Raw genomic sequence first — 72,089 nt, 5'->3', positions numbered from 1 at the left:
TCACAAATCCCCAAGGAGAGTCCAATTGTGTTGGCGGTTGCGATGCCTGACCTTCCCAACACTGGATGGGAAGAAGTGGCTCCTTCCACCATTTGCATGCCCCCTGCAAGTGCTGGAAGGAGCACCCACAGTCCAGTTCCTCATAGTCAAATTGAAGATGTCACTGTTGAAGTACACCAGGATGAGGATATTGGTGTTGCTGGCGCTGAGGAGGAAATTGACAAGGAGGATTCTGATGGTGAGGTGGTTTGTTTAAGTCAGGGATCCGGGGAGACACCTGTTGTCTGTGGGATGAATATGGCCATTGACATGCCTGGTCAAATTACAAAAAAAAATCACCTCTTCGGTGGGGAATTATTTTAACAGAAATGCGGACAACAGGTGTCAAGCCGTGTGTTGCTTTTGTCAAGCTGTAATAAGTAGGGGTAAGGACGTTAACCACCTAGGAACATCCTCCCTTATACGTCACCTGGAGCGCATTCATCAGAAGTCATTGACAAGTTCAAAAACTTTGGGTGGCAGCGGAAGCAGTCCACTGACAACTAAATTCATTCCTCTTGTACCCAAGCTCCTGCAAACCACTCCACCAACTCCCTCAGTTTCAATTTCCTCCTTAGACAGGAGCCAATAGTGCTGCAGCCCATGTCACTGGCAAGTCTGATAAGTCCTGTCCTAACTGGGATTCCTCCAATGGATCCTCGAGTGTAACGCCTACTGCTGCTGGCGCTGCTGTTGTTGCTGCTGGGAGTCGATCGTCATCCCAGAGGGGAAGTCGGAAGACCACTTGTACTACTTCCAGTAAGCATAAGCAAATGACTGTCCAACAGTCCTTTGCGAGGAAGATGAAATATCACAGCAGTCATCCTGTTGAAAAGCGGATAACTCAGGCCTTGGCAGCTGTGTTGGTGTTAGACGTGTGTCCGGTATCCACCGTTAATTTACAGGGACTTCGAGAATTTCTTGCGGTACTGTGTCCCCGGTACCAAATCCCATCTAGGTTCAACTTCTCTAAGCAGGCGATACCGAGAATGTACACAGACATCAGAAAAAGAGTCACCAGTGTCCTAAAAAATGCAGTTGTACCCAATGTCCACTTAACCACGGACATGTGGACAAGTGGAGCAGGGCAGACTAAGGACTATATGACTGTGACAGCCCACTGGGTAGATGTATTGCCTCCCGCAGCAATAACAGCAGCAGCGGCACCAGTAGCAGCATCTTGTAAACGCCAACTCGTTCCTAGGCAGGCTACGCTTTGTATCACCGCTTTCCATAAGAGGCACACGGCTGACAACCTCTTACAGAAACTGAGGAACATCATCGCAGATTGGCTTACCCCAATTGGACTCTCCTGGGGATTTGTGACATCGGACAACACCACCAATATTGTGCGTGCGTTACATGTGGGCAAATTCCAGCACGTCCCATGTTTTGCACATACATTGAATTTGGTGGTGCAGAATTTTTTTCAAAATGACAGAGGCGTGCAAGAGATGCTGTCGCATTCAGCCACCGCGTGCCAAAGACTGGAGCATCAGCAAACACTCCTGAACCTGCCCCTCCATCAGCTGAAGCAAGAGGTGGTAATGAAGTGGAATTCAACCCTCTATATGCTTCAGAGGATGGAGAAGCAGCAAAATGCCATTCAAGCCTATACATCTTCCTACGATATAGGCAAAGAAGGGGGAATGCACCTGACTCAAGCACAGTGGAGAATGATTTCAACGTTGTGCAAGGTTCTGCAACCCTTTGAACTTGCCACACGTGAAGTCAGTTTAGACACTGCCAGCCTGAGTCAGGTCATTCCCCTCATCAGGCTTTTGCAGAAGCAGCTGGAGAGATTGAAGGAGGAGCTAAGATGGAGCGATTCCGCTAGGCATGTAGGACTTGTGGATGGAGCCCTTAATTCGCTTAACCAGGATTCACGGGTGGTCAATCTGTTGAAATCAGAGCACTACATTTTGGCCACCGTGCTCGATCCTAGTTTAAAGCCTACGTTGTATCTCTCTTTCCGCCAAACACAAGTCTGCAGAGGTTCAAAGACCTGCTGGTGAGAAAATTGTCAAGTCAAGCGGAACGTGACCCGTCAACAGCTCCTCCTTCACATTTTCCCGCAACTGGGGCTGCGATGAAAAGGATAAGAATTCCGAGCCCAACCGCTGGCGGTGATGCAGGGCAGTCTGGAGCGAGTGCTGACATCTGGTCCGGCCTGAAGGACCTGCCAACGATTACTGACATGTCGTCTACTGTTACTGCATATGATGTTGTCACCATTGAAAGAATGGTGGAGGATTATATGAGTGACAGCATCCAAGTAGGCACGTCAGACAGTCCGTACGTATACTGGCAGGAAAAAGAGGCAATTTGGAGGCCCTTGCACAAACTGGCTTTATTTTACCTAAGTTGCCCCCTCTCCAGTGTGTACGCCGAAAGTGTTTAGTGCAGCCGGTCACCTTGTCAGCGATCGGCGTACGAGGTTACTTCCACAAAATGTGGAGAAGATGATGTTCATCAAAATGAATAATAATCAATTCCTCTGTGGAGACATTCACCAGCAATTGCCTCCAGAAAGTACACAGGGACCTGTGATGGTGGATTCCAGTGGGGAAGAATTAAAACTCAGTGAGGAGGGGGATGTACACAGTGAAAGGGGTGAGGAATCGGAGGATGATGATGAGGTCGACATCTTGCCTCCGTAGAGCCAGTTTGAGCAAGGAGAGATTGATTGCTTCTTTTTTTGGTGGGGGCCCAAACCAACCAGTCATTTCAGCCACAGTCGTGTGGCAGACCCTGTGGCAGAAATGATGGGTTTGTTAAAGTGTGCATGTCCTGTTTATACAACATAAGGGTGGGTGGGAGGGCCCAAAGACAATTCCATCTTGCACCTCTTTTTTAAATTTATCTTTGCATCATGTGATGTTTGGGACCAATTTTTATAAGTGCCATCCTGTCTGACACTGCAGTGCCACTCCTAGATGGGCCAGGTGTTTGTGCCGCCCTCTTGGGTCGCTTAGCTTAGTCATCCAGCGACCTCGGTGCAAATTTTAGGACTAAAAATAATATTGTGAGGTGTTCATAATAAACTGGAAATGAGTGGAAATTATGGTTATTGAGGTTAATAATACAATAGGATCAAAATTACCCCCAAATTTTATGATTTAAGCTGTTTTTGAGGGGTTTTTGAAAAAAAAAACACCCGAATCCGACAAAAAATTTCAGGGAGGTTTTGCCAAAACGCGTCCGAATCCAAAACACGGCCGCGGAACCGAATCCAAAACACAAAACCCGAAAAATTTCCGGTGCACATCTCTAGTTAATATAGATAAACACCCCCCCTAACCGATGCCTATGAACATCCCTGGTGGCTAGTGGAGCGGGTGCCCAGTAATCAGTGTCCACGCCAGTGCGCCTGTGGCCCGCCCCCTACGGCAATGCTGGATCACGGTAAAGTGCGGGCACAGAAGCCCCTTACCTCCCCTTTGTCAGCGGCCCAGCGATCCGGAAGGTCGACGTGTGTGTCACTGACCTGTGAGAAGAAAAAACGGAGCCTCCGCTGCAGTGACACGGCAACCAGGGCATGGGAGTATACAGCGCCGCCTGGGCGTGACGGAGCTGCATGCAGGGAATTACTTGTGCAGCTCTGTAGTATTCTGACAAGAATCTTCTTTCTTTTTCTTCCAAAATGAAGCTCTAAATAGGCTGCCTGAGGCAGCGCCCTGTAAAGTGCTTGCATACTGCATGGCACCATCTTACAAACTGAGCTCCCTGTGCATGGAGGCGGGGTTATAGAGGAGGCGACGCTGTGCATCTTAGGAACAGTCAAAAGCTTTGAGCCTGCTGGTGCCCCAGATCAAGATCCTACACTAAAAACCCTGATGTGAATCCTTGTGGAGCCCAGTGTACCACGCAGCAGAAAAAGGAAAGAATAAAGTGACTGAGTCTATAGAGAATATAATCAGGGAGTCAAACACACTGTAATGAAATGTGAAGTGACACAGTGACTGTATATAAATTCACATAACCACATGAATAAATGGGTTCACTACGATATGCCGGCGGCCGGGCTCCCGGCGACCAGCATACCGGCGCCGGGAGCCCGACCGCCGGCTTACCGACAGTGTGGCGAGCTCAAATGAGCCCCTTGCGGGCACGGTGGTGCACTATGCGCGCCACACTATTTTATTCTCCCTCCAGGGGGGTCGTGGACCCCCACGAGGGAGAATAAGTGTCGGTATGCCGGCTGTCGGGCTCCCGGCGCCGGTATGCTGGTCGCCGGGAGCCCGACCGCCGGCATACTAAAGACCACCCGAATAAACATGGGCAACATTGTATCTCTTTTAATAATTGAAACTCATAGAGAATTATACTCCAGAAGCAGTTACTTTTCTGTTACAAACTACAGAAATAACTATTATTAATAGAAAAACGAATTCCTTGACAATTTATGACATATGAATGGGGGCTATAATGCCTTTATTTTCATTAAGATTATCACAATAGATACAGCAGTCTCTGTTAATTCAAATAAGTTTTAATACCCCTTTTTCATGACCTTTTTCACTCAATAATATTCTAATACATTTCACTTTAGCTGACAGAGGTGGTTATTCAGAGCCGATCGCATGCTAGCATTTTTTTGCAGTGGTGCAATCGGATCTGAACTGCGCATGCGTATGCTCCGCAATGTGCAGGCGCGATGGCCGTCGGCAATCATCGGACAACGATGGATTTAACGAAGAAAGAGATCGTACCGGCGATCGCAAGAAGATTGACAGAAAGAAGCCATTTGTGGGTGTCAACTGACCGTTTTTATGGAGTGTCCAGGAGAACGCAGGCATGTCCAGCCGTTTTAAGGGAAGGTTCCTGACGTCAGCTCCAGTCCGGATCGTCTCAGCGGCTGAGTATGTCTTGATCTGTATAGAGACAGCACAAACTTTTGTTTGTGTAGTTCTGCACAAGCGATCGCACCCATGCACAGCGATTAGCCCCTACCCCTGTAGGTGGCAACTACCCGATCGCAGCACTGCAAAAAATTGCCTGAGTGCGATAAGGTCTGAATAACCCCCAGATGTCCATGTCATCTTAAACAATGCTAATAAAATGTGTATGTTTTTGTGCACCCACTCAACTGCTCTCTTTTTCTTGTATAGGTGTTATGGTTTTTAATAGCAGTGGGTAACACCCCTAACAAATATAATAGAAGAATTTAATAAATTATATCCAAATAATTATTAAAAATTAGTGTTCAGAACTAACATTATAGTGGATATAACTAGTGATGTGCACCGGACATTTTTCGGGTTTTGTGTTTTGGATTCGGTTCCGCGGCCGTGTTTTGGATTCGGACGCGTTTTGGCAAAACCTCACCGAAATTTTTTTGTCGGATTCGGGTGTGTTTTGGATACGGGTGTTTTTTTCAAAAAACCCTAAAAAACAGCTTAAATCATAGAATCTGGGGGTCATTTTGATCCCATAATATTATTAACCTCAATTACCATAATTTCCACTCATTTCCAGTCTATTCTGAACACCTCACAATATTATTTTTAGTCCTACAATTTGCACCGAGGTCGCTGGATGGCTAAGCTAAGCGACACAAGTGGCCGACACAAACACCTGGCCCATCTAGGAGTGGCACTGCAGTGTCAGGCAGGATGGCACTTCAAAAAAATTGTCCCCAAACAGCACATGATGCAAAGAAAAAAAGAGGCGCACCAAGGTCGCTGTGTGACTAAGCTAAGCGACACAAGTGGCCGACACAAACACCTGGCCCATCTAGGAGTGGCACTGCAGTGTCAGGCAGGATGGCACTTCAAAAAAATTGTCCCCAAACAGCACATGATGCAAAGAAAAAAATAGGTGCACCAAGGTCGCTGTGTGACTAAGCTAAGCGACACAAGTGGCCGACACAAACACCTGGCCCATCTAGGAGTGGCACTGCAGTGTCAGGCAGGATGGCACTTCAAAAAAATTGTCCCCAAACAGCACATGATGCAAAGAAAAAAAGAGGCGCACCAAGGTCGCTGTGTGACTAAGCTAAGCGACACAAGTGGCCGACACAAACACCTGGCCCATCTAGGAGTGGCACTGCAGTGTCAGGCAGGATGGCACTTCAAAAAAATTGTCCCCAAACAGCACATGATGCAAAGAAAAAAAGAGGCGCACCAAGGTTGCTGTGTGACTAAGCTAAGCGACACAAGTGGCCGACACAAACACCTGGCCCATCTTGGAGTGGCACTGCAGTGTCAGGCAGGATGGCACTTCAAAAAAATTGTCCCCAAACAGCACATGATGCAAAGAAAAAAATAGGCGCACCAAGGTCGCTGTGTAACTAAGCTAAGCGACACAAGTGGCCGACACAAACACCTGGCCCATCTAGGAGTGGCACTGCTGTGTCAGGCAGGATGGCACTTCAAAAAAATTGTCCCCAAACAGCACATGATGCAAAGAAAAAAAGAGGCGCACCACAGGTATAGAATGTAGATGGATAGTATACTTAATGACGACACAGAGGTAGGCACAGCAGTGGCCTTCCGTATCGTACTGCTATATATAGTATACTGGTGGTCACTGTGTCAGCAAACTGCAAAACTAAAATGCACCACAGGTATAGAATGTAGATGGATAGTATACTTAATGACGACACAGAGGTAGGCACAGCAGTGGCCTTCCGTATCGTACTGCTATATATAGTATACTGGTGGTCACTATGTCAGCAAACTGCAAAACTGAAATGCACCACAGGTATAGAATGTAGATGGATAGTATACTTAATGACGACACAGAGGAAGGCACAGCAGTGGCCTTCCGTATCGTACTGCTATATATAGTATACTGGTGGTTACTGTGTCAGCAAACTGCAAAACTAAAATGCACCACAGGTATAGAATGTAGATGGATAGTATACTTAATGACGACACAGAGGTAGGCACAGCAGTGGCCTTCCGTATCGTACTGCTATATATAGTATACTGGTGGTCACTGTGTCAGCAAACTGCAAAACTAAAATGCACCACAGGTATAGAATGTAGATGGATAGTATACTTAATGACGACACAGAGGTAGGCACAGCAGTGGCCTTCCATATCGTACTGCTATATATAGTATACTGGTGGTCACTGTATCAGCAAACTGCAAAACTAAAATGCACCAGAGGTATAGAATGTAGATGGATAGTATACTTAATGACGACACAGAGGTAGGCACAGCAGTGGCCTTCCGTATCGTACTGCTATATATAGTATACTGGTGGTCACTGTGTCAGCAAACTGCAAAACTAAAATGCACCACAGGTATAGAATGTAGATGGATAGTATACTTAATGACGACACAGAGGTAGGCACAGCAGTGGCCTTCCGTATCGTACTGCTATATATAGTAAACTGGTGGTCACTGGTCAGCAAAACTCTGCACTGTACTACTCCTATATAATATTAATTATACTGGTGGTCCCCAGTCCCCACAATAAAGCAGCACACTGAGCACAGATATGGAGTGTATTTCAGGCAGACAACGTATACTGGTGGTCACTGTCAGCAAAACTCTGCACTGTACTCCTGCTATATAATACAGCTGCTCCCCAGTCCCCATAATTAAGCAGTGTGAGAACAGATATATTATGCAGCACACAGAGCACAGATATGGAGCGTTTTTTTCAGGCAGAGAACGGATAAAACTGGTGGTCACTGATCAGCAAAACTCTGCACTGTACTCCTCCTAACAGCTGCTCCCCAGTCCTCCCCACAATTATGCAATAAAGCAATAAAGTTCAACAATAAACGGAGAGGACGCCAGCCACGTCCTCTCCCTATCATCTCCAATGCACGAGTGAAAATGGTGGCGACGCGCGGCTGCTTATATAGAATCCGAATCTCGCGAGAATCCGACAGCGGGATGATGACGTTCGGGCGCGCTCGGGTTAGCCGAGCAAGGCGGAAAGGTTCGAACCTGCCTCGGACCCGTGTAAAATGGGTGAAGTTCGGGGGGGTTCGGTTTCCGAGAAACCGAACCCGCTCATCACTAGATATAACACTGGTGCAGGATATCTCTTGGTAGTAAATAAAGCTCAATTATGTAATTTTGACTTGCATTTTATTACATGATTTCTGATTTTCAGCTTCGTTGAAATGATTAATTATTTTTATTTTTTTTTATTTTACAAAAGGAGATTTCTTTAATGACCCAATTCCTGAAGGAGACCTATTTATTATAGCCAGGATTATGCAAGACTGGAGATAAGATAAATCTCATCAGTTGCTGAATAAAGTTTACCAATCCTGTAGACCTTGTGAGTTCCTATTCTCTTGAAAATAAATCCTACTGTTTCTATGTCATGTGCTGAAGCAAATGCATATGGTTCCAGTTTCACTATAAGTTTCTTTATAATCAATTTAGATTTTTACCAATTTTACATAAAATTATGGCTACATTAAGTCCAGGATTTGAATTGGTTTCCAGCCTATAAATAGTTTTAACAACATTGGGGTATATTTACTAAGGTCCCGATTTTGACCGAGATGCCGTTTTTTCTTCAAAGTGTCATTTCGGTAATTTACTAAGCAAAAATCTCGGCAGTGATGAGGGCATTCGTAATATTTTGGAAGTCATAGGAAAAAATCACGAATCAATACACCATCGGTCAAATACGCCTGCAATTTGGTAGAAATCGGTCATTTACTAAAAAGTACAAATCACAAACACTGCCGACAATAGGCAAACACTGCCGTGCTGAAATACAAATCGTGAAAAAGTGCTAAAAAAAAACAGACCTGCTTTTTTATCCCGTGTTTGGATAGGCATGCACGGATCCATGAGATCCGTGCATGTTTATCAGTGGGAAGGGGATGGGAAAGTGTTATTTTCTTTAAAAAAAATTGCGTGGGGTCCCCCCTCCAAAGCCAAACCAGCCTCGGGCTCTTTGAGCCGGTCCTGGTTGCAAAAATATGGGGAGAAAAAATGATAGAGATTCCCCCATATTTAAACAACCAGCACCGGGCTCTGCGCCTGGTCCTGGTTCCAAAAATACGGGGGCAAAAAGCGTAGGGGTCCCCCGTATTTCTGAAACCAGCACCGGGCTCCACTAGCCAGATACATAATGCCACAGCCAGGGGACACTTTTATATAGCTCCCGGCGGCCCTGGCATTACATAACCAACTAGTCACCCCTGGCCGGGGTACCCTGGAGGAGTGGGGACCCCTTCAATCAAGGGGTCCCCCCCTCCAGCCACCCAAGGACCAGGGGTGAAGCCCGAGGCTGTCCCCCCATCCAAGGGCTGCGGATGGGAGGCTGATAGCCATTGTGTAAAAAAATGAATATTGTTTTTAGTAGCAGTACTACAAGTCCCAGCAAGCCTCCCCCGCAAGCTGGTACTTGGAGAACCACAAGTACCAGCATGCGGAGGAAAACCGGGCCCGCTGGTACCTGTAGTACTACTACTAAAAAAATACCCCAATAAAAACATAAGACACACACCTTGAAAGTATAACTTTAATGCATACATACACACCTCCATATACACATACTTACCTTATGTTCACACGAGGGTCGGTCCTCTTCTCCATGTAGAATCCATGGTGTACCTGTTGAAAAAATTATACTCACAAAATCCAGGGTAGAAGGCTCTTCTTCTTGTAATCCATTTGTAATCCAGGTACTTGTCAAAATAAAAAAACGGACACCCGACCTCGCACTGAAAGGGGCCCCATGTTTTCACATGGGACCCCTTTCCCCGAATGCCAGAAACCCCCTCTGACTTATGTCTAAGAGGGTTCCATCAGCCAATCAGGGAGCACCACATTGTGGCACCCTCCTGATTGGCTGTGTGCTCCTGTACTGTATGACAGGCAGCACACGGCAGTGTTACAATGTAGCGCCTATGCGCTCCATTGTAACCAATGGTGGGAACTTTGTGGTCAGCGGTGAGGTTACTTTCGGTCAACAAGTCGGTGAGAATGTGTTACCATAAGATCCACTGAACTTTCCACAATACAGGCAAAACTGCTCTGGGTGAGCGTCCAGTGCCCCCTGTGGATTCAAAGAAAAGGATTTATCTGGTAAGTACCAAAATCCTATTTTCTTCTTCATCCACTAGGGGTCACTGGAGTAATCTTGGGAAGTACCAAAGTTTCCCGCTTGGGCGGGAGAGTTGTTTGGCACCTGTAACACTAGACGGCCAAAGCTAGATGCTGATGCCACAAACGTATCAAACTTGTAAAAGCGCACAAACGTGTGCACTGATGACCATGTACCCGCCCAGCAAAGCTGTGTCGTAGAGGCCCCATGACCTGCTGCCTATGAAGTTCCCATAGAACGTGTGGAATGAGCTGAAACTGATGCCGGCGACTGTAGCCTGGCATGAAGATAAGCCTGACGTATGCTCAGCTTAATCCATCTGGATAAGGTCTGCTTTGAAGCTGGCCAACCCATCTTGACAGCATCATAGAGAACAAACAATGTATCCGTTTTACGCACTGTAGATGTTTGGGCTACATAAACGCGTAGTGCGCGTACCACATCCAAAGTAGTTGAAGTTCCTGAACCTTCTGATAACACAGGAACTACGATTGGTTGATTGATGTGAAAAGATGATACTACATTTATAGGAAAGCGGGATTCGTCCGAAGTTCCGCTCTATCATCATGAAACACCAGATACGGTGGCTTGCATGACAAGACACCCAATTCTGAAACACGCCTTGCTGAAGCTAAGGCTAGGAGAAAAATAGTTTTCCAAGTGAGAAACTTAACATCCACTTGTTGTAAGGGTTCAAAATATGAAGACTGTATTGAAATCTAAAACCAGATTCAAGTCCCATGGCGCTGTAGGTGGTATAAATGGAGGTTGTAGTCTGAGGACACCTTGCAGGAAGGTGTGTACAGTCGGCAAAAGAGCCAAATGCCTTTGAAAGTAAATTGACAAGCCAGAGACCTGCACCTTAAGTGTAGATAAACGTAGTCCTCCATCTAACCCAGTCTGTAAAAATAGCAAAAGACGGGATAACTTGAAAGACGATGTCGGAAACTTCCGAGCTTCACACCAACCTATATAGGCATGCCAAATTCTGTGACAATGAGCTGCCATAACTGGCTTCCTAGCACAAAACATGGTTGGTATAACCGATTCCGGAATGCCCTCTCTTCTTAAGAGGGCAGTTTCAACAGCCACCCCATCAAACGCAGCCACACTAAATCGGCTTAAAGGAACGGACCCTGTTGTAACAGGTCTGGATGTAGCGGAGCGGCCAAGGATCGTCTGTTAGTATCCCGTGTAGATCCGAGAACCATGATCTCGGATGCCAATGAGGCGCCACTAGTATGACTGTGGTGGACTCTCGTTTGATTTGCTTTAGCAACAGAGGAAGCAGCGGAAACGGTGGAAACAGATACACGAGGCTGTACAGCCACGCGATCATGAGAGCATCCACTGCCACTGCCTCTGGATCTCGTGTTCTGGACACATACTGGGGTGTTTGATGATTTTGGTGAGATGCCATCAGGTCCACCTGTGGGTAACCCCACCTCTGGACCAACATGTGAAACACTTCTGGGTTTAATGCCCATTCTCCTGGATGAAAATCCCTCCGAGTTGTCCGCTCCCAGAATGAACACTGCCGACAAGATCACCTGGTGATGCTCGGCCCAATTGAGGATTCGAGCTGCTTCCCGCATGGCCATGCGGCTTCTTGTTCCTCCTTGTTTGTTGAAGTACACGACTGCCGTCACGTTGTCTGACTGCACCTGGACAGTCTGAGACTGGAGCATGTGCACTGCTTGTTGCAGAGCGTTGTAAATTGCCCGGAGTTCCAGGACATTTATAGACAGCAATCTTTCATGATCTGCCCAGAGACCCTGAAGCTGACAATTTTGGATCACAGCTCCCCAACCTCTGAAACTCGCGTCTGTCGTTAGAATTATCCAATTCCAGATGTTGAACCTTTTCCCTGCATTGAGATTGTGTACTTTGAGCCACCAGAGTAGTGATACTCTGGCCTGTGGAGACAGCCACACCATCTGGTGAATCTACAGATGCGAGCCTGACCACTGTGCGAGCACATCCAGTTGAAAAGGACGTGAGTGAAATCTTCCGAACTGGAGAGCTTCGAAAGCCGCAACCATTTTTCCTAACAGTCGAATGCACAAATGTACTGAGACTGTGCGTGACTTGAGCACTAACTGTACCAGATGACGAATACTGTGTACCTTCTGTTCTGGCAGGTAAATTCTTAGATTCACAGAGAATCGAGAATCATTCCTAGGAATTGAAGTCGTTAAGACGGAATCAGATTTGAATTCTTGAAGCTGACAATCCAACCGAGCTGAACTAGCACATTGTATGTCAGCAAGGCATGTTGGAGGAGTATCTGTTGAGATGGAGCTTTGAGGAGCAGATCGTCCAAGTACAGAACTATTATCACTCCCAGGGATCTGAGATGAGCTATCATCACAGACATCACTTTTGTGAATACCTGAGGCACTGACGAGAGGCCAAACGGTAGAGCCTGAAATTGATAATGGTTTTGCTGTACCGCAAACCTTAAGTTCTTCTGATGCGGTGGCCAAATTGTAATGTGTAAGTACGCATCCTTGAGATCTAGCACAATCATGAATTCCTGTGGCTCTAAACCTGCAATTACTGACCGCAGGAATTCCACCTTGAATTTGTAGTAAGTGACATACTGATTGAGCCCCTTTAGGTTCAATATTGGTCTGACAGAGCCAGCCGGCTTTGGAACTACAAAAAGACTGGAATAATAATCTTGACCTTGTTGGGGAACTGGGACTGGAATCAATACTGCTGAATCTAGCAGAGACTGAATCGCGATCTGCAGAACTGCCTTCTTGTCAGGCAGTCCTGTCTTGAAAAAGCGCTCTGGAGGGAGACAATCGAACTCTATTTTGTAACCTTTTAACTCTAAATTGTGGATCCACCCATCTGTGGATGTCTGGAACCATGCCAAATGGAATGTCTGAAGGTGTGCCCCCACAACTGAAGATCTGAGATGGGCTGGGAGCCTGTCATGCCACTGGCTTGTCGGTGGCCTTAGCATCCTGACGACTGGTGGTGGTTTGTTGAAACCCACGTCCCCTACCACGTCTACCATGTGTGTCTACCATGTGTGGTTGTTCCTCTACCATTGAAAGGGCTGAGGTCTAAAAGATTTGAATGCTGGTCCAGAGTATTTCCGTCTAGGTACCTGTGGAGGTAATGGTAGGAAAATAGACTTTCCCCCCGTGGCCTCAGAAATCCATTTGTCCAATTCAGAACCAAACAACTTCTTGCCAGCATACGGTAAAGCTTCTATTCCTCGTTTGACCTCTGCCTGCCAAGAATGCAGCCAGAGTGCCCTTCGTGATGTAATCAGTGACGCTGAAAAGCGAGAACTGATGTGGCAGATGTCCGTAAAAGCTGTACAAAGATACTCAGCAGCTTCACAGATCTGATCAGCGAGAAGTATAAGGTGGTCGTCTTGTAGGGCGGACCTGAGCTGTTATCCATATAATCATAGCCTTAGTTACCCAAATTCCAACCAAACCAGGTCTAAGTAGCACCCCTGCTGCTGTATACATTGACTTTAGCATAGCTTCTAGTTTACACTCTGATTGGGTGTTGAAGCGTAGTAGCAGTTGGTACTGGAATGGTTAACTTTTTAGAAAGTTTTGACACCGATGAATCCACCATTGGAGGATTCTCCCATTTAGATGTCACCGACTCTGGAAACGGGTAACTAGACAGAAACCGGCGAGGTATAGAAAACTGTTTATCCGGATTCTTCCATGCCTCTATTAACTGCTTATTAAGAGATTCTGGAAAAGGAAAACACATTGGATATCTCTGTCGTTTAGCAAATACCACCTCATCATTAGTAAGAGGGTCTTCAGTCTCTGTAAAATTCAGAGACTGACGTACTGCCCTGATGAGATTATCAATGCCCGGGCTGTCAATATCCTCACTATCTGACTGATAGTCCAATTCACCTTCCTCATGTTCATCTTGCGCAGTGAGGTCTGGCAATGAATCGTCAGAATGCAACATAGCAGAAACTGGAAAATTATAAGACAAAAATGATAACTATCTTTGTGACCCAAACTAGACTTGGACCTCGGAAAGGACTGAGACATTTCCCAAGATCCTTCTGTTATCTCTGGCGGTCTCACCCAAGCCTCAGATCTTGCCGCTTCCCGCTCTTGTCGAGCGGCGGCCAATTCTGATTGCAACCCAGCCATTACATCCGCTAGTATTACCCATTGAGGATTAGGAGACGAAATTGGAGTAGGAATCGTATTTGTAGCTGGCGGAGTTACCAGCGGCGCATACAAAGTATCACACAGTGGGGCGGCCGCGTGAGCTGACCGCCTTGAACCCCCTTCCAGCACCGTACCTGAGGCTGATGTTGGAGTCTATGACAGGGTTTCTCATACAAGCTCTGGCCAGCTCCCTCCTGCAGCTCAGTGTGTAGCTGAGCTGCTTGTGACTATGGTGGTGTTCCTCTCTGAGCGCCAACAAGCCAATAGCTGCCCTTGCAGCTTGCACTAACCCGGACCCAAGCTTCTTATCTAAGCTGGGAAGGGATTGTGTTAGAAGTAAAGAAAAAGTATAAAAAATAGAAAAAATGTGTGGAGGAATCCACTAGTGCTTCTATCCTGTGAGGCACCGAAAAAACACTGAGGTACTATGGGAGTATGGAGGGGAGGAGAGTTACTAATTTAAATATTCAGTGCCTGTCCTGCTAACGTCCGTCCATATCCCAAGAGTACTCCAGTGCCGCCTAGTGGATGAAGAAGAAATACACTATTATTATTTTATTATTATTATTATTAAAATCATTATTATATACAGAGCCAGGTCTAGACCTCGTGGAGCTCAGGGTGACAGTTTCCTTTCCCATATTTAAAACAGTGAAAATATAGGGGCGTAGCCACAGAATAAAATCAATTCATATTACACCACACAGTTGTGTCCGTTATTCACATTACACCACACATTAGTACCCCTTATACACGTTACACTAAACATTAGTACCCTTTATACACATTACACCACAGTATGGAAGAAGCTGTGAGGTGAATACAAGAGAGAGAGAGGTGAGGAGGAGAGAGAGAAAGGTGAGGACAAGAGAAAGAGGTGAGGGTGAGAGAGGACAAGAGAGAGAAAGAGGGAGAGGCAGTGGCGGAACTGTGGGAGGCAATGGAGTCAGCTGCTGCCGGGCTCCTGACCTGAAAGGGGCACATCTCCTCCATTGTCTCCCACTGCCCGCTGATCCATCACCGCTGCTGCATTATTTTTTCAGATGGAGGAGCAGAGCTGTGTCAGTGACATGTCAGCTGCTTCCTCATATCTCCAGGGAGCTGGCACTTGCTGCAGCTAGGGGGAGCTCCAGCGCGCAGATCCTCACAGACCTTTTAATTTGAGCTGGCGAGGTGAAGCTCTCTCACTCTTCTTCTGTCCAGGCTGAATCTGATAGCCACAGGAAAGCACTAGCAGCTCCTGCCTCAAGGTGTACTGTGTATGTGGGGTGCATGTGGTGGGTGGTTGGTGCTGGCGGTAACTTTAATAAATGTCGGCAGCACTGTGTTTATGTGTGTGCATGTTTTTAAGTAAGGTGTGTGTGGACTTCCGGTGGGCGGGCCATCCAGCATGGCTGCTTTTTAGCTGAGCTCCAGCCTGCAGGTGGAAAATCCATCAGCATCCCCTGCTATCCGGCACCTATCCTGCAGATAGACCCTCTACAAGAATCCCTACAATAGAGGGAGCCTGGAAAGACCCTGCAGGGGCAGGAGCGTGATTGTGTGCCCCCGAAGTCTGGCCTTCAAAGAGACGGCCTACATGACCGCCGGTCTGGCGCGAAAACGGGAGGCCTGGTATCACTCATCCCCACCAGCTCACGAGGAGTTTAAATCTTACCTTCAATCCTCTGGGGATGTCCCACCCGCTGGAGGTCAGTGCGGAGGCTCTGTATTCTGCTGGCGGGGCTGTGGCCTCTGATTCCTGATGCTCGCTGGCCCCTGCTGCCCCTAAACACGAGTTGAGGCCCCCCCGATCCCCCCCCTCCCGCTGCTGCTCCTGAGACTGTGCGGCAGCGATCGAAGACGGGACTGCACGTCAAGACGGGCTTCGGCTGGCGGCGGTGCGGCGCTGACCCGGAGGAGATCCCAGGAACGAAGGACACTAACCCGACTCCCCCCCTCCGCTGCTGATTCCGAGGCTGTGCGGCGGTGCAGGGAGACAGGAACGAGCGGCGGGTCAAGACTCGTCTGACGACGAACGGGCGCTGAATTGAGGACGGCCCCTGGAGCGGAGGACACTGACTCGGCTTCCCCCCTGTGGTGGGGTCCACGCTGAGGTGCCCGAGGACGGAGCTGAGAGGAGCGGCAAAGAGCGTAGTCGCTGTCGGGCGCTGCCGGAGGATCCCGGGTGACATCAGAGAGGGCCTGCTACACGGTGGCCGAACGTCATCTGAGGGGTGCCCCCTGGTCCTGGTTAACCATCCGGACATCTGAATCGGGGTGCAGTGCGACGGTGGTGAGTGCTGAGTTAGGCCCTGTGCCTGCTCGACTGGCCCTTCGTTGGTGGCTGGAGCAAGGGGCTGGGAAATGCCCTTGAACATATTCTGAAGTGTGGAACGCTATCCTGAGAGAGAGTGGCAGCTTGGGGTCTTGCTGGTCGCTGGACGCTGGCTGCATGGTCTCGCTGCCAGACTGCATTTTTCCTGGAGAGGCTTATACAGCCTCCCTTTACAAAGGGTGATATCAGCTTAAACATACACCTCTTCCTAACCTCTCCTGCACTTCCCTACACCTGTCTCTGACAGATTGCACAGGCTCTCCCTTCCGCTTGGGCTCGTCTGTTTGGGGGTGTGGGATTTCTGGCCTCACTTTTATTCTTCCTTCTACTTCTTGCTAAACTCTCCCCTTTATTTATTTCTTTCCTTTCTTCTATTCCTATCTACCCACCATCAACATTACACGTAGTAGGAAGGTTTGCAACTGCCTTAAATGACACTGGGAAATAAGAATATTGAAGCCTCTGTTATCCCTGAGCAGGAACTTTTGAGGTTGTATCGCCACCTGCTGGCTACCAAAAGTTAGGGCGCCTAACTGGTTATATTAATCTACTGTTACCTTTTCCAAAGCCATTTACTAGAGGAAATTTGAAATATTTCTCATATTATTTGTTATAATATTGTTTTGCCCTGTCATCTGCTTTACTTTGGAGACTTCAGGGTACACCGCCTTGGTAAGGCTTTTTCTTGTATAACATATTGAGTTGATGCCTATTACTTACTAGGTGAACAGTACAATGTGCAATGTAATGTTTACTTAAATTTTGCTGTTATTTTTTTCCGGCTGAGTAGCTCTGACATAACTTCTGACTCGAACCCTTCCGTGAGGTGCCTTAGTATCATATACTGTAGTGTGTTGATATAGGAGTCACTAGCTTGTTACAGTTAACGGTCTACGGACCGGGGGATGGACAAATTCGTCCATAAAACTCCAGCGGTTAGATCTTCCCAGTCCTCAGTTACTACAAGAATGAGTAAGACCAAAAACACGGCGGTGAGGCCTAACCCCCCCTCGCCCCCAGAGACGGGAAGCTCCCGTGACCAAACTCCGGAAGTGGAAACGCTTCCTGATCAACCCACGTTGATGCATATGGCCCAGGAGCTCTCTCGGCTCCTCATGCCCCAAATTGACAAGAAACTTGAGAATATTCCCTTAATTGATAAAAGGCTTGAACAGATACAGACACTACTTGATTCGACACTTGCAAAAATTGACCATAACACCTCACGGATCACCTCACTAGAACAGCGGGTTAGCGATGGAGAGGATCAGATACATACACTCCAGCGCTCCACTGACACCCAGGATTCCTCTCTTAAAACTTTACAGGCGAAAATAGATGAGCTTGAGAACAGGGACAGAAGATCGAATCTACGATTTGCGGGCATCCCCGAATCAGTTAAGGACAGGCAATTATCAGATTTTGTAACGACTGATATATTTCAGACCTTGGGAATCACAGATGCCCCATTCCTATCGCACATAGAAAGGGTGCATAGAATTGGTCCTGTCCGACCCGATATTGAAAACAAGCCTGGGCCCGTCATTGCGAAATTCATGGACTTTCGTATGAAGGAACATGTACTGCACTCTTATCGCAAACTCCCGCAAATGGTAGTGCAGGGAAAACGTATTTTGCTTTTCCAAGATTTCTCGGCCTCTGTTGCACAGAAGAGGAGGGAGTTCTCGGATGTTTGTAAAATACTACATGAGAGCAATACCAGATTCGCACTGATGTATCCCGCCAAATTACGCGTCCATGACAATGGTCGTACACTGATTTTTGTTGATCCCGCCACTGCACACTCCCATGTTACACACATGTTGAACCGGGTGAATCCACAACACCAAGACTAAATATTATGTTGTTCAATTCTTTGTGTCAGAGCTGGTTTAAATTCCATTCGAGAGAGACATTGGGTCTCTTCACATGCTACTCAGCTTGACTTCTAATGTTGCATAAATTTTTGATAGGTTTCTCGCCAGTGCTACCGGAGGGTTTAGCACTTGCGTGGTCTTTAGTTTGGTTTGGAAAAAATGAAAAATGTTATGTGAAGCAATGTGTGTTTTTTTTATTTAATTTTTTTCTGTTCTACCCGTGCCTTCCTCGCCCGATGTGTTCCTGGGCTCATTGGCACTATGTGGTCTAGGTCGTTCCTCCCCGCTCGCTGGGAAGGAGGGGGACGGCAGTGTGACATGATATTCCCGTTGGAGTGTCACCCTAGGGTGGGGGTGGGTTGATGATCAATGACGGATCCTAGGATAGGGACCTCTAACGCAGATTCTTGTTTTAAACTTTTGTCCTGGAACGTGGGCGGCCTTAACTCCCCGATAAAACGTAAGCGGGTTGTCACACACCTGAAGCGGTTTCGACCTCAAATTATATTTCTCCAAGAAACCCACTGGATGGCGGGCGCCTCCTCTGCTCTTCGGGCACCATGGTTAGATAGATGTGTTTCTGCAGATAACGCGAGGAAGACTAGGGGGGTGGCGATTCTATTTAGCAAACACCTACACTATACCGTTTTAAACTCTGTAGCTGACCCGGGGGGACGTTATTTAATCTCGGACGTAGAAATTTGGGGTAACAAATACACATTGGTTAACGTATACGCACCAAATGGCGAGACAGCTGCTTTTTTCCAAGAAATTAGTTCTCAACTGCTTCAACGTGATAATTCTCAGCTTATCCTGGCAGGTGACTGGAACACAGTTGACGATCCCACTATTGACAAACGCCCTATCCCGTGCACTTCCGGTTCCCCTTCTTGGACACATCTCCAAACACTGAAAACCTCCCTTCAGCTTACTGATATTTGGCGTCTCCTCAATCCCTCTGACAGATCATTTACTTTCTTTTCCGGGGTTCACAGCTCCTGGTCCAGGATTGACTCCATATTGGTTGCAGACTCCCTAGTGACGCGAGTCATGAAAGCTGATATACACAACATTTTGATATCAGATCATGCTCCTGTGACATTGACGCTGCAAAGAACTCTTCAGTCAGGGGGCTCCAGGATTTGGAGATTTCCAAGCTATCTCTATAACTGTGATGATTTTAGAAAATTTTTGATAACAAGCTGGGCCAACTATTTAGACGATAACTTGGAACATTGGGACCGCCCAAACATTTTTTGGGGTGCGGCAAAAGCAGTCCTAAGGGGTCAAATTCTTGAGTATGTTCATAGATTGAAAAAGAAAAACTTAGCGATTTACACCACCTTACACTCAGAATTAACTGATGCAATGCAACGCCATCTTACCCTACAGACTGAGGAGTCCTTGCGGCTTTACTTACAGGCTAAACAGCTCTTAAACGACCACTTACTAGCGCAAGCAAAACGTGACGTGGTATTTTCTTCCCACAAATACTACAGATGGGGTAATAAATCCGGTAGACTACTGGCAACCATGGCTAGGAAAAAAACGACACGCAAATTCATAACAGCTGTTAGGCACCGCGCCTCGGGACAACTCCTTACCAATTCCCCAGACATATTAAATAATTTTGAATCTTACTTTGCGGACCTATACTCAGATCTCCCCTTCAACGAATCCACCCACACCACACTCCTACCAGACACTTTATTACCGCCAATCGCGACTGCACAGTCGGATCTACTGGTGAGACCTATTACAGAAGACGAATTGGTCTTGGCAATGTCCAAACTCAAGTTACATAAGTCTCCAGGCCCAGACGGCCTCTCTAATGAATTTTACAAAATCCTCCTGCCCCATGTGGTTCCGACTCTGCTAGAAGTGTTCAACAGTCTTTTGCAGCATCGTTCCCCCTTCCACCACTTCACGACAGCACATACTATTTTAATCCCGAAACCTGCGCATGACCCACAATTGGTGTCCTCGTATAGGCCAATTACGTTGCTAAATACAGACATAAAACTATTTACTAAGATTCTAGCAGACCGGCTGCAAACTATTCTTCCCCACACTTTAACTAACCACCAACTTGGCTTTGTTCGCAATACTCACTCGGTTAAGGGAATTAGGGCGGCGATTGCAGCAGTTATAGCTTCTGCTCAGTCGCCCCGATCCAGAAACATACTCCTCAGTTTGGACACCACCAAGGCCTTCGACACAGTACTCTGGCCCCATCTCTTCAAGGTCCTAGAACGTAGACGATTCCATCGAGACTTTATTGAAATCATTCGCTACCTATATGATTCTCCCGCGACTTCCCTTTTGCTTAATGGCTATATGAGCAACCCGGTGGTGATGCATCGGGGCACGCGGCAAGGTTGCCCCTTATCTCCCCTGCTGTTCAACCTGGCCATAGATCCCTTACATCGCTTGCTGTTAAATGATAGTCAGTTTCAAGGAATCCAGGTTGGTCGCAGAAACCTAAAACTTACTGCTTTTGCCGATGATCTTCTGCTATATATCTCTGATCCGGAGGCTTCACTGACCCATATATTTAATTTACTACAGGCTTATGGACAAGTATCAGGCTTTAACGTTAACTGGGCAAAATCGGTGGCGCTCAGACAGGGGAATGGTTCATTTTTGCAGCAGGGAGTGACAAATTTACCATTACAATGGAGTTCGGATCACATAACCTATTTAGGGATTCGAATATCGAGGAAGCCAGAGCGCTTATATGCCCTAAACTTTACCTCGGCCATAAGAACAATTGAAACAGAACTTGAATCTTGGAAATCTATGCCTTTATCATACTTGGGGAGGGCTAGCTTGATCAAGATGATATCATTCCCCCATCTGATGTACTTCATTCAAGCCATGCCACACACACTTCTGCCTAAAGACGTTCAACGCCTCAATTTTATCTTTAGGAGATTCATTTGGCAGGGAGGGAGACCGCGTATAGCGTTAATCAAATTGCAACAGACTGTAGGGAATGGGGGAATTAACTTCCCTAATATCCTCTGGTACTCCCAGGCGGCCCAGTTATGTTACCTACATGGCTGGATGCATAACGATAACACATACACAAATACAGACTTAGATATAGAATTTATACAGGAGGGGGATCTCATTACATTTGTACATCTGCATGATCGGGAGGTGTCCGAGGAGCTGAGGGGAAACCCCTTACTGTGGAACATAAAAAAACTATGGAAAGAAATGCGACACAAACTAAATCTAAATGCCCACAAATCATTACACCTTCCGTTCGTGGCTAATCCTGACTTCCAAGAGGGTCAGGCACAATACCCGTTTAATATATGGAGGCTGGGGGGGGGTGTCCAGAATCGGTGATCTGGTGGACATGCGGGGCTCGAGGCCGCTCACGTTCCAGGAGGCTACTACTATATACCCAACTCTGAGGGCCTTTCCGGTGGCCTTTCTTTTGGCGCAACACTATATTTCATCCACTATCAGATGTTTTTCACCTGGGGATTGGGATAATCCGATGGATAAAATGTTGAAACAAACCCCTAGGGTTAAGAAGGCTATCTCGACTGCGTATGGGTACTTTCGGAACGTCCTAGACTACTCGAGGGGTCCGGGAGGTGTTATGTCCTGGAGAGATTGTCTCCCGAACATTGAAATTACAGACCTACTGGCGGCACACGTTAAAACCTGCAAATTATTTCCTTCTTCTAGATATAAAGAAATGTCTCTCAATATTTTGCATAGGACTTATCTATCGCCCCATAGACGACACTTGATGGGACTTGCGGACACACATGCATGTTGGAAATGTGGCACTCCGCAGGCGGATATGTTTCACTGCCTGTGGACATGTCATTTAATCAGACAATTTTGGATTCAGATACGAAACTACTTGACGGCCAATCTGGTAAACTATTGGAGGTTGTCCCCGGAGTGGGCGCTCTTTGGTATTATACCACCGAACCAGCGCCTCTCTTTGGGCAGTAAAAAATTGTTGCTGGCAGTTAGTTTGGCGGCTAGAAAAGCCATCCTGCAGGTGTGGATAGCGAAGGATCCACCAACTCTATCACTATTTAAAGCCAAATTATTCTACCTCTTTAGGATGGAATGGATAAGTGTCCTGCTGGAAAAAGACACTAAGATACACAAATTCTTTGAGGTTTGGGAGAGTTATATAATGACCTTGTCGACGACGGTTAGGAAACAGCTCCACGACTCGCTGTCCAACACAGAATGGTTTCTAACTAGAATGGCTGCGGGAGATCCGCCAATAGTGCTTTGAAAGTAAGTTGACGAAAGGGGCGCTGGGGGCGGATTGGGGGGGAAATCGAATACGGCACGGGTATTACACATATGTGTATGTGTATATTTTTTATCTTTTCTTATTTTAATTTCTTTCTTTTCTTATGTTCGAAAGTACAAATATGGGTCAGTCGACTGAGTTGAATTTCAGATCTGTAAAACTGATGATCGTCAGAGGTCTTGTTATTCACAACTGTGATGCTGTTGATTGCTTATAGCAGATATGTCCCTTGATCAAAGACTCAACTGTACTTTTCTTGTTCTGCTCTCTTATAATACCCTTCTACCAAGGATTGGAAATGTATTGAACATTTATGTATGTATAGCATGTATTGCTTCAATAAAAAATTTATGTTAAAAAAAAAAAAGTAAGGTGTGTGTGTGTCTGTGTTTTTTTAAGGAAAGTTGTGTGTTTAAGAGAAAGAGACATGTCTGTGTGTGTGTTTAAGTGAAAGAGGTGTGTGTGTGTGTCAGTGAAAGAGGCATCTCTGTGTTATGAGGCATGTGTGTGTAAGTGAAAGAGGCATGTGTGTAAGTGAAAAAGCAATGTGTGTGTAAGCAAAAGATTGTGTGTGTGTAAGTGAAAGAGGCATGTGTGTGTAAGCAAAAGATTGTGTGTGTATGTGTGCAAGTGAAATAGGTGTCTGTTTAAGCGAAAGAGGCATGTGTGTAGGTGAAAGAGGTGTGCTTAAGTTAGAGGCGTGTGTGTAAGTGAAAGAGGTGTGTGTTTAAGCAAAAGAGGCGTGTGTGCTTAAGCGAAAGAGGCATTGTGTGTATAAGTGAAAGAGGCGTATGTGTGTGTGTAAGTGAAAGAGGCATGTGTGTTTTAAGAAGCATGTTTGTTTAAGAGGCATGTGTGTGTGTAACCGAAAGAGGCATGTGTGTAAGCGAGAGGCATGTGTGTTTAAGTGAAAGTGGTACAGTATGTGTGTTTAGAGGCGTGTTTGTGTAAGCAAAAAATTGTGTGTGTAAGCAAAAGAGGCATGTGTGTGTTTAAGTGAAAGCAGAATGTGTGTGTTAAGAGGGGTGTGTGTGTAAGTGAAAGTAGCATGTCTGTGTGTGTAAGTGAAAGAGGCATGTTTGTGTAAGTTATAACCAAGGATAACTCTGCTTTAAGCGCCTAAATTCAATGGAGTACCAAAGTACAATAACACCTAAGCGCTGCCGAAAAGCACTGTGTGTGTGCTTAATATAATTGCAAAAAAACGGAAGAAAAAAAGGAAAGAACAGCTGCGCTTTAGGGTATTACAGATGGACCCTGCAAGAGGAGAGCTGACAACAGTAATATATTTAAAAATGTAGTTTATTTTATAATAAAACTCTGATAATAAAAAGCATATATAAGATACAGTAAAAATTCTATACTCCATAACACCGTAATTTCAAACACACAATATTCACATGATAAAATAATTGTTCTTGTATAAGGTATGAACTCAATTCAATATGCAGAAAAAGTGCTGTTTAAAGATGGTAATGCTGATATAACTGATTAATTACAGTATGTCCCTCCAGAGGTTATCCCTCTATAAAGATGTTGAAACAATTTTGACACTTTGTATAAGTGCAGAGGCAGCATGCACTTTGCAGTAATGAATAGGGGAGTCCCGACAGAGAGTTGATGTATCAATTTAGAAGTGAGTGATATTACCTCTCCTGTGGGTTGTTACCACCGAGCGTCCTTGGTGGAATCCTCTGCAAAGCCCACTGGTATGATGATAGAGTGAGGGATTCAGCGTAAATGCACTAACTAGGCTGCTCCTTATAATAAAAAGCGGTCTTATATGAAATACAGGAGGCGTTCCTGTATTCTCCCTTTGGGCTGGTGGTAATCCTTGAAAATACCCTCTTTGGTAAATGAAGGGAGATGGTGTCCACTGACACTAATCAAAGCCGCTGCTGATAGCCGCTATTGGCGGAGAAGCCGCTGTGTGTCAGCGCTGGTCGGAGCTGTCACTGATGATACAGGATGTCCTCAGGTGAGACTCGGGATGCTCCGTGTGTGATGAGAGCCGCTGTAGTGGAGGAGGCTCTGTGGACTGGCGTCGGCCAGAATCGCCGTAAACAATAATCAGTCCTCTGATAGATGCGGGGAGCGTCCCCGTGAATGAAGTGAGTCCGGTGATCAGAGTAAGAAAGGAGAGGAGCATAATGTGTTTCGTCATAAATCACGTGACTTTTGTGTAAGTGAAGGAGGCATGTGTGTGTAGGTGAAAGAAGCATGTGTGTGCGTGAGCGAAAGAGGCATGTGTGTGTGTAAGTGGTGTATGTTTAAGCAAGAGGTGTGTGTGAGACATGTGTGTGCTTAAGTGAGAGGTATGTGTGTGTTTAAGTGAAAGAGGCATTTGTATGTTAAGAGGCATATGTGTGTTTAAGTGAAAGAGGCATTTGTATGTTAAGAGGCATATGTGTGTTTAAGTGAAAGAAGCATTTGTATTTTTTTGTATATATATCATCATGCCGCTGTGCCGAAGCACCTTCATTGGGTGGGAGAGCACTGTAGATGTGCTATAAAGGTATACTGGTGTCTACTTTATTGTGATAACTGACTTATATATGTAGGGGGGGCCCAACATTTATAATGCCTCCGGGTGACTGGGGCGAACTTACTCCACTGGGGAGAGGTGAGGGTGAGAAAGGACAAGAGAGAGAGAGAGGTGAGGGTGAGAGAGGACAAGAGAGAGAAAATAGGATTTTGGTACTTACCAGGTAAATCCTTTTCTTTGAATCCATAAGGGTCACTGGAGTACTCTTGGGATATGGACGGTCGATAGCTGGGAGAGACACACATTTAAATATTTAAATGTGCAACTCTCCTCCACCTCCATACTCCCAAGTGCCTCGGTTTCTTTTTGTGCTGAGACGAACAGGAGCGAAAGAGGATGAACAATGGAGAGTTACAACAGGATAAAATAACAGACAACTGTAAAGTTGACACCTAACAATGGTCAACTGTAAAGTTGACACCTAACAATGGTCAACTGTAAAGTTGACACATAACATAACGGACAACTGAAAAGTTGACACCGAACATAACAGACAACTGTAAAGTTGACACCTAACATAAAGGGTAAACTGGAAAGTTGATACCTAATATAACGGTCAACTGTAAAGTTGACACATAACGGACAACTTAAAAGTTGACCTGACAACCGATAATCACCATAAGCTTCCAACAAGTCGGTGAGAATGTGTTACCATAAGATATACTGAACCTACCACAAGACAGGTGAAACTGGTCTGGGTGGGCGTCCAGTGACCCCTATGGATTAAAAGAAAAGGATTTACCTGGTAAGTACCAAAATCCTATTTTCTTTTTCATCCACTAGGGGTCACTGGAGTACTCTTGGGATGTACCAAAGTTTCCCCCTTGGGCGGGAGAGCTGGTTATCACCTGTAACAATAGACGGCCAAAGCTAGACGCTGATGCCGCAAAAGCATTGAACTTGTAGAAACGCACAAACGTGTGCCGTAACAACTATGTTTACCATCTGCTGTCCATGACGTTCCCACAGAAAGCGTGGAACGTGCTGAAAACAACGTAAGCGGTTGTAAACTAGTATTAAAATAAGACTGACGAATGGTCAGCTTAATTCATCCAGCCAACCTCCGACTGGAAGCTGGCCAAACTACGTGAACTGCATTATAAAGACCAAGCAATGTATACTATGCCCTGTTGATATACGGCTACCCCAATATGAAGCACACAAACCATATTCACAGTAGCTGGAGTTCCGCAACCTTCTGAGAAACAGGAACAATGATTGTGTGAAAAGAGGGTACTACTTCTGGTTGAAGAACGGAATTCTTTCGAAATTCCGCTTGTAATCTTTAAACACCAGATACGGTGGTTTGTATTAGAGAAACTTCCCCGTTGTAAGAGTTCAAAAGATGACGACTACAGAAACCTAAAAGTCTCTTGAAGTCCCATGAAGATGTTGGTGGTATAATGGATGTTAAACTGGAAGGACATCTTGCCAAAACTTATGCCCTGTTGGCAAGAGAGCCAACCGGCGGTGAAAAACAATCGTGTAAATAGAAACCTGCACCTTTAGTGTTGATACACCTAGTCCTCCATCTAAATCCCGTCTGTGAACATAGCCCCAGACGGAATCATTTGAAAGAAGATCTCATAAAACTTCCGAGCTTCACCCCAACCAACCTAAGCTCGCTCAATTGCGTGATAATGAGTTGCTGTAACTGTCTTCCCAGTATGTACCCTGGTTGGTATACTGTGGAATGCTCTCTCGGTTAAGAGAGCGGTTTCAATAGCCACCCGTGACTCGGGGTAACAAACTGACCCTTTTCCAGAAGGTGTGACGTAGCTGAACGGCGATGGATTGTCTTGTGAGTAGCCAGCGAGGCTACGAGAACTCCGCTCTCCGAGGCCAATGAAGCGCCACTAGGATTACAGTTGTGGCTTTCCTTATGTGATCCACGTTATCAACAGAGTAAGCCGTGAGAAAGGTGGAAACAGATACGAGGCTGTGAGGATACTGGGTTCAAAATCTCTCAGTCATGGTGGTAGCTGAAAAACCAACAGTGGTTTATTGAACAGAATGGGTTATAAACAGCTCAGCACACTTCTGTGATCCAATTCTACACGACAATTCCCTCCTGGAACTCCTGACAGAACATTACTTCTTAGCCAGTCTCCTGCCACTCTCTGACCTTCTCTCTCAGATCTCTTTCAATGGCCCCTGTTTGCTATTATCAAACCTTTGTCTTTTCTACCATAAGGCGACACCCCCAGAACAGTTTCAGAGCAAACCTACTTTCACATGCCCAGGCATGTCCCCTAGGCCACAAAAGATGTTAACTAAATTAACCTTACTTAATCTGATTGTGTGGCCTGGAATCCATTGTGTGGGGAAGAATGAGGGGGTTGTATGGCCTGACATCTGAGACTGGCTGTATCTACCCAACAGCAAACACACAGGTTATCTGAGCAGTCACATGGGGGGAACATTATTTTACAAACTATAACACAATAACCAATACATTCATATATATACATCGAAAACATAACTGTACCCTTGTAACAATAACATCATACAATATAATACAATATTGCCTAGTACATAGCCAAATACAGATCAACAATTAGTGTAGTCCATGGGTAAGACTAGGGCTAGGGAAGTAGCTGCGTGTCTTTTACCACTGTGTGACACAACGCGCCGGCTGTGTTGTCATATTTCCTCCCTCTACTTCCAAGCCCGGCGTCCTGGGTGGCTTAAGCTTGCTGAGAGTAATGGTATTCTTCTGTACCCTGGGTATTGGTAACGAGGGATCTCCTGGGCTTGCTCGGCGCTTGGTCTGGTTCCTGCTGACGGGACAGGCCATCTGCGTTCCCATGATCTCTGCCCTTTTTGTGAGAGATAGAGAAATTGTATAGTTGTAGGGCTAAGCTCCATCTCAGCAGTCGTCCATTGTCTCCGGCAGTGCGCTGTAATCAACTAAGGGGACTGTGGTCTGTTACCACTGAGAACTCGCGCCCGTACACATATGCCTGCAATTTCTTGAGTGCCCAGACTATGGCCAGGCACTCCTTTTCAATAGTGGCATAGGCTATCTCACGGTCCATAAGTTTTCGGGAGAGAAAGGCAACTGGGTGTTCACAACCATCCTCCCCTACTTGGCTCAACACAGCTCCTATTCCACAACCCGATGCATCTGTTTGCAAAATGAACCGCCGGCGGAAGTCGGGGGCTGCTAACACTGGGGATTGGGACAAAATGTCCTTCAGCTGGGAAAAAGCCTGCTCACACTCTGGGCTCCAGTCAATTTGTCGGGTGTACTTTTTTGTCGTTAGGTCAGTCAGGGGTTTGGCAATAGTGCTGTACTGGGGCACAAATTTACGGTAGTACCCTGCTGTTCCAAGGAAGGCACGTACCTGTTTTTGGTTAGTGGGCCGAGGCCATTTCAGGATGGCCTCAATTTTTGCTGGCTCTGGACGAATATGGCCTCCACCAACCCTATGCCCGAGGTACAACACCTCTGCCATTCCTATCTGACATTTGTCAGGTCTGATTGTTAACCCTGCCTTGCTGATCCGTGCCAACACCTGGGCCACATGCTGCAGATGCTCCTCCCATGTCTGACTAAAAATGTATATGTCATCAAGGTATGCCTGGGCAAAGTCCTGACACTCTGTCAGTAGGTGATCTATTGTACGCTGAAAGGTGGCTGGGGCATTCTTCATCCCAAAGGGCATGGCAGTAAATTTAAAGAGCCCAAATGGGGTGCTGAATGCAGACCTCTCCTGTGCCTCCCTGGTAAGGGGTATCTGCCAGTATCCTTTGCTAAGATCCAGAGTGGATACATAGCGTGCCATTCACAACCTGTCTAACAGCTCATCTACCCGGGGCATGGGGTATGCGTCTGTCACTGTCACCTCGTTCAGCCTCCTATAGTCCACGCAGAAGCGGGTACTGCCATCTTTCTTGGGCACTAGGACTACGCTGGTGGCCCAGGGACTATGGGACGGTACAATAACACCAAGCGCCAGCATTTCATCGACCTCGCTTTTGATCTTATCAATCACCCCGGGATTTCACCCGATAAGCGGGTTGCCCAGTGGGCCGAGCCTCTCCGGTGTTGACATGATGGGCCACTACATGAGTGCGCCCTGGCCTGCTTGTGAATTGTGGCCTCTCTACCTCCAATACCTCCCTCATCTGTAGGGCCTGGGTTTCGGTTAACTGCGAGCCTATGGTAACAGCCTCCACTCTTAGGTCCCTCTTGGTGGCTGCTAGAATGTCAGGGATGGGGTCAGTCTCTGGGTCATCCATAGGTGGGCAGCAGATTGCCACCGCCCCTATCTCCCTGGTGACATATTTCTTTAACCTATTTATGTGGTAGGTACCCACCCGCTTCCCTGTTTGGTCTAGGGCAATAATGTAATCTACCCGGCCCTGCCGATCCACTACAGTATAGGGCCCTGCCCAGGTCGCCTGTAACTTATGCTATCGGGCAGGTACTAGCACCATCACTTTCTGTCCAACCTCTAGTTCCCTGTCCTGCACTCGTTGGTTATAGTACCGGCACTGTCTTTCCTGCGCGCCTAGGGTGTGGTCATGCGCAAGCTGCATCAGCCTGTGCAGTTTCTCCTTCATTTGGACTACATATTCCAAGATGGGAACCTCAGGTTCTTGAAATGACCCTTCCCAGCTTTCCCTGACTAGGTCAAGTGGTCCCCTTACCCTTCGGGCATATAGTAACTCGAAAGGAGAAAATCCGGTTGAATCCTGTGGCACTTCGCGGTACGCAAATAATAGCTGTTGCAAGGACTTCTCCCAGTCTCCCCCCTCTGATTCAGCAAATGCCCGCAGCAACTGCTTTAGGGTCGAATTGAATCTCTCACAGAGACCATTAGTCTGGGGGTGATAAGGGGTGGTGCGTAAGGGATGGACCCCAAAGTTGTCCCATACTGTCTGCAGCAATTCCCCTTGAAATTGCGTACCCTGATCAGTAACTACTTCTTGGGGAAATCCTATGCGACTAAAAATATCCATAAGAGCCTGGGCGATATGTTCAGCATCTATGGATGCCAGTGCCACTGCCTCAGGGTATCTAGTCGCGTAATCAACTACAGTCAGTATGTATCTCTTTCCTGTTCGGCTCGGTTTCTTAAAAGGCACCACAATGTCCATGGCCACTCTCTTAAATGGCTCACTTATGACAGGCATGGGTTATAGGGGAACCCGGTGTGGGGGTCCCCCGAGGCGTTGGCAGACCTCACATGACTCTCTATACTGTTTTACCTCCTGGTTAACCCCAGACCAGAAGAAATGTTGCAGCAGCCGGGCACGGGTTTTCCGAACCCCTAAGTTGCCTGCTAAGGAAATGTCATGGGCAAGGGCCAGCAACAGGGCACGGTACTGCTGTGGAACAATCAACTGTTTTCTTAGGACCCCAGGCTCTAATGGGTCTGCTTTTGCTGGCACCCGGTACAGTCTCCCCTCCTCCCACATAATACGATCCTCCTGAGGCCCCCAATCTGTTCGTCCCGCTGCACTGCGGAGGCTAGCTAGGGAGGGGTCAGTCCGTTGGGCTTCCCTAAAGGCTACCCTATCTACTTCCCCCAGATTCTCATCACAGTCAGGCAAGTCTGGTACAGGGTTACTCACCGCCAACGGTTCAGGGTTTGTGGCTGTCACTTCCACCGAGACTCCTGGCGCTGGCATGAGAGGGTCCTCATGCACTGTCTCCAATGCCTGTGCTTGGCTTCGGGTGATAGCTCCCACAAAGTAACTAGCCAATCCAGCACCCAGATCGTTGCCCAGAATGACGTGAGATGGTAATCCATCCAAAAGTCCCACATTTACCTCTCCAGAGTTCAGGCCGCAGTCCAGGTGTACCCTTGCCATTGGTATTACAGTAATCTGCCCTCCTGCCATGGAAATTTTAACTTTCCTTTTCTTCAGTATTTGGCAGAGGGGAATTAATTCTGGCCGGATAAGGGTGATAGAAGCTCCAGAGTCTCTCAACCCTTGCAGCTCCTTCCCATTAACTTTTACAGGTTGTAGGTGGGTCTTCATATTATCCAGGGTGGATTTCCCAATAGCTGCTACCACCTCTACTTGGTATGCTACTTCCTCCGCCTCTGGTGCATAAGGAAAGTAGTCCGCCTCCCCCGTTCCAAATGATTCGTGGCACACAGCCACCCGCGACATCGCAGATTGGGCACCTGGGAATGGCCGTCTTACCCGTGTACAGTCCCGAAGTAAATGCCCCACCTGGTCACAGTTGTAGCAGCGTCGGCTTGCAGGTGACGCTGGTCCCTGAGACCTTGAATTTCTGGCTAGGGAAGCTGGGGTATGTAATGGGGCCGGCCGGTGGGGGAGCAATGTTAGATCACGATCCTGCTGGGGCCGTCGGAGGGTTGTCCTCTCCTCTGTGTTGGCACCTCTCCACTGAGGCCTGTTAGCTGTGAACTCATCTGCTAGGTGTGCTGCTTTTTCCGGAGTGGTAGGGTTCCGGTCTGCCACCCACTCCCTGATCCCTGGAAGCATCTTGTTTAGCAACTGCTCCAAAATAAAAGCATTTTTAATGTCTGCTACAGTAAGGGCCTTCTTCATGGCCAGCCACTTATCACAGTTCCTCCGCAGCAAGTTATTGAACTCTATAAATGAGGCATCTCCTTTCCGGGCCATAGACCGGAACTTTATGCGATATGATTCAGCGGTCACCGCATATCTGGCAAGCAGCACACTCTGTACCTCCTCATATACCAGGATCTGCTCTGGACTCAGGGCATGGCATGCCTCCAGTGCCCGTCCTCTCAGACTGGGTACCAAATATCGAGGCCACTCTGCTGCCTCAATTCCATGCATTATCATAACAGATTCAAACATCTGCAAATGAGTATCAATATCCGAACTGACCTCATCAAAAGGTGGGACCTCATTATACCTCAGCCGGGATGTCTGCCTTACCGCTACTGCCGGGGCGGTTATACCGGTCTGCGCCCCCAATGCGGCTCCCAGTACTGATGCTCCTTGTCCTAGTGCTGCCAGCAACTCCCGCAACTGATCTGTACTTCCAACGGCCAGTGCAGGGCTCGTTGTAGCAGTTCCAGTGGTTCCCTGACCCTCGGCCTGCTCTGGGATGCAGTCCTCATCATCCTCCTGCCCAGGGTGTTCTCGGTCCCATTCAGCTAGCTTTGCCATTAAGACTGCTCTACTGTCCGATGCATTAAACTCAATCTGTCTTGTTCGACAGAGGTCCTGTAGTTGATCCTTCTTGCTGTATCGGTAGCATAGCGGGGCAGAATCCATTGCCTGCTGTGGTTTATTCCTTTCTGCTGGTGTCTTGAGTGATCCCACTGCTGCCCTCAAATGTGAGGATACTGGCTTCAAAATCACTCAGTCATGGTGGTAGATGAAAGACCAACAGTGGTTTATTGAACAGAATGGGTTATAAACAGCTCAGCACACTTCTGTGATCCAATTCTACACGACAATTCCCTCCTGGAACTCCTGACAGAACATTACTTCTTAGCCAGTCTCCTGCCACTCTCTGACCTTCTCTCTCAGATCTCTTTCAATGGCCCCTGTTTGCTATTATCAAACCTTTGTCTTTTCTACCATAAGGCGACACCCCCAGAACAGTTTCAGAGCAAACCTACTTTCACATGCCCAGGCATGTCCCCTAGGCCACAAAAGATGTTAACTAGATTAACCTTACTTAATCTGATTGTGTGGCCTGGAATCCATTGTGTGGGGAAGAATGAAGGGGTTGTATGGCCTGACATCTGAGACTGGCTGTATCTACCCAACAGCAAACACACAGGTTATCTGAGCAGTCACATGGGGGGAACATTATTTTACAAACTATAACACAATAACCAATACATTCATATATATACATCAAAAACATAACTGTACCCTTGTAACAATAACATCATACAATATAATACAATATTGCCTAGTACATAGCCAAATACAGATCAACAATTAGTGTAGTCCATGGGTAAGACTAGGGCTAGGGAAGTAGCTGCGTGTCTTTTACCACTGTGTGACACAACGCGCCGGCTGTGTTGTCACAGAGGCTCTATGGCCACGCTATTGTGAGAGCATACCCTGCCCTCAGCCTTGTTTTGAACACCTATGTGAGTGTGTGATGAATTTGGCGAGATGTCAGTAAATCCACCTGTGGGAAACTCCACTGCTGGACTAAGATCTGGAACACTTGTGGATGTACAGACCCTTCTATTTGGTGAAAATCCTGATGACTGAGTCAGTCTGTTTTCTAGTTGTCCACTCCTGGTATGAACAGTGGCGATAATATCCCCTGGTGATGCTCGACTCAATCTGGGAATCGATAAACATCTCGTGCTTCCTGTTCTGGCAGGTAAATTCGTTGATCCAATGTACTGAGAATCATTCCTAGGAATTGAATTCTTTGAGATGGAATCAGGCTTGATTTCTTGAAGCTGACAATCCAACCGTGCTGACCAAGTACATTGTACATTAGTAAGGCATGTTGCAGGAGTGTCTGCTGAGACGGAGCTTTGATAAGCAGATTGTCTAAGTACGGAACTATTATCTCCTATAGTCATGGGACTTCGAGTCCTTCATTGTTCTTGACGTATGCGACTGTAGTCGCGCTGTTCTACAAAACATGAACAGCGTAAGATTACAAGAAATGAACTGCCTGTGTAGAGCATTGTAAACAGGCCTGAGTTCCAGGCATTGACAGTAATCTTTCCTGATCTGGCCACAGACCATGAAACTGGCCATGTTGGACTATAGCTTCCCAACAGTTGAGAATTGCATCAGGCGTCAGAATTATCCAATTCCAGGCTCCGAATCTTTTCACCGCTGTGAAATTTATTTGGAGCCGTGAGCCATTCGAGTAGCGATACTCTGGACCCTGGAACCAATCACACCCTCTGCTAAATTTGTTGACGCAAGGCAGACCACTGTGCGTAAAAGACGTGAGAGTGAAATATCCAAATGGGAATGCCTGGACGAATTGTCGAATGCACCAAAAGCACCGAAACTGGTCGTGGTTAGAGCACTACCAGTACCAGATGACGAATACCTTGCTTTTACTGCTGACAGGTACAATCATGCTAAAGTAGGACCTTGTACGACCATAAAGCAAGGTGTAAGTATGTGTTAAGACAACTTATTGAGTAGGTTGTCTGAATACGACTATCAAACCCGAACAAATTTGCCCGATTGGACGAGGAATCGGAGGATTATAGTGAAGAAATGACGGTGCCGGAGGAGACTGCTCCCTCTAGCATCCAGAGGTGCGGTCCCTCTGGTGCGGTTGGGATAAAAGATAGAGAGGTACCTAGTCAGATGGTGGTGGTAGGGGATTCTATCATCAGGAAGGCAGATAGGGCAATCTGCTACCGGGACCGTGATCGCCGTACAGTCTGTTGTCTCCCGGGTGCTCGGGTACGGCACATCGCGGACCGGGTAGATAGATTGTTGGGAGGGGCTGGGAAAGACCCGGCGGTCTTGGTGCACGTTGGCACCAATGACAAAGTTAGCGGAAGGTGGGATGTCCTTAAGAAAGACTATAGGGACTTAGGAAAGAAACTGAAGGCAAGGACATCTAAGGTAATATTCTCTGAATTATTAGCCGTGCTACGCGCTAGTCCAGGGAGGCAGAGGGAGATTAGGGAGGTAAATGTGTGGTTTAGGGATTGGTGCAGGAAAGAGGGGTTTGTGTTCCTGGAACACTGGGCGGACTTCTCAGTCAGGCGCCATCTCTTTTGTCGTGACGGATTGCACCTGACTGAGGAGGGGGCAGCGGTGCTGGGGGGAAGGATGGTTAGAAGGTTGGAGGAGATTTTAAACTAGGAGCCTGGGGGGAGGGTTTAACTAGAAACTACGGGTCATGCAGTGAGAATAGTGGGGATGGCAGTAGTAAACGAAATGGGGGAGAAGTTGGGGTAGGGTAAGAGCAGGCGGTAAGGTTACTAATATGGGTACTAAAAGGGATTTTACAAAAGCACTAACCAATGACGATTACAGGTCATCATTGCTACATAAGGTGAAAGATGTCCCTAACGCAAGGGAAAATACTTATCTTAGTTGTATGTATGTAAACGCCAGAAGCATTACTGGTAAAAAGGGTGAACTAGAAATACTTGCAGAAAGCAAACAGTATGATATTATAGGCATTACTGAAACTTGGTGGGATGAATCTCATGATTGGACAGTCAATCTAGAGGGCTATACACTGTTTAGGAGTGACAGACTAAATAAAAAGGGTGGAGGGGTGTGTCTTTACGTAAAGCCATTTTTAAAACCTGATATACGGGAAGATATTCAGGAGCGGACTGTAGACACTGTCGAAACATTATGGGTAGAAATTGCTTGCGGGGAAAAAGGAATAAAAAAGTTAGTATTGGGTGTATGCTATAGGCCGCCTGGTATCAACGCATCTGATGAGGAATTGTTACTAAAGCAAATTGAAAGAGCAGCAGGAGTAGGAGACATAGTAGTGATGGGACATTTTAACTATCCAGAGATAAACTGGAAAAACGATTCATGCGATACTGCTAGGGGCAATATGTTTTTAAACACACTTAATGATAACTACTTAGTCCAACTAATTGAAGAACCAACTAGGTACAATGCAATCTTAGACCTGGTATTAACAAACAATGGGGATTTGGTATCAGGTATTATAGTAGGGGAACCCATAGGAAACAGCGACCACAATATGGTCACATTCAATATCAGTTTCCATAAACAGCCCTATACTGGCTCAACTAGGACTCTAAACTTTAGCAAGGCAAATTTTGAAAAGATGAGGGTATTTTTCAGGGATATTGAATGGGAAGGTTTGTTTTTAGGAAAAAATACTACGGAGAAATGGGAGGTACTAAAATTCCTGCTAGCTAAAAATACACTCAAATTTATTCCTATGAGTAGCAAAAAAAAGGAATAAAAATCATAAACCGATGTGGCTTAACAAAAAGATTAAGGAACTTATGGGCAAGAAAAGGCGAGCATTTAAAAAATACAAATCTGACGGGGAAGCAGAGTCATTTCAGCACTATAAAGAATGTAACAAAATTTGCAAAAAGGAAATAAGAGCGGCTAAAGTAGAAACTGAAAAACTAGTAGCAAAGGAAAGCAAAGCGAATCCCAAAAAATTATTTAAATATATTAATAGCAAGAGATTAAAGAAGGAGAGTATAGGCCCTTTAAAAGACAAGTTGGGAGTCTTAAGCAAAAATGATAATGACATAGCGGACACACTAAATGAGTTTTTTTCAACAGTATTCACTAGAGAGGACCCATTTCAGGGACTGACACACAATCTCAATAATGAGAATATCCCACTGATAGGTACTTATTTAAGCGAGGAAGTAGTCTGTGACCGATTAAAACATTTAAAGATTAATAAATCACCAGGGCCCGATGGTATTCACCCAAGGGTTCTAATGGAGCTTCACTCTGAACTGGCAAAACCGCTATCTTTGATCTTTAAGGATTCAGTTATATCAGGTATGGTTCCCAAAGACTGGCGTATAGCGGAAGTAGTGCCTATATTCAAAAAGGGAAGTAAAGCTGAACCAGGTAATTATAGACCAGTTAGTCTTACATGTATAGTGGGGAAAGTATTGGAAGGTATTCTAAGAGATAGTATTCAGAAGTTCCTTGAAGTCAATAAGGTCATTAAAAGGAATCAACATGGGTTTATGAAGGACAGATCCTGTCAAACCTACTTACTTGGCTTTTATGAAACAGTAAGCGCAAACCTAGATCAGGGTAAAGACGTGGATGTAATCTTTTTAGACTTTGCCAAAGCGTTCGATACTGTACCACACATGAAACTTATCTACAAGCTACAAGAATCAGGGCTAGGAAGCACAATATGCACTTGGGTCAAAAACTGGTTAGATAATAGGGAGCAGCGCGTTGTGGTTAATGGATCTTTTTCAACTTGGACTGAAGTGCTAAGTGGTGTGCCGCAAGGCTCAGTATTAGGACCGCTATTGTTCAATATTTTCATTAATGACCTAACAGAAGGTCTAGAGAGCATGGTGTCAATTTTTGCAGATGATACCAAATTGTGTAAGGCTATAAATACAGAGGAGGTTGCCGAGTCTCTTCAGAACGACTTAGTTAAATTAGAAGCATGGGCAGCCAAATGGAGAATGCGCTTAAACACAGACAAGTGTAAGGTAATGCACTGTGGTAACAAGAACAAAAATTACACCTACCTACTAAATGAGGTAAAATTAGGGGATTCTGTACTGGAAAAGGACTTAGGTGTCCTCATAGATAGCAAGCTAAGCAGTAGTACCCAAAGTAGGACTGCAGCAAAGAAGGCTAATAAGATATTAGCATGCATAAAACGCGGTATTGATGCTAGGGACGAGAGTATTATACTCCCGTTATATAAATCACTAGTGAGGCCACACCTTGAATACTGTGTACAATTCTGGGCACCGTACTACAAAAAGGATATCCTGGAGCTTGAAAAGGTACAGAGGAGGGCGACCAAACTAATTAAGGGGATGGAGACGATGGAATACAAGGAAAGGCTTGAAAGACTAGGCATGTTTACATTGGAAAAGCGGAGACTAAGAGGGGATATGATCAACATCTACTAATATATAAGGGGACAATACACAGAGCTTGCGCGGGACCTGTTTTTGGTTAGATCAACACAGAGGACTCGTGGACACTCGCTCAGGTTAGAGGAGAGGAGATTCCGCACAATACGGCGTAAAGGCTTTTTCACGGTAAGGACAATACGTGTTTGGAATTCCCTGCCCGAGGGAGTTGTAATGGCGGAATCTGTCAACACCTTTAAGAATGGGTTAGATAAATTCCTAATGGATAAGGATATCCAGGGGTATGGTGCATAGTCATGCATTATAGTTACTATAAATAGGGATAAAATGCAACGGCTGACAGCAGCATCAGTCAGAAATTTTAGTCAAATCATCATGCATAGGAGACCACAAATAGGTTGAACTCGATGGACAATTGTCTTTTTTCAACCTCAGATACTATGTTACTATGTTACTATGTTATTCTGAATCGGAGATGAACAATTGTCACAGGCATCACTTTCCACAGACATCACATCTGCGATACCGGAGGCACTGATGAGAGGCCAAGAGGCAGTACCTGAGTGATGATGGTTTTGTTTTACCGCCAACCAAAAGTACAACATTTGTAAGTACGCAGTTTTGTCATTTAGTGAAATTCTGAACTCTTGTGGTTTAGACCCACAATCGCTAACTGCAGCTAACCAATTATTCTGTAGAAAGTTACCTAGTTTTGAGCCTCCTTAAGGTCAATATTGGTGTGACTGAACCGTACGGCTTAGGCACTACCTAAAGTTTAGTATAAAATACCTGAACTTGTATTGTGCAACAACATCAAGTGGAAAGGCTGAACACATGCTTGCACAATGGAAGGTCAGAGATAGGCTGGAAAACCGCCATGCCACTGGCTTGTCAGCTGGCTTTGTGGTTTGACGGCGGCTAGTGGCTTTGTTGAAAAGGCTGTTCTCTACCATGTCTACTGCCCCCAGTAGCCTGAGAACCTAATTTGTCCTAACAAGGACCAATACCTATGTGTTGTTTTTTTTAATAAGCCTGTCAAAAATAATGAGAACTTACTTGGCCCTCTATAGATAGATACCGTAGGCCAAATACTAAGGTGATTCAGCAATGTGATCGTTTAGCAGTAACAGGTGTTCTAAGGAACGGCCCTGTTGTGGACCTAAATTGAGCTGTGTAGCCTATCAAAGCAAGTGTAAACAACACTTCTGCTGAAGCCTAAATGGTCTTCAGCAGGGCTACCAGCTGACGCAGCGAAAGTCATAAAGCGTTGTTGTTTCGCTAGGACTGGAATATTGAACTCTGTTTAAACTAAAGAGAGTCCACTGGTAACGAAATGTTGTGAGTTAGTTTGGGAAAGGTTATTAAAACAGAAATTGCGTTGCACAGAAAAGCCTTTAACTGGCTTTATTACAACCTCATTGTTTCCTGAAATATTCAGGACTAGTATTGAATCCTCAGATAGTAACAGAGAGTATGAGACAAAAGATGATGAATGAACTAGATATGGACAGTTCTAGACTGTGCCCCTATACCAGCCATCATCGCTCAAGAAGAATCAAGGCAGAGGTCCTTATTGAGACCCGTATATCCCAAACCCAGTAAGCAGATGGTGTGCCAGAATTATGTATACACCCGGCTCCGAATGACTTATTTTAACAAAATAAATGCATAAAGAAATGAATTGTGCCTGAAAACACCAGAGGCACATCCTATATACTGTGCAGTAGTTTACTTCCTAAAGAAGCTCAACCAACACCCTTGCCCCCTCTGTGGCTGTGTGTTGTAGGATAGCCACAAAATTCATGATGAAACAGGAATTATAAACTGTAGCACAACATTATATAACTGTGTCTTTTAGTGTGACTATGACTCTAAATACAGCCGCAAACTCGCACCAAAAGCAGCTTCACTGAGATTTTGTGAAAATGTATGGAAACTGTGTGAAACACTCACACATACACATATAGATTATATATTATCCTCCTCGTAGGATGAATAATCTGCTTTGTTAATAAGCACTGTATTAATCAGCACTAACCCCCTGTGCCTGCAGATAGGCTTAAGCCTAGCTGAACTGAATAACTATCAACATAAATCAATATATAAATATATATACATATTTACACACACACACACACACACACACACACACACACACACACACACACATATATATATATATATATATATATGCACACATTCCCCCACTGCACTATCCAGTGCAGACTAACACACCAACACTGTTCAAGGGAATCTCCGCTCACTGCAGCTGCGTCAGTGATAAAGCGTTGTTGGTGCCTCGTGGGGAGTGGACATAGCATAAAGAGCAACCCTCCCACACATCCCAGTAAGCGGTGGCAGACATCGAGATCTGCCTGTATGTGCTGAGCGGCGGCAGCGGGAGCTGACCGCCGCAGGCACAGTGGGAACCGCACAGCCAGGCATAGTAACGGCAGCCAGCATCAGCAGCGGAAGCTGACCGCAGCCGTGCAAAGCAGCGGGCACTTGAGTGCTGGGGAACTGTGACGGTGCCCAGCGGTTGCAGAGAATGCTGTGCGTGGCTGGGCGCTTGTCTCACACACGGCGGGGCAGCAGCCTGTGCTGCCCGCCCCGCTAACTTAAAAACCAACCTCCAATGTAGCGGCAGCAACAGGAGTTGTCCGCCACCCTCCAGAGAGCCCTAAGCTCAGCTAAGCGGCGGCAGCAGGGTCTGACCGCCGCTGATGACGTTAGGGTGAGGGACTAATGGAGTGGCGGCAGCAGAGTCTGTCTGGCGCTCCTAGCATGAACGCAGCATAGCTTAGTGGATCGGCGGTCCCAGGAGCTGGCTGCCACATCCACTTTTAGAAATATCAGGACAGTGTGTAGGAGCTCTCCAGCACTCAGGATGTCCACAGCAGCGGTGGGGAGAGGATGTCGGGCGCAGCGCCTGTAACCCCCTTATAGTGAAATACACATAAATACATGGAGCGGCGGCAGCGTGAGCTGACTGTCCGCTTGTACTCACCACACATGCCGGGATCTGGAAGCAATGATGGGCCTTCTGTATAAGAGCCGTCCTGCCCTGTAGCCATGGCTGTGTCAGCATGTGCTGATAAGGTCTATGGCGGTGCTTCTTTTATAAGCTCCGACTAGCCTTATGCTGCTTATAGCAGCACACGTAGTCACGGACCCACACTTCTTAGTAAGGTGGGAAGGGACTGTGGGAAAAAAAGTAAAAGTAAAAATTAAAAAGTAAAAATAAAAGTCTTGCAGGCTTCAGGAATGTGTCCTCCCAACTGGAAGACACAAAAGAAACTGAGGCCCTTGGAAGTATGGAGGGGGAGGAGATTTGCACATTTAAATAATTAAATGTGTGTCTCTCCCAGCTATCGACCGTCCATATCCCAAGAGTACTCCAGTGACGGTTGGTTCTATATCGGAGGGGCTGAAGGGACCTAGTGACGTATTGAGGGGAGGGGCTACGTCACCAGGGGGAGGAGCTACGGGCGAACAGGGTACCCGAAAAGTTCGCTCACCACGCTTCGGGCACGGTGGCTCGCTCCGCTCCGCTTTGCTCACCACCTAATTACTAAAGGTAATAGTTGGTGGCGTGGATAGTAGAGGAACTATCCCGCTGGCCTAGCTCCTCCCCCTTGCGTCGTAACTCCTCCCCCTTACGGAAAAGGTCCCTTAGCCCACTTGATTCTAGCATCTACCCTCCAGTGACCCATAGTGGATGAAAAAGAAAGAGGGAGAGGTGAAGGTGAGAGAGGACAAGAGAGAGAGAAAGAGGTGAGGACGAGAGAGAGATGAAGTTGAGGGAAAGAGAGAGAGAGATGAAGACAAGAGAAAGAGATAGAGGTGAAGACGAGAGAAAGGACAAGAGAAAAAGAGATGTGAGGGTGACAGAGGACAAGAGAGAGAGATGAGAGTCAGCCAGGGCAAGCACTCATCCTGGCAGGGGGGCCGACACACAGATCTCCTTTCCCCGGATGTTAGTGGGCTCTTCCAGGCTGCTCCTGTATCCCTGCTGTGCTGATTCTGCAGCTGGCCCTGTGCTGCTGCTGGGGCCGGGATCTGGGACTGCCTGGGCCAGGTGCTGAGGCAGACAGGCTGCAGTCAGTTTGCACACCGGATCCTTGCGGGCGTGAGGGCGGCCATGTGTATTACCATGCTGCTGGTGCTCCTCTTTCATCTCTCCTCCGCGGCTGCGGTGACTGTCCCTCAATTCTTGCAGGAGGCACGGCCCAACTTGGCGTGCTCTGCCCTGCAGGGCCTGTTGGAGGCATCGGCCATGGTTGGGTGCGGGGAGCGGAGGAGACAGAAACTCCGAGGACCGGGAGCAGCATGTAGCAGACATGGAACTGCTGCTACACAACAGACCAGGCCAAAGCTACCACCCACCGAGCCCCCCGTTGTGCTTCTCACACGCACAGGCCGATCTGTGATTGATTACTTTGGCCTAGAGAGAGGCTGGGGTCTGGTGAGGGAAGCTGAGCGGAGGAACGCAGTAGGGATGGCCATCGGTGGGGTGTCCATCGATGGTTGACATCGATGATACCATCGACAATAACCATTGATGGTACACAAACCACTCAATGGCCACCACTGAAAGGTGCTGGCTGGTCCGCGGAACAATGAAAACCAGGGGCGGGGCTTATAGGGTGTCAGAGGGTGGAGCTATGCTCTGTGTCCTGGCACCACATTAAAAAAAAAAAGTATTTGGTTATACCTTTCCATCGATGGAGGGAAACCATCTTGTTCTCCCCCATCAATGGCAAAAGTATTCTACATCGGCCATAAACCATCGATGATTTTGAATAATCGATGGTCGATGGCCATCCCTAGAATGCAGACACTGGTAGCAGCATGCAGCAGACACAGAGCCAATGCTACAAGAGGATCACTGACGGACAGCAGAAGCTGCGGGTGAGACACACAAGTAAGGGAAGTCTCACTCTGCAGAGCGGTGACAGGACACAGCGCCTTTAGAGCATGGCACCCTACGCTGCTGCATAACTTGCATTATTGGCTGGCCGGCCCTGCTTGTGAGATCTCACAGACAGAAAGAGTGCAGCGAGGGGAACCAGCCAGCATGGTGGCTAACATAATATGTAATTGGCAGAGGATTCAATGGTGAGGGGATCCTGTCATGCTGTGTGTGTGTCCCTTATATTGTACGTGTGCAAACCCCAGATGTTCTTAGGGGCATAGCATGGTCAAGGTGCTCCCCACATTTTATTTTTCAGGCAGTCTGACCAGTAAAATTCCTCTGCCGCCCAGCACTGTGACACATGCAATAAGTTGTGCTATGGTGTATTTTAGATATGTAAGACTGGAGGATAGTATAAAAGAAAGGGAATGCAGTAGCCAAGTGGAAAAGACGCCCCTAGTAGCTAGGCCATGCCCCTTTTCTGGGAGCACGCATGCCCTTTGACACACAAAAATGTACCTGTCAGCTCTAACTACTCCTTCTCATGGTGCCCTCTGCCCCACTGCCTGAAAGTCTGCAGCTATGCCCAACTCCCTGCTTCTCTAAGCTTCTGTAAACATTACAGTAATGTGGATGTAAATCCACAGTATGACATCCTGACGCTGCCATTAAGTGTAGAAAAGCGTGAAGAAGCCTGCCCAACCACCCAAAATCATAAAACAAGTGCAGAAGAAAAGCATGTGTGGCTGCAGCCTTAAAAAGCCAGTAATAGCAGTACAGCACATGAGATTGCAATAAACTGGGCGGAGAGTATACAGACAACTGGGTGCTGGGTTTATGTGATGCACAGGCTTCAATAAAAATATTGGGTTTAGGGGGGTTGATTATCCAATAGTATTGGAAATCCCATTCCAGATACTATTCAAATATATTCTGTAACATGTATGTATATATATATATATATATATATATATATAAAAAATAAGATTTTACTTACCGGTAAATCTATTTCTCGTAGTCCGTAGTGGATGCTGGGGACTCCATAAGGACCATGGGGAATAGACGGGCTCCGCAGGAGACAGGACAGTTTAAGAAAGAATTTGGATACTGGTGTGCTCTGGCTCCTCCCTCTATGTCCCTCCTCCAGACCTCAGTTAGAGAAACTGTGCCCGGAAGAGCTGACAGTACAAGGAAAGGATTTTGGAATCCAGGGCAAGACTCATACCAGTCACACCAATCACACCGTATAACTTGTGATAAACTTACCCAGTTAACAGTATGAACAACAACGGAGCATCAGATAAACCCTGATGCAACCACAACATAACCCTTATTTAAGCAATAACTATATAGTATACAAGTATTGCAGAAGAAGTCCGCACTTGGGACGGGCGCCCAGCATCCACTACGGACTATGAGAAATAGATTTACCGGTAAGTAAAATCTTATTTTCTCTAACGTCCTAGTGGATGCTGGGGACTCTGTAAGGACCATGGGGATTATACCAAAGCTCCCAAATGGGCGGGAGAGTGCGGATGACTCTGCAGCACCGAATGAGCAAACACAAGGTCCTCCTCAGCCAGGGTATCAAACTTGTAAAACTTTGCAAAAGTGTTTGAACCTGACCAAGTAGCTGCTCGGCAAAGCTGTAATGCCGAGACCCCTCGGGCAGCCGCCCAAGAAGAGCCCATCTTCCTTGTGGAGTGGGCTTTTACTGATTTTGGAAGCGGCAATCCAGCTGCAGAATGAGCCTGCTGAATCGTGTTACAGATCCAGCGAGCAATAGTTTGCTTTGAAGCAGGAGCACCCAGCTTGTTGGATGCATACAGGATAAACAGCGACTCAGTTTTCCTGACTCTAGCCGTTCTGGCTACATAAACCTTCAAAGCCCTGACCACATCCAGCAACTCGGAATTCTCCAAGTCACGAGTAGCCACAGGCACCACAATAGGTTGGTTCATATGAAAAGATGACACCACTTTTGGCAGAAATTGTGGACGGGTCCGCAATTCTGCCCTGTCCATATGGAAAACCAGATAGGGGCTTTTATGTGACAAAGCCGCTAATTCTGACACACGCCTAGCAGAAGCCAAGGCTAATAGCATGACCACCTTCCACGTGAGAAATTTTAACTCCGCGGTTTTGAGTGGCTCAAACCAGTGTGACTTCAGGAAACTCAACACCACGTTAAGATCCCAAAGTGCCACTGGAGGCACAAAAGGGGTCTGAAGATGCAGCACTCCCTTTACAACATCTGAACTTCAGGAAGAGAAGCCAGTTCTTTTTGAAAGAAAATGGATAGGACCGAAATCTGGACCTTAATGGAACCCAATTTCAGGCCCAAAGTCACTCCCGACTGTAGGAAGTGAAGGAAACGGCCCAGATGGAATTCCTCTGATAAAGCTAAATATTTATCTTATATAATACCCTTTATGAGGTCTAAGAACACTGTACGCTATCTACGTATGAAGTACCGTAAGGGTACGCTCGTTGCGTAACAATCGCTCAGCCGTAGTCGAGACGCTCAAGCGTCACGTTCGCTCACGGCCAAGAGATCACAGGCAGGCACGCTATTGGCTGCTGACTAACGTAATGATTCGCTATAGCGTAGCGGACGCTCGGGACCACGAGGAGATCACCAGCGGCGCTGACGCTCACAATGTTAAACCTTTGTATCTAAACCATAAACAGTGTATTGTGCAGTAAAACCTTAGTGTAATGATAGAGTGTAAATGCAACACAGTATAACCTTATTACCTTTAAAGCTGTTCTAGCGTCACCGACGCTCTGAGAATACTTAACACTATAAGAAATACACAGATACCGTGCTCAGGGTCCAACGCCTAATATATATATTATGAATGATATACTTGCAAAAGAATTAATACAAATACAAATCATACACTACAATATAACATAGACTACCTAACCAGATAACTACACAGGAAATACAATACAATTACTATTTAAGGGAAAATAAGAGAGAAAGAGGAGAAGAGAGAGAGAGAGAGAGAGAAATGGCTCACAATAACAAGAAGATCAATATGATTGCAGAGAAGCTTACACATGTGAGGAACAATTGCTGCGCAGTTATTCAATGCTGAGAATCTTTGTGGAGAAAATACTTGACCTTACCCATACTGGCTGTCCCTATATACACAACCCTACAATACCGCATGGGACAGAAGCTAGACTCCATTTTGAGAAAACTCCCATGAAGACTGCAACACATGGTTGAAAGGGGGAGGGGAAAACACCCGGCAGCAGCCATTTTAGATTTGCAGGTCCAAACACATGGCACTCTCTACTACATCACAATCACATAGCAGAAGACACAAGACTCCATTTTATTCCAAAATGTCCAAGCCTCAGAACAATGCATATGTTCTGATTTTACAATTCCAAACCATCTAAATCACCTTTCACAATTTCAATCCAACTTCCTAGAACCATCTTATTCACTTTCACATTCCAAACAACTTCAGTATCTCAATAACCAGAGCATATTCATCACAAGACCAGATCACAATGTAACCACACATCTCAGCCCGCCACTGCCACAAGCACATGCCCAAACGCAACTGCATGGTGGTATTTATGATTAACAAGATATATATTATAACTAACCAGCACAATCTATTTTAAATCTCCATAGGCAAACAAATACCACAAATGCTATGCTACAGGTTGTCTAATGTCCCAGCTACCATCACAGATTCCCAGATCTATCACACAAACACCCAACAATCACACAACCAAGTTACAATATCCTATTTAAACCAGAAAGCAATCTGTCTATATTTCCTTATCTAGCCATGTGAATTCAATACTTAGCCTTTGGTGCCTGGTGATGATCCAGCCATGCTTCTGGGAGCTTTGTTCTGAGTGTAGCTTCATTACATCTGTTCTCTGAGGCCACCAGCAAAAAACTGACCCCCAACCCCCCCAGACAGGAACTATCCTCCTGTGTGTCTGTTCCTAGGGGAGGGGTCTCTCTCTCTCTCCTTTGTATATGTTAATCAGGTTCAGCCCTGAAAATCTTAGTAAAGGTTGGCTTGATCATCCATTGTTCTCAACAAAGTGATCTTAGCTTTTATACATATAATCATATCTATCCGCTGCAATGTCCCACAACTTCACAACCAGCATCAAACTAACCCACACATCATTCTGCTTGCTTCAATACCAAACATGATGGGCGCATCTGGTTCTGTTCAGATAATACATATTCATGACATCAATTCATCAGCCAATTCTAAATCTCCATGATGTCTGGTGCTTGACATTATTATAACCATGTACTGTATGAAACAAGCGCCGAATCCATCTCCGTGCCATGTCCGAGCAAATGCGTGTGTTTCCATATATTGCTGTGCTCGCTGCGCATATTTGCAAGTATAGCGACTTAAATGTGTGTGTGGTTTGTATGTTCTCTCTATGTAATATTTTTGACTTTGACAGTCCACCCTTTGGCAGTCACCAATAACTGCCACTTCCTAAAACATTTCAAAAAGAGAAAAATATATGTCAAGTGTAAATACATTTCCATGGTTGGGTTGGGGAGGAGAAAGAGAAGGTGTGAAAAGGGTATGACCTAGTGAGATAGCAAAAGCATGTGTGTATGAATCCATGTTTGGGGGGTCATGTATCATCGTGCCGTACGTGTTTTAAATCAAGCTTCGAGGTATTGCGAAGTATACATTTGAATTCCTTCTTATCCTGTGGTACGGGTCTGTGGATGGGCTGTCAAACTTTACCGAGCTCTTTTCGGCTTTGGTTGTAACAAAATGGGGGAGCACATTTTAGTTGATGATACATGAATGGGGGAGATATGTGATTGCTGATATCTGTGCCTGTATTCCCTATCGACTATGTGTGTCATTGTCACGATCCGGGTATCTGGACGCCATTTCTTACCCATCAGATGCCTCCTAAGGCTGGCTCAGCGCTCCAGGACCGGATCCCATCTGTTATCCTAATGTTCACATTCCTGCATCCTCTCCTGTCTCTCTGAGACGCTGTCACAGTAACGCCTTATTACATCTGGCATGGCGTCTCCCGCGGCCTCCGCCGCCGTCCCTGAGCTTCTGCATGCAGAGTGTCAGAGTGGTGATTACGTCAGCCGCGGCCTCCGCTGTGTCCGCGTGGTTGGATGTGCACTTGTCAGCCTGGCGTCTCCTGTCTCCAGTGGCCGGCGCCGCCATTACTGTTTTCATTACCACATGGATTACAAACCAAACTTCCCTCCAAGTGTCTGCATGGGCGCAGCCATCTTGGATTCTGTCAGCTGATCATTTCCACCAATCTGTTCTCAGTATTGATAATCTGCATAATTGCCTAGCCAATCCCTTCCTTGCTGCAGGTATAAATACACTGTGCCTGAGCAAGGAAGGCGTCAGTGCTTTGGTTGTCAAACCTAGTTCCTGTTTGTCTCTCTCCTGTGATTGTCTTCCAGGTTCCAGCTCCTGTCTCAAGACTTCCACCATAGAGACCCGCACCAGCATTCCACCTGCGGTGTAGCCTGACTCTCCAATCCATTGTGGATTCATCTGTTTCCAGCTACAACATTTCCTGCTTCCAGCTCAGCTTCCAGCAGAGTACAGCTTCCCTTAAAGGGCCGGTGTCCTTTCTACACTTTACCACTCTCCACCGGTATTATTATTTCTCCGCTCTCAAGTTCTACATTTCAGTTCATATTTCATCGCTCCCAAGTTCATTTATTATTTAACTGGTTCCAGCCAGTATCCACTCCGTGCTAACAACAGTCTGGTTCCAGCCAGTATCCACAGCAGCTGTTTTACCTTCAGCAACCCAGCTTTTCCTGGAACACCAGCTGGCACAATCCTGGGTTATCTCCATTGCTACAGTCGGGCCTGGTAAGGACTTTCCATCTAGAAGAGCATAAGAACTATCTCACACTACCAGTGCCCTGTGGCTCCTGCCATCCTGTAGTACCCAGGAACTGTATTTATTATTTGCTGACTTTTACGTTTTCTTTTACTGCTGCTGTGTTGCGGAGTTGTCATAATAAACATCATTGACTTTTATCTAAGTTGTCGTGGTCACGCCTTCGGGCAGTTATTATTCATGTTACTTACATGTCCAGGGGTCTGATACAACCTCCCAGGTTCCGGTACATCTCAGCCCCTACAACTGAGGCTGCCTCCCGTCAGCTCAGGCCCTCAGTTGTGACAGTAAGCACTGACCTAATGAATCCAGCCGGAGACCAGGATCAAGCGGCCAGGCCGATGCAAGAACTGGCAGCCCGACTAGAACATCAGGAGGCTGCACAGGGCCACATCATCCGCTGTCTCCAGGATCTCTCTACTCGGCTGGATGGGATTCAGACAACTCTCCGTGGATCAGGCGCATCTGGTGCGTCAACCACAGTGACTCCAGCTATAACCCCACCCACCTTACCCATTTCTGCTCCACGTCTTCATCTTCCAACGCCAGCAAAATTTGACGGATCTCCAAGATTCTGCAGGGGATTTCTCAACCAGTGTGAGATTCAGTTTGAGCTACAACCTGGCAATTTTCCCAGTGACCGTACAAAAATTGCCTACATCATCTCTCTTCTCAGTGGCTCCGCCCTTGACTGGGCATCACCGTTATGGGAGAGGTCCGACACCCTGCTATCTTCTTACACTGCATTCGTGTCAACATTCAGGCGCATCTTCGACGAGCCATGCCGGGTAACCTCAGCTTCATCCGAGATTCTCCGTTTACGCCAGGGGTCACGTACTGTAGGACAATATCTGATACAGTTCCAGATCCTGGCATCCGAACTGGCATGGAACGACGAGGCCCTGTATGCTGCATTCTGGCATGGCTTATCTGAGCTTATTAAAGATGAGTTAGCTACCAGAGACTTACCTTCTAAGTTAGATGAGCTAATCTCACTCTGCACGAAAGTTGATTTACGTTTCAGAGAGAGAGCAACTGAGCGTGGAAGATCATCTGCTCCAAAATCTTCTGCTCCTCCTCCTCGTCAACTGTCACCATCTAAAGATGAGCCCATGCAAATTGGCCGTTCCCGTTTAACTCCTGCTGAGCGCCGAAGACGTCTCTCTGAGTCTCTTTGTCTTTACTGTGCAGCTCCGTCTCACACCATCAATGCCTGTCCCGAACGTCCGGGAAAACTCCAAACCCTAGCTCGCCCAGGAGAGGGCCGGCTAGGAGTAATGATCTCCTCTCCATCTCCTCATGATTGTAATCTCCCAGTCTCGCTTCAAGTTGCTCAACGTTATCGGAACGTCATTGCTCTCCTTGATTCCGGAGCAGCTGGGAACTTTATTACTGAAGCCTATGTTAAACGGTGGTCCCTACCCACCGAGAGACTTCCTTCCTCCTTTTCCTTAACTGCCGTGGATGGCAGTAAAATTTTTGATACTGTTATTGCTCTAAGGACTCTACCAGTTCGTCTGAGAGTGGGAGTTCTTCATTCCGAACTTATTTCACTTTTAGTGATTCCAAGAGCCACACATCCTGTGGTCCTGGGCCTTCCATGGCTCCGTCTTCACAATCCTACAATTGATTGGACGACTACGCAAATCCTGGCATGGGGTTCCTCCTGTGCAGAGACATGTTTGTTTAAAGTATTGCCTGTCTGTTCTTCCTCCCCCAGGTCGTCTGATGTTCCACCTCCTCCATATCAAGATTTCACGGATGTGTTCAGTAAAGCTTCTGCTGATATCCTTCCTCCTCATAGAGAATGGGACTGCCCGATTGATCTCGTTCCAGGGAAGGTTCCACCTCGAGGCCGAACTTATCCGTTGTCTCTGCCTGAGACGCATTCTATGGAGGAATACATTAAAGAGAACCTAGCAAAGGGGTTCATTCGACCTTCTTCTTCCCCAGCCGGCGCAGGCTTCTTTTTTGTAAAAAAGAAAGATGGTGGTCTGCGGCCGTGCATCGACTACAGAGGTTTGAACGACATTACCATCAAGAACGGTTATCCTTTACCCCTGATTACTGAGCTCTTTGACAGAGTTAGCGGAGCTACCATCTTTACAAAGCTGGACTTGCGAGGTGCATACAATCTCATCCGGATCCGTGAGGGTGACGAGTGGAAGACCGCCTTTAACACCCGTGACGGACATTATGAGTACCTCGTCATGCCCTTCGGATTGAGCAATGCTCCAGCTGTCTTCCAGCATTTTGTCAATGAGATTTTCAGAGACATTCTATACCGTCATGTCGTGGTCTATCTAGACGATATCCTCATTTTTGCCAACGATTTAGAGGAACATCGTTTTTGGGTTAAAGAGGTTCTGTCCCGTCTCCGTGTCAATCATCTCTATTGCAAATTAGAAAAATGCGTCTTTGAAGTCAAGTCCATTCCGTTTCTAGGGTACATTGTGTCCGGTTCCGGACTAGAGATGGATCCTGAGAAACTACAAGCAATTCAGAATTGGCCGGTACCCTTAACCCTCAAAGGGGTCCAGAGGTTCTTAGGGTTCGCCAATTATTACCGAAAGTTTATACGAGACTTTTCCACCATTGTGGCGCCTATTACTGCTTTCACCAAGAAGGGTGCTAACCCGTCCAAGTGGTCTGAAGAAGCCATGCAAGCTTTTCATCTTTTAAAACAGAGGTTCATCTCTGCGCCTGTCCTGAAACAGCCTGACATCGACTCTCCTTTCATCCTAGAGGTGGATGCCTCCTCCGTTGGAGTAGGAGCGGTGTTATCTCAGAGGGCTAAAGATGGCCATTTACATCCTTGCAGTTTCTTCTCCCGGAAGTTCTCCCCAGCTGAGCGCAACTATGCCATTGGCGACCAGGAGTTGCTAGCCATCAAGCTCGCTCTAGAAGAGTGGAGGTATCTGTTGGAGGGAGCTTCTCATTTAATCACCATACTTACAGACCACAAGAACCTTTTATACCTGAAGGGCGCACAATGTCTCAACCCTCGTCAGGCCAGATGGGCACTTTTCTTTTCCAGGTTCGACTTTAAACTCCAGTTCTGTCCGGGCTCTCAGAATCGCAAGGCCGATGCCCTTTCCCGCTCATGGGAGCAAGAAAATGAGTCAGAGTCTTCAGACAAGCATCCTATTATAAATCCGTTGGCATTCTCCACGGTAGGGATGGACTCTACGCCCCCATCAGGGAAAAGTTTTGTGAAGCCGATGCTAAGGAAGAAGCTCATGCATTGGGCCCATGCTTCCCGTTTTGCCGGACATACAGGTATCCAAAAAACCCTGGAGTTTATCTCTAGGTCCTATTGGTGGCCAACTCTGAAAAAGGACGTCTTGGAGTTTATTGCATCTTGCCCAAAGTGTGCCCAACATAAAGTATCCCGCCAGTCGCCTGCGGGGCAACTGGTTCCACTATCCGTTCCCCGTCGACCATGGACCCACTTGTCGATGGATTTCATTACAGACTTACCCATGTGCAACAAGTTCAATACCATCTGGGTGGTAGTTGACCGGTTCACCAAGATGGCACACTTCATTCCTCTCACCGGTCTTCCGTCAGCTTCCAAGTTGGCTCAAGTATTCATACAAGAGATCTTCCGACTCCACGGTCTTCCTGAAGAAATTATCTCAGATCGAGGAGTTCAATTCACAGCCAAATTCTGGCGAAGTTTATGTCAAGTCCTCCAAGTCAAGCTAAAGTTTTCCACGGCTTACCATCCTCAGACCAATGGTCAAACCGAGAGGGTGAATCAGGACTTGGAGGCCTTCCTCCGCATCTATGTGTCCTCCTCTCAAGATGACTGGGTTCAATTACTTCCCTGGGCCGAGTTCTGTCATAACAACCAGTATCATTCTTCATCTGCTTCAACACCATTCTTCACTAACTTTGGATTCCACCCTAAAGTTCCTGAGTTCCAACCGCTTCCAGCAACTTCTGTTCCCGCAGTGGATATCACCTTGCATCAGTTTGCCAATATCTGGAAGAGCGTACGATCAGCTCTGCTCAAGGCATCGTTCAGGTACAAGAAGTTTGCGGATAAGAAGCGTCGAGCAGTTCCTGCTCTCAAGGTGGGTGATCGGGTATGGTTATCCACGAAGAATTTGAGGTTAAGAGTTCCCAGTATGAAGTTTGCACCTCGCTATATCGGTCCTTTCAAGATTGAACAAGTCATCAATCCTGTTGCTTACAGACTCCAGTTGCCTCCCTTCTTAAAAATACCCAGGACATTCCATGTTTCCCTGTTGAAACCGCTGATCTTGAATCGGTTTCATTCCTCACTTCCTCCAACTCCGAAAGTCCAAACTCAACGAGGCGTTGAGTATGAAGTGGCCAAGATCCTGGACTCACGTCACCGTTACGGTCAACTACAATATCTTATTGACTGGAAGGGTTATGGTCCTGAGGAACGTTCATGGACCAATGCTTCTGATGTCCATGCTCCTGCCTTGGTCCGGAGATTCCATTCCAAGTTTCCTCAAAAGCCAAAGAAGTGTCCTGGGGCCACTCCTAAAGGGGGGGGTGCTGTCACGATCCGGGTATCTGGACGCCATTTCTTACCCATCAGATGCCTCCTAAGGCTGGCTCAGCGCTCCAGGACCGGATCCCATCTGTTATCCTAATGTTCACATTCCTGCATCCTCTCCTGTCTCTCTGAGACGCTGTCACAGTAACGCCTTATTACATCTGGCATGGCGTCTCCCGCGGCCTCCGCCGCCGTCCCTGAGCTTCTGCATGCAGAGTGTCAGAGTGGCGATTACGTCAGCCGTGGCCTCCGCTGTGTCCGCGTGGTTGGATGTGCACTTGTCAGCCTGGCGTCTCCTGTCTCCAGTGGCCGGCGCCGCCATTACTGTTTTCATTACCACATGGATTACAAACCAAACTTCCCTCCAAGTGTCTGCATGGGCGCAGCCATCTTGGATTCTGTCAGCTGATCATTTCCACCAATCTGTTCTCAGTATTGATAATCTGCATAATTGCCTAGCCAATCCCTTCCTTGCTGCAGGTATAAATACACTGTGCCTGAGCAAGGAAGGCGTCAGTGCTTTGGTTGTCAAACCTAGTTCCTGTTTGTCTCTCTCCTGTGATTGTCTTCCAGGTTCCAGCTCCTGTCTCAAGACTTCCACCATAGAGACCCGCACCAGCATTCCACCTGCGGTGTAGCCTGACTCTCCAATCCATTGTGGATTCATCTGTTTCCAGCTACAACATTTCCTGCTTCCAGCTCAGCTTCCAGCAGAGTACAGCTTCCCTTAAAGGGCCGGTGTCCTTTCTACACTTTACCACTCTCCACCGGTATTATTATTTCTCCGCTCTCAAGTTCTACATTTCAGTTCATATTTCATCGCTCCCAAGTTCATTTATTATTTAACTGGTTCCAGCCAGTATCCACTCCGTGCTAACAACAGTCTGGTTCCAGCCAGTATCCACAGCAGCTGTTTTACCTTCAGCAACCCAGCTTTTCCTGGAACACCAGCTGGCACAATCCTGGGTTATCTCCATTGCTACAGTCGGGCCTGGTAAGGACTTTCCATCTAGAAGATCATAAGAACTATCTCACACTACCAGTGCCCTGTGGCTCCTGCCATCCTGTAGTACCCAGGAACTGTATTTATTATTTGCTGACTTTTACGTTTTCTTTTACTGCTGCTGTGTTGCGGAGTTGTCATAATAAACATCATTGACTTTTATCTAAGTTGTCGTGGTCACGCCTTCGGGCAGTTATTATTCATGTTACTTACATGTCCAGGGGTCTGATACAACCTCCCAGGTTCCGGTACATCTCAGCCCCTACAACTGAGGCTGCCTCCCGTCAGCTCAGGCCCTCAGTTGTGACAGTCATTACCTGAGGGTTGTAGAAATGAAGAAAAGACATAATTACGGTAAATGCGGTGGTATTCTATGTCAGGTAAATTTACATTCGTCGATTGAGGTCTTGTTTGGTGTCTGTTGAATGCAGTCTTCTTTGTGCTTTTGCCCATAAGGTGCGAGCAAAAGCTGTCAATGTCCATAGATTTACAAAAGTGTTGGGCTAGCGTAATTTTAAAATTTCTAGGGAAACTGGGGATCCATGGCATAGTTCATCAAAAATCTGTGTATCAGGTTGTCAAAACTTCTTCTTTAATCCATCTGTTGTCTGTATATCGGCTCATCAAATTCCTCGTCCAAGTGGGTCTTTTTACCTTGGAGTAAACGGAAAAACAGGTGAAAGAAACGGACCGTAGAAATCGCATTTTCATCACATCATTGTTTCTACATTTGGGTCATAAATCAAGTCCATTGGAATTACAGTTTCCTCACTCCTTAAACTCATTATTCTGTTACAATGTTTGCACTTCATTAAAGCCTGACCGCATCTAAATATCAAACCAATCGTTATGATAACACCTATGATACATAGGAGAAACTTCCCAACATCCATTATGACTCCTTGAGCCCAGTCTCCTAAACCAGAGAACCAATTTCGCGGGTTCAACCATGACACCCAACCAGTCAGCTCATTACCTACAGCAGCAAGAGTGAGATTGTGTCTCCTGCGAAATTCCCACTTTAGTTGGAGAATATCGTCCATCTTTTGGTCTATGACCTCGACCGGGTCCTCGGTGCTATTCGTAATATATGTGCAACATTTCACGCCGTATTGTGTTGTCAGTGTGACACAATATCCACCTATCACTGCTGTGAGGTAATTAAGAACCATTCTATGCTGTACCAGTTCTGTTTTATAAGCCTGAAGTTCTCTTCCAGTATACCTAAACGTGTCATCATACATTTCAGTGATATTATCTAACAAATTTGCAAGCGCAGATATGTATCTATAGTTCATCACTCCTCGAGCGGTGCGAGTGAAGTCTAACGCAAGTAGAACCTGAATCCCGGTGGATTCATGGATCATATCCGAGGCCGGATGCTCTGACCTTTCTGTCAGTTGCCTTTTAACAACGTGCTCGTAATGGGTGTGAGTATAAGGAGCTTGGGCACCACGGTGTATGTCTTTCATTTTGTCATGTGATACAGTCATTACTTCAGGCAGTACTTTTCCAATATAACACAATCCTTCAGAGTTTGGGGCAAGCCACTTATACGCCTTTCTCCCGCATATGAAATATGCATCATCGGGGAGAACATATGGGACGGAGTAGGACATAACCATATTACACACCTTCCATGTGAAATCTCCTAACCCTAATTCTTCCATCTGCTTAGTACACGTATCAGGTTGTACGATATGTGCACAGTATCCTGGTGATACCTCTCCAACTCTCGTAATCCTATTTCCTAAGGTATACCTATACCGGAAAGATTTTCCTCTACTGGCTATGTGGCGTACAAGCTCTGTATCTGTCGGCATTCTATCTGCTCTATATGAAAAGGTCATGGTTTGGTTACTCCATGACACTTCCCAATTTCCCGGCTTTCGGGGATTGGAGATGTTAAAACATAATATTGACCTATCCACATGGTATTGGTGGAGCTTCAAACTAGGAGGGCTGGAGATATTAAACCTCCTGTCCACCGGTCTCCCACCCTTTAGCTCAAGTACCTCCCCTATCGTTAAAGGAAATGGTACTAGTCCTGATTTGCTATGACCTTGAGGTACTTGAGAGCATACCCAACAATCTGTTTGATTTAACACTCACTACCCACTAAAGAGTGATAGTCACTCCAGGGATGCCGGTCCATATGGATATTAAAACTGGATTGGCATTTCTTAATGCACCCATCCTCAATGACATTGTTACAGAGCCTACAGATACAGTTTTCTTCAGCTAACAATCCTTAAAAGAAAATGTTTACAGATAACATGGCTGCTGGATCGTTTCCGGTACTCGCCTTTGCTTGGTGATTGGGTTGTTATTGGAAATTTACACCTCCGTCTTAGTCATTGGAACCTTTCTGGGTCCTTTCTCGACCTCACTGGTACTCTCACCGAAACAGACTGCTCGGGTCAACATCATGGTCAACAGGAAAAATCCATATCACAGTCTCTTGGGGCAAGTCCATCTTACAGGAGGAGAAAAGAAGAAATTTGTAATGGGGTACAGAAAACAGTTTGAGGGGGAGAGAAACTTGTTACGATAATTAGTTCTCTCGTCTTGTTGTTCTTCTTGTTCTGCTGTCTTCTCAAAGGTGCTGTCTCTCAGTCTTCCAAACGAACATTCTGGTGATGCAATATTCCCTCCAAACCAGCGATCTTTCTGTAAGGAGCAAAAATCTTGCATTACCATTTGTCTAACTGATGGGTGACATACCATCTTTAAAACATGAAAGCATGAGTGAGAAGAGAGAGAAAACAACAACAGCAAAAAAAAACAAAGAGAGAGAACAATTTATATGCATGTGTATATTACTTAAATCAACAATAGCCATCAATAGGAAAAGAGAAAAAAAACATTTTTCAAACATTTTAAAACATTGTCAGATCATCAGGCTGTCATATCTACATGTCTAATGGTTTCCTTGCGCAGTCCCTCCCCCCCAGCACTTCCATATTCCATTGTCTGTATCTGGCCAGAATACATTGATGCGGATTGGTCATGCTGGGGTTTGGTAGACTTCTGCAAAGACCAAGTATATATGCAATGTTTGAATCCTACCAATATTTGTCAGAGATGGGGAGAGAGAAAAAGAAACATTTCACAGATACATTTACAACGTTTCACCCGGTCATTCCTGTGTCTTCAGGGAATGACCTCCCAATTCATTAACTATTACCTCAGGCTTACCATCAGTCCTAATGATCACCTTTCCTGATTGCACATTATGGGTGTGGCTCAAAATTCTTCCTATATGGTCCCTGTTTATAATTGTGTGTGTTTTAATTTTGCTCATTTCTGGGTCTAGGGGGTCTGACTTTATGTGGGTTATTACAGCTGCTGGCATAATGCCCTTCTCTTTTACAAAGAAAACAAACCCGGGGCTTCTTCCAAGTGTCAGTGACCTGAGGTTTTGGTAGATTTGATGCCTCCTCAAACGCTTGGATGCTCATCACCATCAACCGCTTTCCCTGTACCTACCTGATTCCTTGGATACCATGATTATGTCGTTGTCTAGGGAGTTGATATACCTTCTGTGAATCTTTGATCATACAGTTAGATCTTTCCTAGGATCTGGGTAATCAGACATGATTGATCTCAATTCTGTCCGGGACCAGGGATGGCGCATTGCACTGTCCTTGACGGGAATGGTTCCCTGATCGTCAGTCTTCCCATTGGGGACTGTGATCACCCTGACAGGACTAAACTCAATTACATCACCTTGTTTTGGTCTTACAATATGTGGTACATTTGTTTGTGCGTGATATAAAACATTGTACGTACCTGTGGACACGACCTCACCTGACCCTCCGTTAGGGGGTTTGATTATTGCCTTTACCAATTTGGTCGCGTCCACCTGGATGTCTTGTAGGATGGCTTCTGGAAGAGGTGCCGACATCGTGTTGAGTTCACTTTCTTGCTCGTATTCCTGAGGGAAGTTTGACATGGGGTGCAACTTGCACGGGTTAATAGTTGTACATTTAACAGCATTACAATTATCATTGTTATGTTTATTACACTTATTCTTATCATCTATACTACAGTTGCTAAGTGCGTTTTTATTGTTCAACATTGTGCCTTTCTCCGCAACCATAATCCTCTCCATTGCCACATCTCTCCTCCCAAGATGAGAGTCAGGTATGTCAGTTAGCTCTTTTTGCATTTCACTTTCCTGTTGCCATAACTTTAAACAATCATAATGTTTGATCCGTCTCTTTGCTGGTTCAATAAGACCTATCCTTCTCCTTAGATTTAGTAACACTTCTGGGCTAAAGCTACCTATTCTTGGGAATTTCTCCCCGTCCAGTACAGTCATTCTTTCCCATTCATCACATAAAACCTCTATGTGTGAACCGTATTTTTCACACATTACATACCTGGCCGACCCGATTGGTCGGTTTACTAAATCAACCCGAACCGAGGTTGATCGCCCCCTACCTGAACAACTGGCCCCCATAACTTGCAGGTGTTGCTTTTCTTCAGCGAACCCTTACAAAAACCAAGATGTCCGGGGCAGGCTGGCGGTGAAGTTTACCGAGTACTCCACTCACTTCTCGCCCACGTTGGCCAGTAACACAATCACTGTATCCAGAGCTGTTGTACCCAACCTAGGGCCCCTGTGAACCTTTATTTACTGGGGCGCGTTCCCCAGCAAGTATCGGTTGTTGGATAGTTCCTGAGTGACCAGCGAACTTCCCTTAAAATAAAATAAAAATTACACAAATCACGTTAGAATGTACAAATAGCGTTTATGACCTTCGTACACAAATAGTACCGGTCAGGTTTACTAATGCACACAATTACGTGCGGTACAATCGTTCAGCACACAAGCAACTAATCTTATGTACTGAGCGACCAACGGAATCGAAAATTACGGCTGCGAATTCCTTCAGCCAGAGCTTGTATGGCCTATATGGGTGTTGCACCAACCCTTTTAGGTGTTGTGCCTGTGGACTGTATAGCGGACTTCCTTGTCTGCTGTACCTGAACCTGCTGGTCTGCTATGACCTCCTGGTCTGTTACAGTATGACCTCCTGGTCTGCTACACTCTAATGCTCAAATTGTATGTTTTAACCAGGGATGCCTCCCTAGCCACCATGTACGTCACTTACACGTATGTACCTCACGAGAACTCGACTTTTCTTGTGGTTCAACCTCAAAAATTGTAAAAACAAACACTCACTCACCACATATACACTTTTGTTTCTATTTCTATTTCTGCGCAGAAATTTTCTTTAGACCAGATGTGTTACCAATTAGGAGAAGGATCTGTTAATTTAAATTTCGAATGTTAAAATAGATTTGCGCGATTTATCGCCTTGCGTTATTTACCGCGTTGCGCTATTTATCGCGTTGAAAAAAATTAACACTTGTGATTTGAGCTACGTGGGCGTACCCGTACGCTCCGTTGCGTAATATACGCTGCGTGCGTCGGCCCTTGGGTTGCGTACGCAAGTCTCAGTCCTTTGTTAGAGACACGTGTACGCAAAGCAAAGATCCACCGTAACACAATTTATACGTTTATCAATGTAGATGATCCTTTATCATCTACCGCGCACCACACTGACTTCGCCTTGTCTCTCAGGCACAGCTGTGTTTGTCTATACTTTAACTATATTACCTTTTTACTCTTAAACTATGAAATTGCGGCAAATCTCTCTTAGCACGTTTATCCACTATAAAACTGGCAAACAGGAGAGTGATATATGAAAATACACGAATGAAAAGAAATGCAGATATGCGTGCGTGTGTACGCAAGACAGAAATAAACAGTTTTAAAAGGACACTATCGTGTTGTTCTTACCTCCGGTTCCCGGATTCCTTCAGCACCCTTTACTAGGAGAAGCAGACGCTTATCTAAACAGCACTACGAGGAATATGATCTCCCGCCCTTTGCTGCTGGATAATGTCTGCTGAAATTACCTAGTGCAGATGTGTGAAGGACAGGACGAGCCCGCAATTGATAAAGCTAAATATTTATCTTATATAATACCCTTTATGAGGTCTAAGAACACTGTACGCTATCTACGTATGAAGTACCGTAAGGGTACGCTCGTTGCGTAACAATCGCTCAGCCGTAGTCGAGACGCTCAAGCGTCACGTTCGCTCACGGCCAAGAGATCACAGGCAGGCACGCTATTGGCTGCTGACTAACGTAATGATTCGCTATAGCGTAGCGGACGCTCGGGACCACGAGGAGATCACCAGCGGCGCTGACGCTCACAATGTTAAACCTTTGTATCTAAACCATTAACAGTGTATTGTGCAGTAAAACCTTAGTGTAATGATAGAGTGTAAATGCAACACAGTATAACCTTATTACCTTTAAAGCTGTTCTAGCGTCACCGACGCTCTGAGAATACTTAACACTATAAGAAATACACAGATACCGTGCTCAGGGTCCAACGCCTAATATATATATTATGAATGATATACTTGCAAAAGAATTAATACAAATACAAATCATACACTACAATATAACATAGACTACCTAACCAGATAACTACACAGGAAATACAATACAATTACTATTTAAGGGAAAATAAGAGAGAAAGAGGAGAAGAGAGAGAGAGAGAGAGAGAGAAATGGCTCACAATAACAAGAAGATCAATATGATTGCAGAGAAGCTTACACATGTGAGGAACAATCGCTGCGCAGTTATTCAATGCTGAGAATCTTTGTGGAGAAAATACTTGACCTTACCCATACTGGCTGTCCCTATATACACAACCCTACAATACCGCATGGGACAGAAGCTAGACTCCATTTTGAGAAAACTCCCATGAAGACTGCAACACATGGTTGAAAGGGGGAGGGGAAAACACCCGGCAGCAGCCATTTTAGATTTGCAGGTCCAAACACATGGCACTCTCTACTACACCACAATCACATAGCAGAAGACACAAGACTCCATTTTATTCCAAAATGTCCAAGCCTCAGAACAATGCATATGTTCTGATTTTACAATTCCAAACCATCTAAATCACCTTTCACAATTTCAATCCAACTTCCTAGAACCATCTTATTCACTTTCACATTCCAAACAACTTCAGTATCTCAATAACCAGAGCATATTCATCACAAGACCAGATCACAATGTAACCACACATCTCAGCCCGCCACTGCCACAAGCACATGCCCAAACGCAACTGCATGGTGGTATTTATGATTAACAAGATATATATTATAACTAACCAGCACAATCTATTTTAAATCTCCATAGGCAAACAAATACCACAAATGCTATGCTACAGGTTGTCTAATGTCCGAGCTACCATCACAGATTCCCAGATCTATCACACAAACACCCAACAATCACACAACCAAGTTACAATATCCTATTTAAACCAGAAAGCAATCTGTCTATATTTCCTTATCTAGCCATGTGAATTCAATACTTAGCCTTTGGTGCCTGGTGATGATCCAGCCATGCTTCTGGGAGCTTTGTTCTGAGTGTAGCTTCATTACATCTGTTCTCTGAGGCCACCAGCAAAAAACTGACCCCCAACCCCCCCAGACAGGAACTATCCTCCTGTGTGTCTGTTCCTAGGGGAGGGGTCTCTCTCTCTCTCCTTTGTATATGTTAATCAGGTTCAGCCCTGAAAATCTTAGTAAAAGGTTGGCTTGATCATCCATTGTTCTCAACAAAGTGATCTTAGCTTTTATACATATAATCATATCTATCCGCTGCAATGTCCCACAACTTCACAACCAGCATCAAACTAACCCACACATCATTCTGCTTGCTTCAATACCAAACATGATGGGCGCATCTGGTTCTGTTCAGATAATACATATTCATGACATAAATTCATCAGCCAATTCTAAATCTCCATGATGTCTGGTGCTTGACATTATTATAACCATGTACTGTATGAAACAAGCGCCGAATCCATCTCCGTGCCATGTCCGAGCAAATGCGTGTGTTTCCATATATTGCTGTGCTCGCTGCGCATATTTGCAAGTATAGCGACTTAAATGTGTGTGTGGTTTGTATGTTCTCTCTATGTAATATTTTTGACTTTGACACCTCCATAGGTGCATTCCTGGCCTCACACCAAGCAACATATTTTCGCCATATACGGTGATAATGTTGAGCCATCACATCCTTCCTAGCCTCTATCAGCGTAGGATTGACCTCATCCGGAATGCCTTTTCTGCTAGGATCCGGCGTTCAACCGCCATGCCGTCAAATGCAGCCGCGGTAAGTCTTGGAACAGACAGGGCCCCTGTTGCACAAGTCCTGTCTTAGAGGCAGAGGCCACTGGTCCTCTGTGAGCATTTCTTGCAGATCTGGATACCAAGTCCTTCTTGGCCAATCCGGAACAAAGAGTATTGTTCTCACTCCTCTTTTACTTATGATTCTCAGCACCTTGGGTATGAGAGGAAGAGGAGGAAATACATAGACCGACGGGAACACCCACGGTGTCACCAGTGCGTCCACAGCTATCGCCTGAGGGTCTCTTGACCTGGCACAATATCTCTGCAGCTTTTTGTTGAGGTGGGATGCCATTATGTCCACCTGTGGCAGTTCCCACCGACTTGCAATCTGCATGAAGACTTTTTGATGAAGTCCCCACTCTCCCGGGTGGAGGTAGCCTGCTGAGGAAGTCTGCTTCCCAGTTGTCCACTCCCGGAATGAACACTGCTGACAGTGTGCTTACGTGATTCTCCGCCCAGCGAAGAATTCTGGTGGCTTCTACCATCGCCACCCTGCTCCTTGTGCCGCCTTGGCGGTTTACATGAGCCACTGCGGTGATATTGTCTGACTGAATCAGAACCGGTTGGTTTTGAAGCAGGGTCTCTGCTTGACTTAGGGCGTTGTATATGGCCCTTAGTTCCAGGATATTGATGTGAAGGCAAGTCTCCTGCCTTGACCACAGCCCTTGGAAATTTCTTCCCTGTGTGACTGCCCCCCACCCTCGGAGGCTTGCATCTGTGGTCACCAGGACCCAGTCCTGAATGCCGAATCTGCGACCTTCGAGAAGGTGAGCACTCTGCAGCCACCACAGGAGAGACACCCTGGCCCTGGGGGATAGATGCATCTGAAGATGTGATCCGGACCACTTGTCCAGTAAGTCCCATTGGAAGGTCCTCGCATGGGACCTGCCGAAAGGAATGGCCTCGTATGATGCCACCCTCCTTCCCAGGACTCGAGTGCAGTGATGCACTGACACCTGTTTTGGTTTTAATAGATTCCTGACCAGTGTCACGAGCTCCTTGGCTCTCTTTATCGGGAGATAAACCCTTTTCTGGTCTGTGTCTAAGATCATGCCTAGGAGAGGCAGATGAGCTATAGGAACTAACTGCGACTTTGGAATATATAGAATCCAGCCGTGTTGCCGTTACACTTCCAGAGAAAGTGATACGCTGTTCAGCAACTGCTCCCTTGATCTCGCTTTTATGAGGAGATCGTCCAAGTACGTGATAATAGTGACACCTTGCTTCTGCAGGAGCACCATCATTTTCTCCATTACCTTGGTGAATATTCTCAAGGCCGTGGAAAGACCAAACAGCAACGTCTGAAATTGGTAATGACAATCCCGTACCGCAATTCTGAGGTACGCCTGATGAGGTGGATAAATGGGGACATGAAGGTATGCATCCTTTATGTCCCGAGTCACCATAAAATCTCCCCCTTTCAGGCTTGCAATGACCGCTCTAAGTGATTCCATCTTGAACTTGAACCTTTTCAGGTATATGTTCAGGGATTTTAAATTCAATATGGGTCTGACCGAACCGTCTGGTTTCGGGACTACAACATGGTCGAATAATAACCACCTCTTTGTTAAAGGAGGGGAACCTTGACCACCACCTGTTGGAGATACAATTTGTGAATTGCAGTTAACACTGTTTCCCTCTCGTGGGGGGAAGCCGGCAGTGCCGTCGGTGAGGGGGCATCTTCTCAAAGTCCAGCTTGTATCCCTGAGACACAATATCTATTGCCCAGGGATCTAACAGGGAGTGAACCCACTTGTGGCTGAACTTACGAAGGCGTGCCCCCACCGGGACTAGCTCCACCTTTGGAGCCCCAGCGACATGCGGTGGATTTTTGTAGAGGCCGGGGAGGACTTCTGTTCCTGGGAACTAGCTGTGTTGTGCAGCTTCTTTCCTCTGCCCTCGCCTCTGGCAAGAAAGGACGCACCTCGGACTTTCTTGTTTCTTTATTCGAAAGGCTGCATTTGATAATATCGTGCTTTCCTAGGCTGTGCAGGAATATAAGGCAAAATATCAGAATTACCAGCTATAGCTGTGGAGACCAGGTCCGAGAACCCTTCTCCACACAATCCTCAGCCTTCCATATGCCTCTTAAGTAGGCATCATCTGTCCATTGCATATTCTACAGGACACGTCAAGCAGAAATCGACATATCTTTGATTCTAGGACCCAGTATACTCATGTCTCTTTGGGCATATTTTATATATACATATCTCTTAAGACAGGATCTTTAATATATATATATATATATATATATATCTATATATACATATATATATCTATATACATACTAGGGTCTCAATCTCTGCTGATAAGGTACCTGTCCACGCTGCCACAGCGCTATAAACCCATGCCGACACAAACGCCGGTCTGAGTAGTGTACCAGAATGTGCACGCTATCTGCAGGATCCCTGAGAATAGCTGTTACGTCAGGGCTACCTTTTGGGCAAACGTGACACCCTAGGGGAAGATTCCAATCATATCCTGGCCCTAGTGGGGAAAGGATACTGCCTGAGAATTCTTTGTGGGAAACTGCAGTCTCTTGTCTGGAGATTCCCACTCTTTTTCATCATGAGAGGAGGGAAATTTACCTCAGCTTTCTTCCCCTTAAACATGTGTACCCTTGTGTCAGGGACAGATGAGTCATCAGCGATATGCAAATCATCTTTTATTACAATAATCATATGTTGAATACTTTTCTGCCATTTTGGCTGTAACTTTGCATTATCGTAGTCGACACTGGAGTCAAACTCCGTGTCGATATCAGTGTCTATTATTTTGGATAGTGAGCATTGAGAGACTCTAAAGGTCTCTGCGACATAGGGACAGACATGGGTAGATTTCCTGTCTGTTCTCTAATCTTTTGTGCAATAAATTCACCTTAGCACTTAATTACACATATCCAAACAGGTGTCGGCGTTGTCGACGGAGACACTCTCTCACACACATATTTGCTCCATCTCCTCCTTAGGGGAGCCTTTTACCTCAGACATGTCGACACACACGTACCGACACACCACACACTCAGGGAATGCTCATCTGAAGACAATTCCCCCATAAGGCCCTTTGGAGAGACAGAGAGAGAGTATGCCAGCACACACCCCAGCGCTATTAACCCAGGAATAACACAGTAACTTAATGTTAACCCAGTAGCTGCTGTTTATATTGATTTTTGCGCCTAATTATGTGCCCCCCCCCCCCCCCTCTATTTTTACCCTCTTCTACCATGTAACTGCAGGGGAGAGACTGGGGAGCTTCCTCTCAGCGGTGCTGTGGAGAAAAAACATGGCGCTGGTGAGTGCTGAGGAAGAAGCCCCGCCCCCTCGACGGCGGGCTTCTGTCCCGCTTTCATGTACAATTTTGGCGGGGGCTCATACATATATACAGTGCCCAACTGTATATTATGCAAACTTTTGCCAAAGAGGTCTCTAATTGCTGCCCAGGGCACCCCCACCTGCGCCCTGCACCCTTACAGTGACCGGAGTATGTGGGTGTAGTGTGGGAGCAATGGCGCACAGCTGCAGTGTAGTGCATATCTCATATGAAGACTGGAGTCTTCTGCCGCCGATTTTGAAGTCTTCTTGCTACTTTCACCCGGCTTCTGTCTTCCGGCTCTGCGAGGGGGGCGGCGGCGCGGCTCCGGGATCGGACGACAAAGGGTGAGATCCTGTGTACGATTCCTCTGGAGCAAATGGTGTCCAGTAGCCTAAGAAGCAGGACCTATCTGCAGAGAGTAGGGCTTGCTTCTCTCCCCTCAGTCCCACGATGCAGGGAGTCTGTTGCCAGCAGAGCTCCCTGAAAATAAAAAACCTAACAAAATACTTTCTTATAGCAAGCTCAGGAGAGCTCACTAAGTAGCACCCAGCTCGTCCGGGCACAAATTCAAACTGAGGTCTGGAGGAGGGACATAGAGGGAGGAGCCAGAGCACACCAGTATCCAAATTCTTTCTTAAAGTGCACTGTCTCCTGCGGAGCCCGTCTATTCCCCATGGTCCTTACGGAGTCCCCAGCATCCACTAGGACGTTAGAGAAATATATATATATATAGTCCATGGATGAGTCCGGCACTCAGCTTCCCCATAGGGGTATGAGCTCCGGTTCCCTCCCAGGGGGGTGAACCCCAATACAGACGAAGGATACAGGCGGCACTCGGAGACTTACACAAAATCGGTGAAAAACAGCCAGGTGAGTTTTATTGGAGTCAACGTTTCGGGGGACGCACCCCCTTCCTCAGGACACAAGGTACTGAGGAAGGGGGTGCGTCCCCCGAAGCGTTGACTCCAATAAAACTCACCTGGCTGTTTTTCACCGATTTTGTGTAAGTCTCCGAGTGCCGCCTGTATCCTTCGTCTATATATATATATATATATATATGAAAAAGTATGAGCGCATAAACAGGCTAGAAAAATCCTATGGAACTACAAGTCCAAGGTTAGCAGAAATATTTCTCAAAGTCACTGACACCCAGTGTTACTGGCAATTAAAGTTGTCGATGAGCACGTCTGGAGCTTCCAGCTGTCGCTTCCCCAATGGTACCTAATTCCAAACGGGTAATGATCCTGCCAAGAAAATGAAATAACGGGGGCGCCAATAGTGCATTAAAAGTGTTGACAATTTTATTCACACTTTCACAAAGATACAGCAAGTGAAAGCCCGTACCATAAAAGGCAGTTAGACCACCGCTTGTATAAAAGACACGAGAATGACACCATTAAAATTGTCAACACTTTTAATGCACTATTGGCGCCCCCGTTATTTCATTGTCTTGGTATATATATATATATATATATAACCTTAATGATGGTGTACAGTATGAACAAAACGCTTGTGCTGTGTTGTGCACATTTCAGCATAATGGAGTTTTCATGCAGTTTTCTAAATCAACAAAATGATAACTATTAAAATACTGGATAGTTTTGAACTTAATGTATTTTTTTATTGGAAGTTTAAAGACTATTTTGTTTCCAATTAGGGTTCAGAACATAGAACTCACACAGAGAGGACCCTGATCAGGAACAGGATAGTATTATAAACACTGATACAGGTTGAGTATCCCATATCCAAATATTCCGAAATACGGACTTTTTTGAGTGAGGGTGAGATAGTGAAACCTTTGTTTTCTGATGGCTCAATGTAACAAACTTTGTTTAATACACAAAGTTATTAAAAATATTGTATTTAATGACCTTCAGGCTGTGTGTATAAGGTGTATATGAAACATAAATGAATTGTGTGAATGTACACACACTTTGTTTAATGCACAAAGTTATAAAAAATACTGGCTAAAATTACCTTCAGGCTGTGTTTATAAGGTGTGTAAGTAACATAAATGCATTCTGTGCTTAGATTTAGGTCGTATCACCATGATATCTCATTATGGTATGCAATTATTCCAAAATACGGAAAAATCCGATATCCAAAATACCTCTGGTCCCAAGCATTTTGGATAAGGGATACTCAACCTGTATTAGCGTAGGGTGACTCTTAATCAGGACCTGTGACAGAAGGTCCTGTCTGTAAATTTATATTACAAAAGGTGAGAGGTGGGAGTGGTGGTGCTAGAGTGCTACAATGTAAATAAGGTGGCAGGAGGAGGGTAGTCATGACTGAATAGGTGAGATTTAAGAATGGAGGATGGGGGATTAGAGCATTGTGGGAGAGTTCATGGAGATGTCATTGAGAACTGGTGATCATAGAGAAGGTGAATTGCCGGGGTGTGTTTTATTAGATCTACACTAAAAAAGTCTACAGTCAATATGTCTACCATTAATGGTATGCATGCATTAGGTCAACAGGGTCAAAAGGTCAACAGAGAATAGATACACAATAGAAAAGGTTGACAGGGTCAAAAAGGTCAACGTGGATATGGTCGACATGAAAAAGGTAGACACAAATTTCTCTGACATCCTAGTGGATGCTGGGAACTCCGAAAGGACCATGGGGAATAGCGGCTCCGCAGGAGACTGGGCACAAAAGTAAAAGCTTTAGGACTAGCTGGTGTGCACTGGCTCCTCCCCCTATGACCCTCCTCCAAGCCTCAGTTAGATTTTTGTGCCCGAACGAGAAGGGTGCAATCTAGGTGGCTCTCCTGAGCTGCTTAGAGTAAAAGTTTAAATTAGGTTTTTTATTTTCAGTGAGTCCTGCTGGCAACAGGCTCACTGCATCGAGGGACTAAGGGGAGAAGAAGCGAACTCACCTGCGTGCAGAGTGGATTGGGCTTCTTAGGCTACTGGACATTAGCTCCAGAGGGACGATCACAGGCCCAGCCATGGATGGGTCCCAGAGCCGCGCCGCCGTCCCCCTTACAGAGCCAGAAGAGCAGAAGAGGTCCGGAAAATCGGCGGCAGAAGACATCCTGTCTTCAATAAGGTAGCACACAGCACCGCAGCTGTGCGCCATTGCTCTCAGCACACTTCACACTCCGGTCACTGAGGGTGCAGGGCGCTGGGGGGGGTGCCCTGAGACGCAATAAAAATACCTTAGATGGCAAAAAATACATCACATATAGCTCCTGGGCTATATGGATGCATTTAACCCCTGCCAGTTTTTCCTTAAAAAAGCGGGAGAAAGGCCGCCGAGAAGGGGGCGGAGCCTATCTCCTCAGCACACTGGCGCCATTTTCCCTCACAGCTCCGTTGGAGGGAAGCTCCCTGACTCTCCCTTGCAGTCCTGCACTACAGAAACAGAATAAAACAAGAGAGGGGGGGCACTAATTTGGCAGATAAATCAATACAGCAGCTATATAAGGGAAAAACACTTATATAAGGTTATCCCTGTATATATATATAGCGCTCTGGTGTGTGCTGGCAAACTCTCCCTCTGTCTCCCCAAAGGGCTAGTGGGGTCCTGTCCTCTATCAGAGCATTCCCTGTGTGTGTGCTGTGTGTCGGTACGTTGTGTCGACATGTATGAGGAGGAAAATGGTATGGAGGCGGAGCAATTGCCTGTAATAGTGATGTCACCCCCTAGGGAGTCGACACCTGACTGGATGGTCTTATGGAAGGAATTACGTGATAGCGTCAGCACTTTACAAAAGACTGTTGACGACATGAGACAGCCGGCAAATCAGTTATTACCTGTACAGGCGTCTCAAACACCGTCGGGGGCTCTAAAGCGCCCGTTACCTCAGATGGTCGACACAGACCCAGACACGGACACTGACTCCAGTGTCGACGGTGAGGAAACAAACGTATTTTCCAGTAGGGCCACACGTTACATGATCACGGCAATGAAGGAGGTTTTGAACATTTCTGATACTACAAGTACCACAAAAAAGGGTATTATGTGGGGTGTGAAAAAACTACCCGTAGTTTTTCCTGAATCAGATGAATTAAATGAGGTGTGTGATGAAGCGTGGGTTTCCCCCGATAAAAAACTGCTAATTTCTAAAAAATTATTGGCATTATATCCTTTCCCGCCAGAGGTTAGGGCGCGTTGGGAAACACCCCCTAGGGTAGATAAGGCGCTCACACGCTTATCAAAACAAGTGGCGTTACCGTCTCCTGATACGGCCGCCCTCAAGGAACCAGCTGATAGGAAGCTGGAAAATATCCTTAAAAGTATATACACACATCACATACTGGTATTATACTGCGACCAGCAATCGCCTCAGCCTGGATGTGCAGTGCTGGGGTGGCTTGGTCGGATTCCCTGACTGAAAATATTGATACCCTGGACAGGGACAGTATATTATTGACTATAGAGCATTTAAAGGATGCATTTCTATATATGCGAGATGCACAGAGGGATATTTGCACTCTGGCATCAAGAGTAAGTGCGCTGTCCATTTCTGCCAGAAGAGGGTTATGGACGCGACAGTGGTCAGGTGATGCGGATTCCAAACGGCATATGGAAGTATTGCCGTATAAAGGGGAGGAGTTATTTGGGGTCGGTCTATCGGACCTGGTGGCCACGGCAACGGCTGGGAAATCCACCTTTTTACCCCAGGTCACCTCTCAGCAGAAAAAGACACCGTCTTTTCAGGCTCAGTCCTTTCGTCCCCATAAGGGCAAGCGGGCAAAAGGCCACTCATATCTGCCCCGGGGCAGAGGAAGGGGAAAAAGACTGCAGCAGGCAGCCTCTTCCCAGGAACAGAAGCCCTCCCCCGCTTCTGCCAAGTCCTCAGCATGACGCTGGGGCCTTACAAGCGGACTCAGGCACGGTGGGGGCCCGTCTCAAGAATTTCAGCGCGCAGTGGGCTCACTCGCAAGTGGACCCCTGGATCCTGCAGGTAGTATCTCAGGGGTACAAATTGGAATTCGAGACGTCTCCCCCTCGCCGGTTCCTGAAGTCTGCTTTACCAACGTCTCCCTCCGACAGGGAGGCGGTATTGGAAGCCATTCACAAGCTGTATTCCCAGCAGGTGATAATCAAGGTACCCCTCCTACAACAGGGAAAGGGGTATTATTCCACGCTGTTTGTGGTACCGAAGCCGGACGGCTCGGTGAGACCTATTTTAAATCTGAAATCCTTGAACACTTACATACAAAGGTCAAATTCAAGATGGAGTCACTCAGAGCAGTGATAGCGAACCTGGAAGAAGGGGACTATATGGTGTCTCTGGACATCAAGGATGCTTACCTCCATGTCCCAATTTGCCCTTCTCACCAAGGGTACCTCAGGTTTGTGGTACAGAACTGTCATTATCAGTTTCAGATGCTGCCGTTTGGATTGTCCACGGCATTCCGGGTCTTTACCAAGGTAATGGCCGAAATGGTGGCTTCTTACGAAGCGTTTCCATTCGGCAGATTCCACGCAAGAACTTTTCAGTGGGATCTGCTGGACAAATGGTCCGGATCACATCTTCAGATGCATCAGCGGATAACCCTGTCTCCAAGGACAAGGGTGTCTCTCAAGTGGTGGTTGCAGAGTGCTCATCTTCTAGAGGGCCGCAGATTCGGCATTCAGGATTGGATGCTGGTGACCACGGATGCCAGCCTGAGAGGCTGGGGAGCAGTCACACAGGGAAGAAATTTCCAGGGCTTGTGGTCAAGCATGGAAACGTCATTTCACATAAATATCCTGGAACTAAGGGCCATTTACAATGCCCTAAGTCAAGCAAGGCCTCTGCTTCAGGGTCAGCCGGTGTTGATCCAGTCGGACAACATCACGGCAGTCGCCCACGTAAACAGACAGGGCGGCACAAGAAGCAGGAGGGCAATGACGGAAGTTGCAAGGATTCTTCGCTGGGCGGAAAATCATGTGATAGCACTGTCAGCAGTGTTCATTCCGGGAGTGGACAACTGGGAAGCAGACTTCCTCAGCAGACACGACCTCCACCCGGGGGAGTGGGGACTTCACCCAGAAGTCTTCCACATGATTGTGAACCGTTGGGAAAAACCAAAGGTGGACATGATGGCGTCCCGCCTCAACAAAAAACTAGACAGATATTGCGCCAGGTCAAGGGACCCTCATGCAATAGCTGTGGACGCTCTGGTAACACCGTGGGTGTACCAGTCAGTGTATGTGTTCCCTCCTCTGCCTCTCATACCCAAGGTACTGAGAATCATAAGAAGGAGAGGAGTAAGATCTATACTCGTGGCTCCGGATTGGCCAAGAAGGACTTGGTACCCGGAACTTCAAGAGATGCTCACGGAGGACCCGTGGCCTCTACCTCTAAGAAAGGACCTGCTCCAGCAGGGACCCTGTCTGTTCCAAGACTTACCGCGGCTGCGTTTGACGGCATGGCGGTTGAACGCCGGATCCTGAAGGAAAA

This window comes from Pseudophryne corroboree, chromosome 2, assembly GCF_028390025.1.
Source record: "Pseudophryne corroboree isolate aPseCor3 chromosome 2, aPseCor3.hap2, whole genome shotgun sequence".
Taxonomy (NCBI): domain Eukaryota; kingdom Metazoa; phylum Chordata; class Amphibia; order Anura; family Myobatrachidae; genus Pseudophryne; species Pseudophryne corroboree.
Note: the sequence above shows the minus strand (reverse complement) of the source record.